Consider the following 72,089-nt stretch of genomic DNA (forward strand, 5'->3'; position numbering starts at 1 on the left):
AGAGAGAGAGAGAGAGAGAGAGAGAGACGTACACACACAAACACTGTCCGATGGATCATGCATGTTTTATATAACAATAGCCAACGTGCATGCATATATTTATACACGAACTGACAGGTCTCTCAACCAGAGTGGGTGGTCACGGACTTGCCTCATTTCACCGCTGATTCCATAATGCAAAACCCTTGACATACGCATGGATCAAGCTAGCTAGCGAGCTTCTAGCTTGCTAGCATTAATTCACACCGACGGTGCTCAAAAGCAATTCCCATTACTCCATCAGTATGTCTGACAAGAGGCGCAGCACATGAACCCCATTACATGTTCCGATCGATCGATGCCATTAATTAATTGATCGAGCATTTACAAGATATGCATGACGAACTATTGGGTGGGATCTATCGGTTTTTTGGCCATGCAGCACTTATAAATATGCATATATCCATAGTGTGAATGCATGTGTATGTGGTGCGGCACGTACTGGCTGGCCGGAGATGACGATGATGAGAAGGGGGAGTGGGCACGTTGCAGCTTCTTGCGCTACTTTTGGTGTCGTCCTGTGGTTGACGGTGGTGGCTGTGAGGGCATGGCCGCCGGGATCCCCTCGGACTCGGTCTCAGCCTCAGCGCCCTAAGACTCAGCCGGACGTGCCGTGCTTTTTCATATTTGGGGACTCGTTGGTGGATAATGGCAACAACAATGGAATCCTTACACTTTCCAGGGCCAACTACTTTCCTTATGGTATTGATTTCCCTCAGGGCGTCACTGGTCGCTTCACCAATGGTCGAACTTATGTTGATGTCTTAGGTACCCCTACTTTCCTACCTTAATACATATACGATATCATAATTAATTAATTTCTGAATCTTCTTAATTTACTGGTCTATATATATGTTAATTTTTTTTTAATTATTTTTTAATGCATGTAAATTTTAATTTGCAGCTGAACTATTAGGGTTTCAGGAGTACATTCCAGCTAACGCAGAAACTGGTGGCCCTGGTGTGCTTCGGGGTGTAAACTATGCATCCGGAGCGGCAGGCATCCTGGACGAAACTGGAGACAATCTGGTATATTATATAATCCTATATATGCAACACACTTATTTATTTATTTATTTTTTACGGCCTAAAATTCCTATATCTGCAAGCCCTTCAGACTCACCAAGACAACACCAAATTGAGGGAATGAAAAAATTATTGCCTGCCATCGACGTATCTCTATCACTAGACAAATTATAAGTGGGGAATTAAAGGTAACACCTTGAAGTCCCTGAGACCCAACTTCACCCTTAAGAGTGATGTCGGACAAAGCAGTAATGTTCACTCAATTAATTCCATGTATACGACCTTCTCATTCCCTTTTCATAAAGGGACGTAGTTAGGGATCCAACCTATATAAACATAGAAGGATACCACTTTGTTTTTTTTTTTTTGAGGTTTCAAACATTTCAAGGATTTCTCTTAATATTTGATTTTTGGGATATCTGCATCACTCTCGAACTTGTTTTTTTGCCAAATACAAGAGAGTATCTTTTTCTTTTTAATAAACCTTACCAAAAGGGTTTTAAATTTTAAATTTGATATATACTCAGGAAAGGTTATTAAAAATTTTGAAATCTAAGACGAGATCAATGTCTTTTTGTCAAAAATTAGTGAAGATTAGTGCAAGTCTATGACCCCCAAAAAAAAAATTCAAACAAAAGATTGAATAGAAAAAGGCAAACACATGTATATGAAGAGAATATTGAAGTTGGAGGATCATAATGAGAAGAGAGATAATCGAAGCATACATGAAATTAATTGAATTTGCAGGGGGGTCATGTGTCGATGAGCCAACAAGTAGCCAACTTTGGACGGACAGTGGAGGAGATGCGGAGTCTGTTCAGAGGGGACACCAACGAAGTGAAGAGGTACCTGGGGAAGTGCATATTCTACTCCGGCATGGGAAGCAACGACTACCTCAACAATTACTTCATGCCCTCCTACTATTCCACCGCCTCCCACTCCTCTCCTCAAGCTTTTGCCGCCTCCCTTCTCCGCCTCTATTCTCGCCAACTCCGGGTAATGAATATTTTTTTTTTAAAGAGGTGAGGGTGAAATAGATTGTATCAAGGACAGCTCCGCAGCAAGATGCTTGGAAGCTGAGATTTACACAGCTAGAAGCATGTGCTGAGTTACAAACTCATTGTTGAGCAACAAAACAAAAAATCATTCCAGTTCATGCCCATAAAATGGTAGTTTGAACGACTCGAAAGGAATAAATTATACACAACCTTTTCTTTGGTATAGCCAGCTCAGAGTAATATACAAAACAAAAGATCCAACCATCCCGAAATTTATGTGTAAAATTGGTTCTTAATTAACAGTAAGAATGTGCATGTGGGTGAGGTTGTTTTGTTTTATTTTGTGTTGCGTAGGAATTATATGAGTTGGGAGCTCGAAAGGTGGTAGTGACGGGTGTTGGACAGATTGGGTGCATTCCATATGAGTTGGCTAGATATAATGGTGGCAGCGGTAGATGCAATGAGAGTATCAACAACGCCATACTTTTCTTCAACTCGGGGCTTCGAAAATTGGTTACAGGCTTCAACAGAGGTCAATTGCCGGGCTCAAATTTTGTTTACCTTGACTCCTACCAGAGCTTCAAACAACTTGCTCAAAATGCCAGGTCTTATGGTAATCCATCCATCCCCATCCACCTTTCTATGTTGTAGATATGAATGTATAGAAAATTACTCTATTTAATCAAACCAAACATAAGGAAAAAAAGAACAAAAGGAAGTAAGTCGGGTAGGTACCGAAAAAGGATGCATATATCTTCACTTGAAGGGAGTCAAGTTTTTATTTTTTTAAAATATATTTTCTGTTCATTAACTCCCGAGATCTCCCTTTAATTCCATACACCTCTTCACCTCCTTCTAAGATATATTCAAACCTATCAAAACTTAACTTTAGAATGGATTAGGGGTTTGGTGGATCAATCTCAAAAGCCCTTTTCAATACTATGGATTTTACTTATTTTTAGCATAAAAAATCTATTTAATTAAATCATTTGATTCCTCCTCAGATAACATTCATAATTAAGTAGGATAAAAAAAAGAAGTTAGTTTTAGGTTTGTAACCCATGAGCCGGGGTCCATTGTGCTGAAACAATATCTCAACCTAAAACATTCTTCTCTTTGTAATAATTATGTTATTTAAGTTGTAGTAATTTGCAGAGATCATCACTATCTGTGGCAGCAATACAGAATGAGTATATGTTAATATATATAGTAATTGCATCATAGGCCGAGGACATTAGATTTAGTACATAATAATTTTGTGCTAAGGTTTTATTAGTCACGATCCATAGAAGCATTGAATATAGGTTGAGCCAAAATCGAATCAAATGTGATACTTAACTGTTGTAATCAAAATATATCGAGTACATAGGACTCCCAATATTAAAATGAATATATATGTATTAGCTCTAGTATCATCATAATTGCAGAAAAATTCATTTGTCAACTTATGACACCATCAATCTGCTCTAGAGTGCATAACAAGTCACAACTCAAACACAATGCTTAACTGCTACCAGATTTTAAGGATTTTAGTAAGACTGACTGTCAACAAAAATTTTTGCCGCAATTTCTATTGGACTCTGTCAAGTAGTGATTTGGGAAAATGAACTTCAAATCTTAGGTTTTAAATTATTTAGAATTTAACAATTTGATTAGCACAATCTTAGATGATATTTTATCTATTTCACAAAATTTTTATTCCAATGCCATGATACAAATGTTTCTAAATACGGTTTTGCCTTTTTTATAGTAAAATTATGTTCAATTTCTTAGTTTTCAGCTTAGTTAAATTTTGAAAGTTGTGCAGGTTTCACGGTGGTAGACACAGGATGTTGCGGAGTAGGAAAAAACAATGGTCAGCTAACTTGTCTCCCTCTTCAACAACCTTGTGAAGACCACACCAAGTACATGTATTGGGATGCCTTCCATCCTACAGACGCTGCAAATGTCATACTTGCCAATAAATCATACAGCTCCATAACACACTCATATGCTTATCCAATAAATATACAACAGTTAGCAAAACTTTGAGAGAGTTGAAACCTTTTAATGCTTAACTAGACACAAGCAAAAGGAATAATAGCAGTATGGTTTATGTGGTGTATGTTGTGATCCCTAGATTTCTATGTTCCATGCACGTTTTTTATTATTGTTACAAGAAGCTTTGATTAATGATGTTGCAATCCCTAGATTTCTTTGTTCCATGCATGTTTTTAATTGGTGTTATGAGAAGCTTTCAGTCCCTTTGAGGTTGTCGATCTTTTTCTTACTTAATGATTTGTTGAGCCTAGAAGGGGTTGGATTTGAGGGAGATATATGGCAATACACAAGTAATATGATGAAATAAAGAGCATTAGGGTTAGAGGAATGAACAATTGTTTAAGAAGCTCAATTAAGAGCTGAGTGGCAAGTGAAAGGATTCTAACTAAATGTTTGGAGAATTTAAGGTCAGAGGGGAATTCCAGAGAGAGTTTAATTTTTTTTTTTTTTTTTTGGGCTACATTGGGTTTAGATTACACAACAGGAGATAACTCCTCTCTCATTTCTCATACCTTCCCATTCTTTCCAAATTTTGAACTTAGGACTTGCTACATGAAAGTATTATGCTTTAACCAATGGGATATCTCCTAAGAGACAGAGAGTTTGGTTTTTTAGTTAGCGAAAATTACACATTCACCGATTGCATGTCTCCGAAAAACCCCCAAGTTGAGTAAAGGCAGAGGTATTCATAGTGTTAGGTAGCTAGTATGTGGTTGCTGTCATCAAAAGTAGAATGATATGTATTGTTAATGTTCAATAATTCAGAAAAAATATTTGCAAGCCCAACAAAGGAATAACATGGGGCTAGATATGAAGAAGAGTAAGGAGAATACTCATTTGGTATAATGTCAAGTGGCATTTGTTTAGATCCAAGAAGATTTCAAACTCATATTTTTTGCTTTAAGAGTATAAATTCTTCTACATTGGTTATGATTAAAAAATTATACTCAACAAATAATTGAAATAACTGATAAAGGAATGACTTGGCCTAGGGCTTAAAATAAAAATAAAAATGAAGAGTCCCTCATCGCAAATGCCACTACAAAAAAGAAAACTTTTAGTGATGGTCAGAAACCATCACTAATAACAGCAAACCATCACTATTAATTATTAGTGACTACTTAGTGACGCTTACATATTGGTCACTATAACAACCGTCTCAACTCTTTCGAACTCCTCCTCTGCTCGAGAGAGACAATAGCACAATCGACATGCTTCCAACTATTTAAATTGAAGATAAGCCTGCATGCGTGCTTGAATATAGGCTGAGCTCCAAAGAAGGCAAACAACAAGCCTTCTAAATGACAATAACCGATATCAACGAATGAATCTTCTTTGCAAGAGAGAAAGCAAAACTCCAACAATGAGCAGTAGCACAAAAAATAGGAGGCTGAAAAGATAACCAGCTCTAATAGAGAGAAACAATAGCACAGTCGGCTTGCCTGAGAGAACAAAAAAGAACCAGCGTTTGGAAGTAGATTGGGAAAATCAAATTCTAAAATTGTACCTGATTAACCTTGTAATGACCCGAAGAATAATGGTATTTAAATAATCGAGAGAGAGAGAGAGAGAGAGAGAGAGAGAGAGAGAGAGAGAGAGAGAGAGAGAGAAATGGAAACAACAACAGAAAGAGGCAGCAGTGTTCGTCGGCGACGTTGCATACTGGGCTCATCAACGAAGGTGTGCCTCGTCGATGAGAAAATATCGAGAGGGGGTTTATGGTAATTTGAAATTCGTCGACGAGAAGTGATGGTTCGTCGATGAATTCCTTTAGGGACTCGTCGACGAATCCGGCCCTATAAATAGCAAAAATCCTAATTTCTACACAGGAAAATCAGAAAAAAGATACTCTCTCTCTCTCTCTCCTCAACGGTTCCTCCCCTTCTCTCTCTTTGATTTCGGCCTCATTAGTCGCCGGATTGATGATCTGAGGCCACCACGATGCTCATGGGGAAGTTCTGTCCAAATCTACTGGAGCGAATCGTTGGTGGGGCAGAATTGAAATTCATCCCTAGTTTCAGATAAGACTTTTTAAGCATAATTTGGTCTTACCGTAATTATAAGAAATGTTATTCATGGAAAAATACCGAAGTTTAGTTCTGAGAGTTGTTGTTTTCAGGGTGCTGAATGGGAAACCCTGCGGGTGCAGGACGAGCGCATTTTAGGGGATTTCTTTTCAGTGTCAGGTAAGGGAATAGACTAAAATAGTTATTTTCCATGCAAATTATATTATTATTTATCAGTAAATTTATTTTCAGGAAGCATGTGTAGTTATATGAGGAGATTGGTAAAGATGTATATTTGGGAAAATACTGTTATTATGTTGAAATGTATGTATATTAGTATGAAATGCCAGAAATCATGGTTTTAGAATGGAACGTATGGTTTATTCAGCATTGTGTGGCATGAATATTATTTTACATGAAAAATACCATGTTATGGCAATTTTACGAACGAAGCATGTTTTTAAAGAATGCAGTACATTATGATTTTAAAATACATGATAAATGAATTATTTATTCAGAATGTTATGTATGAATTATTCAACGCAAGGCCGTGATTGATAGTTGGTGCAAGGCCGTGTTATATGTATGATTTCGGGGCAAGGCCGTATTTATGAATGTTCGGCACAAGGCTGCAGATATGAAAGAAACTGGCGCAAGACCATATGTACATATGTTATTTCAGAAAATACTATCAATCTATTTATGTTAGACAAGTATATTATCATATATTATATGTTATCAGAACCCGGATGATAGTTCAATTCAGTTACAGGAGTAAGGTACCGTTAGTATACAAGTAAGATATTATGTTCAAACTTGTGCTAACCACCCCACAAGGGGGTGGGAGATGAATAGTCAATGTGCCTTTCAGTGTAGAGTTGTAGACGTCCACCTGGCAGTCCGGACCAGGGTATGGCGGGCCATCGTACTTACAGACATTTTTGATTTAGTAGTAGTCAGCCAACCATTGTCGGGTCCCACCTTCGGGCTGTACAACCCGTCATGGGGGGTAATACATGACATCAGCTAGCTATACATCTTGGGTGAATTTTCAGTATTATCAGTTATATCAGACATTTTATGAACTGTATGATTTATTAGAAAATACAAAAGTATATGATTATTTAGTAAGATATGATGAATGTTTTTAGATATATGAAATGTACTGTATATGTATAATTGCATCAAATATTCATGTTGTCACACAACTTTATTTAGTTTATTTTCCCTTACTGAGAAGTGTCTCACCCCTGAACTTAAATTATTTTCAGGAAACCTAGATAGATCGGCGAATCGAGGTCGCTGTTGAGTCTGTTGTGCTACCCCGTTAGGAGGATAAACTTGAACTAGGATCAGAAGATTTTGATGTGGGATCTTAGAGATATTTTTGTATTTTTGGGAGTTTGTATATAAACACTGTGTTTTGGATTATATTTGACTCTGGTATTATGTACTTTGTGGTTATGAGATTGTGATTTACACTTACTGCTGCTTAGGTTCTACTGTATTTGACAGGCGTCCCCGTTACCTATGGGTTCGGGTTGACTATTTTACTTATTATGCTTTATTATATGATAAGATAAGTAGGTCGTTACAAACCTCATAAGTCTGAGGTAGACATATTGCTAAGAAACTTAATACCAAACCAAGAAAGCTCCATCCACATGACAATGGAGGATTGGTGTGGTGTAATTTCTTTGCATTCATACATAAATTTTTGTTAATATGTTGCAATCTCATTGCTGCAAGTTCAATATGCTAGACCTTAATCTTCCTTTGCCCCAAGATCATAGTCTCTCTCTCTCTCTCTCTCTCTCTCTCTCTCTCTCTCTTTCTCTCTCTCTCTCTCTCTCTCTCTCTCTCTCTCTCTCTCTCACACACACACACACACACACACACAGACACACCCAAAATCAATAGCATAAACCCTCCAAAAAATGAAATAAGAAGAAGAAAAAAGAAGAAGAAGAAGAACCAAGTCATATGGGTTGTTTACGTATATGGTTGAATGATGATGGAATTCAAACATAATTAAAAAAAAAAAACATCTGTATATACATTATACAACTTATTTATATCCTATTTGCTGCCTTTATGAAAACCAGTTGTATTCTCTTCATTGCCTTCAAAGAGAAACTCAATCGCCTCCCTCAAACTTGAATGCTCTCTTCCTAAGACCTTGTAGCTAGGCTTATGTGAGAGGGAACATTTGCATTTTTCATTGGATCCACTATGAACTTGGTTGGAGTTTTGGTGGCAATAGAGGATGCTCTCCGAACAACTCTGAATAGTGATGATCGTTGTTGTTAGGTGGTTCATGGTGATTCAGGCTTGCAGATAGAGGAGCCTCAGTATTGCCCTGATATTAGAGTAAATATTTTTGTGAGTATTTTTGTATAGTCCTACCCAGTTGAGGATATTTCTGGGGAACAGTTATATATGTATATTTTGGAAAACAATTTAGCACTTTGGTATTGTATATAATTACTTATGGTTATATTTATTTGATTTATGCTTTTCGCTGATTAGGTTGATGATTAGGTTTAATCCAGTGTGGTATCAGAGCATTATAAATGTTATAGTATATATATATATATAAACCCCCAGTTAAATAACAGGTCGTTACACACATAATATATATATATATATATATATATATATATATTTTTCCTTTTCTTTCTTTTTTATTTCTCAGTGAATAAGGGTGATTTTGATCCTTCTGGAGCCCATTTTTCTCGAAATTCAAAACATGGAAGTTGTAGGTAATCTTCTCATCTTTCTCTAGGATTTCGAATCGTCTCGATCGGAACTCAGACGGGAAAATTATGCGTAAATTACAAACTAGTACCGGTTTTGGCTCCTGAAAATTTTCCTGCAATAAAAAAATGCCAAAAATTCATAAATTGTTCTATAAAATCAAAATATTATAAATAGGACATTGTGTTAACATATTGAGTATAATCAGATATTTAATTAAAAATATAAGTCTCAATGCATGAAATAAAACGCCTAATTACGCAATTTAAGTACGTAATCATACCCTTACTTGGTCATGGTTCACAATTCGAACCTTAAATACTAAGGATTTGTAAAATAAATTTGAGTACAATAAAATGCTAAGTTGTACAAATGAAAACCAGATACACTCTCAAATGATTTTAAATTTGAAGCTTGGTAGAGTATATGATTTTCTCTCAAAATATTTTTTAAGTAAAAGTGAGAGTAAGGAAAATGTTTTCTTTTCAAGATTGACCTTTTGTAAAATCAAATACACTAAGGTTCTCAAGCAATATATATATACATATATGAATGTAAGAATATGATTAAGCCTTTAAAAATGCCTCAAAATATTTTCTCCAAAAATACATTTAAAATAAAGAGTGGGAGAAATATTTTGTATAAGATTGACCTTTTGAATGCAAGAAGGCTCTCAAGAAAAATATATAAACATGAATATAAGCTCAAGCCTTGCTTGTAATAATTCTCCAAAGTGATTTGAAAATGAAGAGTACGAGAAAAATGGATTTGATTTACTTCAAGATTGACCCTTGAGAAATCAAATGCAAGAAAGCTTTTATGCAAAATATATAAATGTGAATATATGCTCCAAGCTTCCTTGAATAGCCCAAAATATTTTCTCCCAAAACTATTTTCAAAGATGAAAGAGAAGGAGAAAATAAAATTTGATTTTCAAAAATGGGATTAAAAAATGTTTGGGAATGAACAAGAATCAAAATGTTCAGGTGTGCTCCCAATATGATCTCTCTAACATTTTTCAAGTGTTTTAGCACGTATATATAGCGAAATACCCAATATAGTCATTATATGGCCGTTGGGGTATTAAAATAATAGTTTATTTTGAAAACTAGCTGTTTTTCAGCCGTTTGAGCGTTTTCCTTAGAGGTCCGGTCGACTAGGTGCACGAACACCCTTCTGTTTTTTGAATATAACTTTTTCTATACAGCTCCAAATTGGATTTTCTTAGTATGAACATAAATTTAAGAGAAAATCACACAACTTTCATGTTGAATACTCTTTAAGATAAGAAGTGATTGATTGAGAAGCTCGCTCATCAATTAGACGAAAGAAACATGAAGGGAATTTTTTGCCGCGGACACCTTTTAGTAATTTGGGCATTACTTTTTCTAAAAAACTTCAAATGAAATGTTCTTGGTATTAAAAAAACTAAGAGAAAATCCCACAATTTTCATGTTGTACATATTTTAAAATGAGAACTAATTGATCGAGAAAATTACTCATCAATGTGATGACGAAAACATGAAAGAGATTTTGAAAAACTTGTTTTGGAATTTTTTTCACTTAAATAATTTTTACACATTTGTGAAATGATTTTCCATGAAATATAGAGTGTCTAAGGTTAATCTAAGGTCAGCGTCAATTCAAATCATGAGATATGCATGCACAATTGAAACCTAATTATTATTACAACTGAAAATAATAGTCTTCAAGTCTTTGCTCTTTACAAATCCATGCAATTCGCCAATTGATGTGCTCGTGTAAGAACTTCTTGACTTCCATTTTGCATCTGTCACTTGTACTTTCTGAAAGATAAACCTGTTCATACACTTAACACACAAGTGAGATGTTGTGTTTTATCGTTATCAATAAAGAGAAGTGACTCAAAAAGTCAACAGAGCCCCTCATAAAAAAGGTTTATGCAAAGGAGAAAATATTCTAATGGCACTCAACGTGATCAAGATTGCTAAAGACATTCTAGCTCCTAAAAGTAATTATATATATATATATATATATATATATATATATATATATATATTCTTGCCATTGGATTCAAAAGTAATGTTTCAACTTCGCCATTGGATTCAAAAGTAATGTTTCAACTTCATTTCAACCATTTAGTTGCATTCTTTGTACATATTGAAAATTTGATCAGGCATGAAAGATAGAACCTTATTTAAGGTTATCTTGGAATGAATTTTAGAGACATTAATACAACCATGGGTCTCAAGAACTATATATAAACTTGAGATATTATTGAAATACTGAAATTGTGATTTAATGTTATTTTTTTGAGTTAGAACTTTGATCCTCTAGGTTCTTCTCTTCTCATTATATTTTTAGCCACTAGTGAAAGGTATTCCTTTATCTGGATAAATTATTTTGCAAATAATTATTAAAAAAAAGAAATAAAAAATTTATTAGGATTAAGAAGTAGACGCCCTTATATAACAATTTGCTCAGTGTTTGCTGAAAATTTTCTAAAGGAAAACTATAATTTATACATGTTGGCAATTATATACATATGTGAATACACACACACACACACACATATATAAATGATTTGAAATATATATATATATATATTATTGTGTATGGGAGATTGACAAGAGATTAATTACATTGTAATTATACACGTGCATGTAATGTGTATGAATCCGAAGCCAAAAGTTGAGCATGTGTAGAAATTTTCAGTATGTAAATAAAATAAAGTAACATAAAATGACTCGATATTGCAACACATCTTAGAACACATGAATTTGTTGGACCAACACCTTGCGAAATGACAAAAAGTTAAAATTAGGTATTCAATGAGAACAAATACAAATAAAAAAAGTTATTGATAAATACTTTTGTTGAAACAATATTCTGCTAATTTTGTAAAACTATAATTTTGTCTTTCAGTAATTCATGCGCTGTCTTAAGAGTTTTTGTTTTTTTTTTTGTTCTTCCACAGAGAGGAAAAAAAAAAAGCAAGAAAAACAATACAGACAATATATTTTCAAACTTAATAATGAGTTGACGAATACAATCCATTAGGTCATCCTAACTTCAGTTTTGAATTGGATTTGGTGATGATATGCATATTTCATTTTATTTTTTTTTATAATTATTAGATAAAAGAATTTATTAGCATTTATATCCCCAAATTAATTATTGGGCATTTAATTAATCGAAACCAGACTTTCCATATGGCCATAACAGGCGCACATGCACCCCACGTCCACATCCATTGGCAACACAAAATCAAATTCCTCATCGACCACCTTCCCTCCCATCTCTCCCCCTTCTTTCACCTTCATCCTCATTATCCTACTCTTCCGTTTTCGCGATAACAGTATCTCGTCGCCTGTAGTCAACCCTAGCGGCGTAACCGATCCTCCCATATGATCGTCCGGCTTAAACACAAACACTTTTGCCCACGACGTCTCCCCCATCACCCACACCTCCCATTCACCCGACTCCGTTTCCACCAAAACGCCCACGCTCTCTTTCCACGCCCCTATTCTCGGCGTCAGCAAGCAGTTCGGTGAAAATTCTATGCACCGGAACGTCTCCGCCGCCACGTCGAACGACACCATCGCGAACCTTAAGGGATTCTGCAGTCCGATCCAGTTTACCGTCTGGTTAACCACCGCCACCTCGCTGGAACACAAGCGGATCAACGGCATCTTTGGGTTCACGGCGACGGCTTTCCAAGAATCCCTCCTCAGACTGTACACCTCAGCGATGATCTCCAGTTCCTGAAGGCGGAGGACTCTCACCACCTTGTAATCTTCGGTGCCGTCGCTCAACCGGAGGGACCCGAGACCCGCCCAGGCGAAACGCACCCGGTGGGATGAGTGGTGGCGACTGGCGGGAAGCGCGCGGGTTTCCCGGGTTGAAGGGTTCCAGAGGTAAATGGGCGACGCGGAACCGTAAGCCCAGAGGCAAACCAGCCCGCGGTGGGAGCAGGCTCGGACCTGGCTTTCCGGGGAGTACTTGAACTGAATGGAAGGAGGGAAGTCGAGGAGAAGAGGGGCGGCGCTGCCTCCGCGGCGGAGGAGGTAGATTGAGTGGCGGTGGTTGGGGTTCCAAAAAGGAAGGGTGCAGAGGATCTGGTGTTTGTTGTTATTGGAGGAGTGGAGGTTGAGGTGGGCGTTGATAAAGGATGGAGAGGAAGTAAGGGCCGCCCATGATTTGCTGACGCACCGGAATCTCCCAATAGACTTCACCGGTAGATGCGCCAAGATTTCGACGATGACTTCTGTCGGAAGGTCATGAAGGCTGCGGCCGAACTCCGATGGACACTTCATTGATTTGGGTGACAGGAGGATTGGGTTAATATCTCCGGCGACGAGTGTCAGTACTTAAAGATATGGGGATTGGAGATGGTATATATATACAGAGAGAGAGAGAGAGAGAGAGAGAGAGAGAGAGGGAAGAAACTTTCTTTAAGAATGTTTCCTTAAATAGATTTATTTCCGAAAAACACGAAGCCTCCGTTCAGTTTGAATCAGTTCCCAAAAAGTTAAAAATATGTGTCTGTATAATTGGCTTGCATTAATTAAATATGTTTACAGATATTTATATATTTAATTTGAAAACAAGATGCACATTCCAATGAATAAGTTTCCATATAATTATTTCTTATTAATATTTTAATTTAAAATATATTAGATCTATAATTTAAATTTTTGGTAATTTTTTTACTCTCTTTTGCATCTTTTCTAGTTCTACCTTATTTCGTACAGTTTTAAAAATAGAGATTAAGGTGCATGCAGACTCTTGAAAATTCCTAATTATCTTCTACTTATTGAAAGATAAATTTATAAAATAACTTAAGTTTTTATTACATTCAGCGCAACAAGAATTTACTTTTTGATAAACTTAAAATCTTCTAAACTTAAGCAATTTGCTTTAGGTTACATCCGTACTACGCATTTATAGTTTTTGTCGCTACCAATTATGAAACTTAGCTTACGATCTTGGAAAGAAATAGAATAGAAGAGTTAGTTAATTATTTTTTATTTTACTAAAAATACACTTACATTTAAATTTTTATTAAATAATGTCCCATGCAAGTACTATGAAGTATAGAATTCATAATTTAATAACAAATCAAAATAAAAAATTATTTTGTTTACAATTTCATCATTATCCCACCATTCAAAATTTTGGTAATCCACTGTTTTAGTAAAAGTACATTAGCCAAATCATATGTTAAAATTTTAGGGAATGTAGTAACAATTGATAACAAAAGTACTAATGCAACACTTTCTTTGCTTGATACAGTTTATGTCAAATAGATTACATCTTTAGATGGAGAAGTTATATAAGGGACCTCCCCCCTCCACGTGCTTAAATTATACACACTGAAAATGGATCCCCCTATTTATATGTCTAATATTAATGAATGTAGGATCAATTTGTCACATGTTTAACATCTAAGACACAAACACATCATGAACACGTGGAGGGAGAAGTCTCTTATATAATTTCCACTTCAGATGAGGAAATCGAAATCAAAATCAAAATCGTAAATTGAAAAATCGAACTGCCTTTGTTTTCAGTCCGATTTTCAATTTTTCGGTAATTTTTTTACACCCCTAAATAGAACCTTAATTGGTGCTTATGTGGAGGCTTTGATGAGGTAAGATTTCCATTTGAGAGAGTGGGTTCGTGCATATTAGATAGTAGCATAGGGAAGATTAATGAGTTCATACAATAATGGGAGTCAGTGAACCTCCCATTAAGTGGAGCATAATTCACATGGTCAAATAACTAGAAAAGTCTCATTCTTTCAAGACTTAACAAATTCTTGGTTAGCTTGGAAATTGTGGAGGACTGACATGGGGGAAATCTCCCTTTAAATTTGACAATTTCTAGCTCTAGTTGCAAAATTTTCATCAGCGAACTGATCAATGGTGGAAGTAAGTTCAGTTGTGTGGGACAATGTCTTATATTTTAGGTTAAAAGCTCAAATTTTTAAAAAGAGAAGTTGAAAAGTTGGAAATGCTCTTTATAGGAAGAAAATGTGTTGCAAAAGCAAAAGCTTATGCAAGATATTGAGAGGTGGAACAAATTGGAAGAAAATAACCAGTTAGATACAAACGAAAGAGAGGCCAAGAACAAATTCAATGAAGAACTTACTTCTCATCCACGATAATGAGGTGTCTTCATGGAGACTTAAATTGAGAGAAATTTGATTAAAGGTTGGAGACAAGAATACGAAGTTCTTCCACAACATGGCTACTATTAGAAGGAAGGTCAATTACATGTCGAGATTGGATATTCATGATAGGTCATGCAAGTCTTCTGAGGAGATTAAAAAAGGGGTGGTTGAATATTTTTAGGCATTATACAAGGAGACTTTGTAGGAACCTGGACCCGAAAAATATAAGAAAGTAAATATAAAAGGGAGAAATAAAAGAAAATAAAAGAAAAAGAAGGAATTGGGCAAGTTAGGGCCAAAACCTACGATGGTTTTCCAAGCTGGAGGAAAAGTACCCACGATTTTGGGTCAACTAGGCTAGTCAACCATAAAATCGGCAATGATTTTGTGGGAATAGGGGAAACAGACATCAATTTTCTCTTGGGCTGCCCACCTATAAAGAAGTGAGCTCATTTTTTCTTGGAAATCTCAAAAACCCCTCTTTTGAGCTCTTTCGGGATTTCTTCATCAAAAGGTTCCTACGGGCTCCCATGTGCTCCCGGTCACTCTCTTATTGTTTGGCGAATAGGATCTCGTAGTTTCACAGGTTCGAAAAGTTAGGGTTTTCGATTTTCGGTCTGTTTTGGTTTCTGTTTCAAATAGAGGTAAGGGGATTATGTTAATACAATGTTTTAGTAATTTTGAACCGATGGAAATGTTTATGGATTAAGTATATTTATGTTTTTAGTTATTCTTTTTAAAACCAACAATTCAAAAGGCTCGTTTTCAAACTTAGGATATACGATATGATATTTTGAGTAGAAATGAACGGTGGAAAGCTCAGTTTGATCCTACAAACCATTTATACAATGTTTTTTTTTGCTTGCCTATGGACTATGTTTTAAACAGGGAAAATTGTGTGGAAGGTGATTATTATTTTGAGAGTTATGGAAATACCAGAACTGAGATTGTTTGTGTAATACCGAAATGTTTGCGAAACATATCAGAACTATTTGTGAAAATGCAAGGACTTTATGATAGGGTCGAGGCCCAAGTTTGTATTAAACGTCATGATTGGGGTTTATAAAATGACATAGTTTTATTCAAAGGCTGAGAGCCAAGTTGTAACAGAGGGCTAAGGCCTGAGTTTGTATTAAATGGCGTGAAACCGAGATTTATAAAAATGACATATTTTATGTGAAATGAGTTAGAGTACAATTTAATTACTTAAATTGCGTGATATGCTTTAGGAACCTTGAGAACTCAGTTATTATGAGCACAATACTGTAGCTAAAGAGAGTTTCATCATTGACCGTGTGTGCCCACACTGTACTGTGAGAGTGGTGTTGGGTTAACCTAGCCGATCAATCCAGGTAGAGGTGTTACCTTCCCTGGAAGTACGTACCAGGAAGTGGTAAGGCAATTGGACCCGCAAGCGAGTTGCGGAAGCCTACAAACATAGTTAGCAGGGAATGACTTGGTCTGGGTTGATTCCCCAGGTTTTAGTCCAACCTTTGGGCAGAACAACCCTAGCCATGGGGGAGTCTTTTATGCATATCAGTATATTTATGTAAATGATGTAATTGTTTTTAGTACTATTTTATACTATGAGAAAGGAGAAGTGAGTATACATACTATTTTCAGTAAAAGAGAGATGTATGATTTTTTATACACTGAAACACATGCTGACCACACATTGTCATTAACTTAATCTTTCTTACAGATAGGTGTCTCACCCCATATACAACATATCTTTTCAAAGAATCACAAAGATCGAGTTTAGCAAAACCAGTGGGTGAAGACTAGTATAGTTTCTTTTTGTGAGTGTCTGCAAGAACTCAGATGTGAGATGTTTATGGTGTTTGCCTAAGGGCTTGTATTTTGATCGTGTGGACCGAGTTAGTTGACTTTTTAGTTTGAGATGTAATATGAGAATGGAAATACTTTGTTTTATATTGATGGTTAGACTCTGGTAATAGACTATGGAGAATGTTTTACTTATTCCGTTGCATGTTTTATATTATAAGATGGTATCAGGTACACAGATGTCACTACAGTGGCACCCCGGGCCCCAAGGGGTTCTGGCCATTACAGACTTGCTCTTGGAGACCAAAACTAGATGACAAGGGATTTAAGAAACCTTTTTAGTTGAAGAAAGAAATTCACCCAAAAGGGATTTTCAGAGGAAGAAGTTTTATATACAATCAAATCCTTGAATGGTAGCAAACTCCAAGAACCAATGGTTGTCTATTGCTCTCATTCTAACATGTTGGGATTCCTTTAGACATGAATTCATGGAGGCCTTTAAGGAGTTTGAATTGAGAGGGAATTTTGTGAAAAGTTTAAATCCCATATTCACGGTCCTAATTCCGAAAAATGAAGGTTCTCAAAATGTGAGGGACTTCATACCAATTAGTCTCAATACCTTCTACAAAATCCTTGGCTAAAGCTTTAGCCATACGTCTCAAAAAGGTGTTGCTTTCTTTAACCAAAGGGTGATGTAATGTTCATGTCACCTTGTCACAGTAAATTAAAAAAAAAACAAAAAAAACAAAATAGAGCAACGTGTCTCCATTGCTGGTGAACATGCATGTGGCCTACTCATCCTAATCGGGTCAAACCTAGTTCAGAGCGGCTAAAATAGTCTGATTTTTTAACTGCTAGTTTATTTATTTTATTTCAAAATATATTTTTAATTGAGTTTTTTCTATTTTTTAAAATTGGAAAAATAGTAAAAACAATAAAAAAAATCATAAAAATATATTTTTAAAATTAGAAAAAATATAAAATTATTTGTGTTATTTTCACTCAAATAAAAAAAATGAGAAAATAAAAAATACCAAAAATAAAGAAAAAATCTTTAAAAATCTAAAAAAATTTTAGAAAAATGTTGGAAAAGTTTTCAAAAACTTCTAAAAACTTTTGAAAAATCTGAGAATATTTTAAAGATACTTTTAAATCAAATTTGATGTTTTTTGATGAATTTATTATATATATATATATATATATAAATATATTATTTGTGTGTGTGTGTGTGTGTGTGTGTGTGTGTCTTAATGATGAAACAAAGGGTAAAAAGGTATTTCAGACACCACCTATACTGTTAGTTCGGATGGGGGTTTATCTAACAAGATCCCCTCATTTTGAGGTCATATTAGACATTCCTAAATCACACTTTATTTTTCATTTTCCCTTTAGATTTTATTTATTTATTTATTTTAAAGGAGTTAATTAATTAAAGACCACTAGATTCAATTTAGGGATAATTCATAATTAATTAGGTATCATTCGTAGAACGAGTGTGTATAGGGTGTTAGTACTGTCCCCTTACATAACTTAACTCTCGATCTTAACCCTGTTAAATCAAGACAAAAAATACCACCTCCTTGGCCTAGGATTAGTCAAGAAACCAATCAATGAGTAGTAATTAGGTGAACTAAACACATCTAAGTAAATAACAAGTTAGTGACGACTCCATCGAACTTATGATGTTATTATTCCTCGCTATTCTAGACCCTTCTTCGAAACGTTGCACCAAAGTTAATAAGATAATATTATCTATGAAAACTGCTCTTAAGCAAGGTACATGCTTGGGGTAGATGAAGAGGAAAACCAACAATTTTCAATAATGAGTATATGAAGAGGCTCAATCCTAGTTGAGCCATATGTCACTGTATGGATGGTGACGCGTGTCCCACTGACACTCATCTTCCTCTCACCTCTTTCTTCCATTTCACTTCTCTCTCTCCTTTCTCCTTCTATCTCTTTTCCCTTTCTTCTTCTCGCATGAATTTCTCTTTCTCTATCTGATTTTTGTTCCTAGTTCTTTTACTTCTCTTTGGATTTTTCTCTATTTCTCTCTCTCTCTCTCTCTCTCTTTCCTTTTCCATTTGAATCTCACTCCGTTTTTTTTCTTTTTGTAGATCAGAACCAAGAAGGGAAGCATGAGCAAGGAACTTCAAATTCTTTTCTTTTAGATTCAAAATCAAATCAAACTCTCTAAAGATAGGTTCTCTATTCTCTTGCTTTTATTTTTTCCTTTTCATTTTATGGTTTACTTAGATTTTCTCAAGAAAATTTTTCTAGATTTCCTTGTGAAACAAATAAGATTAACCTCACTAAATTGGATCTTGGGCTTTAGATGATTTTGCTTTATTAGCTGGGTCTGACTAAAATTAGTTTAGGCTTTGAGCCTCGACTAATTACTAGGCCAGACCAAACTCTGTTTGGAGAATTGGGCTTGGGCTAATTAATTAATGAATTTGGCCAATTGGGTTTTAGGAGATTGGGTTGGATCATGGGCCATAACCAATGATCAATGGACCTAGGTCCAAATTGGATGGGCTTCAGATCAACTAATTTAAAATTCAAGCCGGGTTGAACTGGATTCGAATTTAAATAATTGAATTCGGGTATGAGTATTCAGATCTAGATCCTAATTAAATTTGGATAATTAATCCAAATTAAAATTGTTGTTTACACCCAAATCATACAATTTTGGATTTCAATGTGTAAAACATTAAAGGAACTAACCTGTTGTCTACAAACTCCTCCAATTGCCAAATTTGATGCCACTACCTTTCTGATTCTGGCTCTCCGCTTTATTACTCCTCGAGCCTTTTATTTTTGCAATTTCTCCAAGCCTCTGAATCTTTGCTTTGTGATTCTTTCAAAGCTTCTTGAATTCTTTCTATTGTTATTATTGTCGTCCAAGTCTTCAATCTCAATCTCTCAGCAATCAAAACTCTCTAAATTTCACTCATAATTGCATGTATGATCGTCTTGTAAGACACAAATAAATTGCCTCAAATAAAATTATGATTATATTTATTTACAAGATATGAAAGGTTTTTAAATATAATAATGTTTCAATATATTGGTTTCTCAAATATGAAGAGTCTATTTACAATGACTTCTCGGAATTTGAGGAGTTATAATTATGATAAGTTATGAATGTTAATTAATCACTTGATGAAAGTGATTAGTATATAAAGGTGGTTGGGGCTGGTCATATCTTATCTTAGGAAGCCTGTGCTACTTTTCCATAAAATTAAGAAAAGCACAATGAAATGTAATTGTGATGACCCAAAAATATATACATGATTAAAGCACAATAATAATAAAATAATAAAAATGGTCATTGAATTAATATCAATACAGAAGTGTTTTTCTGTAGGATCCTTGATTCCATGTTTGATGGCTAAGAAAGACCTTGTCTAAGCGAGTGCTCAGAGACCATTGCGGTTCAGTCGCTCCCTGGAGGTCGGCCTGGTCAAAATGGAATTTCATAGGATAAACATGATAGACACTGTTTATACACGTAAATAAGTATATATACATAAAATAGTGTTTTGACAGACATAATTTGTAGAAATACATAATAAGATGATAATAATATAGGTATCATATATGGGGCCCACAAGACTATGCGGGGTCCACATGAGTCCCGGAACCACAAGACACTATTTATATACGTAAATAAGTACTAAAATAATGTTTTGACTGATATAATTTGTAAAAATATACAATAAAATAATAATAATAATAATAATATAGGTATCTTATGCTGGGCCCACAAGACTGTGTGGGGCCCACATGAGTCCCGAAGCCGTATGGAGGTTTACATGAGTCTCAAAGCTATGTAGGATGCATAAAATCGTATGAGGGTTATTCGAGTTACGTAGGATCCATTCGGGTCTCGAAGTTGTGTGGGGCCCATAAGACCATGTGGGGCCCACATGAGTTTTCAAAATTCAAATTTAATTCTTGTTCAAAAATAAATAATAAAATAAATAAATACTAAAAATAGTTTAAAAGTAAAAACAATGATAACAATAATGATAATAATGATTAAGAAAAATAATAAAATAATTAATTAACTAATTGACTAATTAATTAGGTAAGTGGTTAATTAAAAATTTATTTAATGGGAATGGTGGCAAGCACTCCCACATGGCCTCCATCCCCATCCCATACTCAACTCATACCTTGCCCATCCCTTGCCTATTCTTTAATTTTTAAAAATTATAATTTCACCTATCTCCCCACACTTTTATAAATTTTATTTCTTCCCCAAAATTTTCCTATAAATAGGGAGCTCTCAACCTTCATTTTTCACAACAATTTTCCAAAGAAGAGAAGGATTAGTGAGTGAAAGAATTTGTATTGGATAGAGAATTTTTGAATAAGTTCTCAATCACCCACTCTTTCCGATCTCATTTCTTAGACATAGTTACAGTGTTCGTAAGGAAGAAAGTAAGTAAATTTTGATTATGTTAGTTTTTTTTTATTTAAAATTCATACCCGAGTTTATTTTATAAGTAAATTTCAATTATGTTAATTAGTTCCACAAAATTTCTATGAGTTTATTTTACGCGTATTTAATTATACCAGTTCTATCTTTAATATACTTGCATCTATTTTTGACTTAAGAAATGTTCTAGTCCCCTCGGGTAAATTTTCAACATTTATTTCTATTCAAAATAAAAATTATATATATTTTTAACACAAAAATTGTGTGGCATGAGTTTATTTCTACGTTACATTTTTTATGAAAATATGAGTAAGGATGAGATTTTCACGATATTATTTTAAATTGCATAAATTATAATAAGATGATTTTAAAACACCTTATGGCAACGAAAGTTCAAAGTTACAGATGCTCGGTACCGCAGCTTAAGGTTTATACGGATCAGAGTGCACCCACACTGTTTACAGAGTGGTTATTTATGTTAGTGGATTTCTCCTGAGTGTACACCTGGTTCCGGACCAGGACTTAATAAGGAAAATCTCACTTAAAGTTTACGTACATTGATTTAGTTTAGTCGGCCAGCCAGCTAAGTCCAGTCTTCGGACTGCACAACCCAGTCATGGGGGTAAACATGACTTACGACAAACAGGCCTAAGGGTGGTTTTTATAATATATGTTTATACATAGTTAATTACGTGTACAAAGTTACTGATGATTTGAAGGAAAAATGTAAGTTTACATGAAAATGATTATTCTGGTACTTAAAAGACGATCTAAGGAAAACATATAAGGAAAAGTATATGTATGTTTATCATTAAATATTTTTACAGTTTTAAAGTTAAAAGTTTAATTTAACAGTTATAATATATGATTATAAAATTTTACTATTGTAATTGATGGTAAAAGTTTTATGTAATAAATTTTAAATTTATATTTATTCTAAAAGCAGTTTTGAAGTTATAATATTAAATATTGATTTACGAAATTTTTTTAAAACTCATTTTGGCCACACACTAATAATAATCTTATTTACTTACTGAGCATCGTCTCACTCCAATCATATTTTTATTTCAGATGACTCTGAAGAGCATGTCGGAAATCAAGCTTAACAAGTACGCGAGTGGGGATAGAAAAATAAAGATTGATTAGAAATATTAGTATGATGCCAGATATTTATGTTATGAATTTTTTTTTTCAAATAAATGATTGTAATATGGATAATTAGTACTCTGGTTTAATAAAAATTGAGTTTATTTTGCTTCCGCTGTAAATTAGTAGTAAAAAGTTAATATCCTAGGCCCCTCGGGGTCGGGGTGTTACAGTAATGTTGTGAGATAGAAACAAAGTCCAAGGATATTCACTTGGAAGCATGGATTAAGGTATGAGTTTCTTGTTTGTTGTATAAAATTATGAGTTTTGAAAATCCAAGGATTAAATCATGTTTATATTAAACTTACATGTGATATCAGAGCTTAGGTTTTAGAAACTCATGATTTTTTTATTATGATTAAAGGTTCTTGTTTCGTTAAATTTTAATTTATGAGTCAAGGCATTGGTTAATAAAATTTCACGATGCAGCACGTCTCCAAATTTATTTTATGTGCACTGTGTTTAATTCTATTCTGCCATGATACTTCTTAAAAAAAAAAAAATTTATGATGAAGCAGAATGTCTGATGTGATAGTAAATATATATAATGTTTATGCATGCTAAAATGAGTCTATATAAGTATTTTGACAACATGTTTACGTTACTTACAATATTTTAACATTTTAATGTTATAAAGTATTTTTAATTTTAATCACCAAAGTGATTAAATCATTAAGTAAAGTACTCATATGTTCGATGCTAGATTAATATTAAATTATTATAAGATATCAAGAATCACCCAAAGGTTGATTAATTGTTCTTATAATATAAGGATAATGTTTTGGTAATATTATTATTATTATTTTATCTATTTATCCAAAGATAATAGATACTTATAATGAGTGCATATAATGTTACCAAAGTAATGTTAAAATTAAAAATTTAATTAGCATCATTTCAAAGCTCTTTACATTAGTGTTTTTCCCAAAGGAAAACATTAATATATTTATGTTTGTGATCTTATAAATGTTTCATTCAAAACATTAAGTATGGTTAATTTTTGCAGTACCTGTGCCTGGATCATTACACTTGCATGCTTCATCTGTTCCAATGTTTAATGGGTTAAATTTTGCTGATTGGAATGAACAAGTTCAATTTCACCTTGGTGTATTGGATCTTGATTTGGCACTCTTAAGTTATCGTCCTGCTGATATTACTGATTCTAGCAGTACTAAAGAAATAGCCTATTACAATAATTGGGAAAGATCAAATAGGTTAAGTTTGATGTTTATGCGAATGACTTTTGCAAATAACATCAAGACAGCTATTCTTAAAACTGAAAGTGCTAAAGAGTTTTTAAAGTTTGTCAGAGAGCGTTCCCAAATAGTAGATAAGTCTCTTGCTAGGACATTAATGGGTACGTTAACCACCATGAACTTTGATGGTTCATGTACTATGCATGAGCATGTTGTTGAAATGACAAATATTGCAGAAAAACTTAAGACTTTAGGAATGGATGTAAATGAAAATTTTCTTGTTCAGTTCATTTTAAACTCATTACCAATTGAGTATGGACCATTTCAAATGAATTATAACACCATGAAAGATAAATGGAATGTGCATGAGTTGCATAATATTATAGTTCAAGAGGAAACATGACTGAACAATAAAGGAATTCACTTATTTATTATGTGAACAATCAAGGAGCTGAAAAGAAAGAAAAGAAGCATGGAAAGGGGAAAGGATCTTTAAAGGATAATTAATCCTCTTCTCATATCCAAAAGAAGGTATCAAGTAAGGATAAATGTTGTTTCTATGGAAAATCTGGACATTACCAGAAATACTGCTTGAAACGGAAAGCTTGGTTCGAAAGGAAGGGTAAGCCTAGTGCTTATGTATGTTTCAAATCAAATTTAGTTGAAGTTCCTTATAATACTTGGTGGATTAATTCTCGATGTACAACTCATGTTTCTAATATGATGGAGGGATTTCTTACAATTGGGAACATAAACCCAAATGAGAAGTTTATCTTCATGGGGAACAGAATAAAAGTGCCAGTTGAACCTGTCGGGACTTATCATTTAATCCTAGACACTAGTTATTGTTTGGATTTATATGAGACTTTTTATGTTCCTAGTATTTCTAGGAATTTAGTTTCATTATCTAAATTGGATGTTTCTGGGAACACTTGTAATTTTTATAAAGGTTTTTTCAGTTTATTTAAGGATACCTGTATGGTTGGTTGTGGTATGCTTTGTGATGGATTATATAAGTTAAAACATGATAATCATTATGCTGAAACTCTTTTAACCTCGCATCATAGTATTGGCACTAACACTACAAAAAAACTGGTTTTTAGTGACGAAAGTATTAGTGACCAATTCAATTTCGTCACTAAAAGTTGGTATTAGTGACGGTTTTTAAGAACTGTCACTAATAGTGTAAGCATTAGTGATGGTTTTTGCAGTCATCACTAATACAACACTATTAGTGTAATGACCCAAATAAAATGGAATTTTAATAATAAAGAAGAAAAGAAATTTACCAGAGGACTCGTCGACGAATACAGGGGATTCGTCAGCGAGGGTAGAAGAAAATTCGTCGACGAATACAGGGATTCGTCGACGAAGAAATACCGAGAGGGGTTTTTGAGCCAATTGAATTTCGTCGACGAGGAGTGGATTTCTTTGACGAAATTATTGAAGGACTCGTCGACGAATGACGTGGCTCGTTGACGAATCCTCTACTCTATAAATATAAAAAATCCAAGTTTATCTTCACAATTAAGCTAAGTTTTTCCCTCTCTCTCTCTCTCTCTCTCCTCTTTGGTTTTCTCTCTCTCTCGCTCTTCGATTTCGGGCTAAATCTTCGCCGGATCAACAATTTGAAGCTACCACAACGCTCTTGGCGAAGTTCTCTACGAGTTTTCTAGAGCGGATCGTTGGGAAAACAAAGTTGGAAATCATCCCTAAGTTGAGGTAAGGCTTTTTAAGTCAAATTTGATCTTATGGTAGTTATAAGAAATGATGTACGCATGAAAATACTGAAGTTTAATACTGGCAGTTTTCATTTTCAGGGTATTGGTTAGGAAATCCTATGGGAGTTAGATTAGATTGTTTTGGGGGCTTTCTCAGTAGCCAGATAAGGGGATAAACTAAACTAATTCTTTTTAAGAAAATGTATGTATATGTATATATAGCATTTGATTTCTAGAAAGTAAGTATGATTATATATATATAATCTATATTCGGGAAAATACTGTTAAAATGATGATATGATGAATATGCGAAAAATCTATTAGTGTGGCATGAGCATAAAATGTTAGGGAATACTATTTCTGGAATGGGATTATGATATTGATTTTTATAATGGGAAAATCAGCGTACGGGCTGAGATTTTATATATATATATGTGTGTGTATTGCAGGCGTACGGGTCGTGCTATGATGTGTTTGCCGGCGTACAGGTCGTGCTATGATGTGATTTGCCAGCGTACGGGCTGTGCTATGATTTACCAGTGTACGGGTCGGGCTATGATAAAATGTGTAATATCGGCGTACGGGTCGATGATTTTCACGATATACGTATATATGCAAAATGATATGGATGATGTGAAAATTAATGATATGAAATATTCATGTATCACAGTTTCAATATATGTTATATGGTATCAGAACCTGGTTGGCTTGGCCTAGGCTGGCACTTGCACGGTACCATTGTTATGTGTCCATGATCTTCGTGATCATGATATTTGTGTTAACGCCGTTGTACAGAGTGGTGTGAGATTGGATGATCGATGTGGTTTCTAAGAAGGGTGTGATCGCCCCTGATGTACGAACCAGGTCAGGCAGACCTATCGAACTTACAGACTGTACTGTTGACTTGGCAGTGGTTGGCCAACCATTGTCAGGTCACGCCTTCGGACCACACAACCCAGTCATGTGGGGATAATACATGATAACAGTCAGCTAACCTACTAGGAATGTTTTTATATAATTATTATTGTATGAGATGAAATATGCTTATGAAAATGCATTGTGTTCTGCCATGATTTGATATATATATATATATATATATATATATATATATATATGTTTTCCCAGATTTGACAAAACAGTTACTTAATATATCATGTATGGTATATGTAGAACACGAAATACTCATGTTGCCACACACTAGTATTAATTTATTTCCCTTACTGAGAGGTGTCTCACCCCTAAATTTTATAAACTTTTCAGGAGCCCCAGATAAAAGAGCGGGAAAGGCCCCGCCAAGCTAGAGCTGTTGTCTGCCCTTTTTAAAGGGTAAATTTTACTAAGGACAATTAGATTTTGTGGGAAGTGTCCTTAGATTTTGTTCTTTTGGGATGTATATACTGAGATACAGTGGTATAGTGACTCTGGTATTTGTAATAATATGATGAATGTTTGTATTTACAACATTGTGAATATATATTTCCTGTTGTTTAGGCTTCCGTGTTAGATAGAGTCTTAGTGTTAGATATATGCATTAAAAAATGGAAGAAAAAGGATAAAATAAACTAGTGTAGGAGAACTAGATGGTGGAACCTAAAAGGAGAAAATATAATAAAATTTAAAGATGAAATGATCAAAGATGGGGATTGGACCTTAGAGGATGGGATAGATTCAAATACTCTTTGGAATAGATTAGCTAGCTCTATTAAAAAGATAGCAAAAGAGATTTTAGGCGAATCAAGGGGAAGATTCTCAAATAGCAAAGAAAGTTGGTGGTGGGATAAAGATGTACAAAAAATCATAAAGACAAAAAGAATTTGGTATAAAACGTGGCAAAAATGTAGAAACAACGATAACTTTGAAAAATATAAGGAGGCAAGAAAAGATGCAAAAAGGGCCGTTAGTGAAGTTAAATATAGATCATTTAATAGTTTTTATAATAGATTAGGTACAAAAGAAAGGGAAAGAGATATATTTAAACTTGCTAAAGCTAGAGAAAGGAAGAACAAGGACTTAGGAAATGTAAAATGTATAAAAAGTAAGGATGATATTGTCTTGGTTAAGGACGAAGATATTAAAGAAAGATGGCGAAGTTACTTTAGTAAGTTGTTTAACGAAAACCAAATAGAAGGCTTAAATTTAGAATTGTCAAACGAGGAAAAGACTAAAAATATAAGATTTATTCAAAAAATTAGAGTTAACGAAGTTAAGTTTGCACTAAAAAAGATGAAAAATGGGAAAGCTATGGGACCAGATAACATCCCAATTGAAGTTTGGAAATGCTTGGGTGATAACGGAATTATATGGTTAACTAATTTATTTAATACAATTGTAAAAACTAAGAAAATGCCAGATGAATGAAGGAAAAGTACTTTCATACCCATATACAAAAATAAAGGAGATATTCAAAATTGTAATAACTATCGTGGAATTAAACTTATGAGTCATACGATGAAACTATGGGAAAGAGTAGTTGAACAAAGATTAAGGTTAGAAACGAAGATCTCAGAAAATCAATTTGGTTTTATGCTTAGGAGATATACCACAGAAGCTATTTATCTTTTAAGAAGATTAATGGAAAAGTTTAGAGAAAAGAAGAGGGACTTGCATATGATATTTATTGACCTTGAGAAAGCATATGATAGGATACCTAGGGAAGTTTTATGGTGGGTTTTAGGAAAAAATGGTGTATGTTGTAGGTATACCAATGTCATTAAGGATATGTACGATGGAGTAATGACTAGTGTAAAGACTATAGATGGAGAAACTAGAGAATTTCCAATTACCATAGGTGCACATCAAGGATCTGCTTTGAGTCCTTATCTTTTTTCTTTAGTGAAGACCAATTGACTAAAAGTATTCAAAAGGAGGTTCCATGGTGTATGTTGTTTGCAGATGATATTGTATTAATTGACGAAACTAGGGATGGAGTAGAGGCTAAGTTAGAATTATGGAGAGAAGCTTTGGAATATAGAGGCTTTAAGATAAGTAGAAATAAAACAGAATATATGAAATGTAATTTTAGTAATGATACGAGGAATATTGGAGACAAAGTTAAACTTGATGATGAAGAAATAAATAGCACTTGTAGATTTCGATACCTTGGATCTATTATGCAAGCTGAAGGAGAAATTGAAGATGATGTAATGCATAGAGTTAAAGCAGGTTGGGTAAAATGGATAAGTTCTTCAAGTGTTCTATGTGATCCTAGAATACTCTTAAAATTGAAAGGGAAGTTTTATAGGACAACTATAAGACCAACTATGCTATATGGATCATAATGTTGGGCGACGAAGAAACATAATATCCAAAAAGTAAAAGTTGCCGAGATGAGGATGTTTAGATGGATGAGTGGTATAACATTGAAAGATAAATTAAGGAATGAACATATTCGTGGTAAGTTAGGTTTAGCTCCTATAGAAGATAAGATAAAGGACGACTCAGATGGTATGGACACTTGCAACGTAGGCCTTATAGTGCACCTATGAGGAAGAGTGACTTAGTTATTGTGGGAGGCAGTAGAAGGGGTAGGGGTAGACCTAAAATAACTTGGGAGGAGATAGTGAGTAAGGATTTAATATCTTTGAATCTATCAAAAGAAATGGTCCATGATTGCATAAATTGGCAGAAAAGGATTCATATAGCCGACCCCACTTAGTGGGACTAAGGCTTGGTTTTGTTATTGTTGTTGTTGTTTGGGCTTCCGTGTTGTGCTCTGATTTATCCTTGGTACCCGCGGGTCCAGGTGTATTATGACCTGCTGAGCTGGGAATTGATATATTGATTTTATTTATAAAAAAAAAATTATGGAATTGAGTAGGTTATCACAGTGTGGTATCAGAGCCTAGGTTGCTAGGCTCTGTAGACTTTAGAATGCGGCGGAAACAATACCAAAGTTTAGGAAATGATTTAAGGTTGTTCTACAGTCTAGAGGCAGGACTTCCGTGGTAGTTTCTGTGTTTTTCGTAGGGTGACTATTTCAGGAAAACCATAGTAAGTTATTATCGGGTTGTGTTCCTAGAATATAGGACTGGGGATTAGAAATGAGCTAGAAATATTGAGATAGTGGTGAGTATAGGTGGGTAAATTATAAAGATAGAATTCCTAAGTTGTAGTTGTTGTTTTTCAGGATGGATCCAGAAGGAAATAGTGCCCATGTGAGTGGCAGTAATGGAGCAGGACCATCAGGTGCAGTTGGGATCGACTTTGACGCGATATTACGTAGCGTGGCTTAGCAGGTTATGGCTGAGATCACTAAGAGCTCGAGGGAGCAGAGTGGTCCATCTGCAGGCCATAGGTGCACTATAGAAAAGTTTACGAAAATGAATCCTCCGACATTCTCGGGTGGAGTTGATCCTGCAGTCGCCGAGAATTGGATGCAGGAGACCAAGAAGGTCTTGGCCGTGTTGCAGTGTACTGAGGAATAGAGGGTCCTCTTTGCCACCTATAGACTGACAGGAGAGGCTGAGAGGTGGTGGACTGCAGTGAGACTATTGGAGCAGTAGAGGGTGACTCCGATAGTTATGACTTGGGATGAGTCTAAAGAATTGTTCTTTGATAGGTATTTCCCAGCTACTGTCAGGGAGGCTAAGGTAGAAGAGTTCCTGAGTCTGGAGCAGGGACAACTATCTGTCCAGCAGGATGCGGCGCGTTTTATTGGGCTCTCCTATTTCGCCCCATACATTGTTCCTGATGAAGTGAGGAAAGCTAGGTAGTTTGAGAGAGGTTTAAGATGGAGCATATTCAAGCAGGTGGTAGTGCTGCGGACCCAGGACTTTACTGAGTTAGTCGACAGGGTAGCTTTGGCGGAGTTTGGTGAGCGTCTCGATGCAGAGGAATAGAGATAAAGGAAGAGATCTACATCTACAGTTTACCAATAGGGCCATAGACCGGGTCAGTGGAGAAGAGGAAATCATAGCAGAGGACGAAGGCAGAAGACAGGAGGACGCCATGTGCAGACAAGGTAGGGTCCTCCAGTCTGTCATATTTTTGGTAGGAGGCACTGGGGAGAGTGTCGAGCTGGTGGTGTGGTATGTTATCGCTGCAGTAGATCGAGGCACATGGTGTGAGACTGCCTTATCCCACCAGATGCAGTAGGTGGTGTGGTATGCTATCGCTGTGGCAGATCGGGGCACATGGTGCGAGACTGCCCTACCCCACCGAATGTAGTTCCAACTCCCAAACCATACTAGGGAGGTTACTAGGCGCCACGTGGAGGCCAGCAGAGGAATACGGCTCCAGCCAGTGTGTTTACTTTGACACCGAGTGAGGCTAAGACGACGGGTGACATGGTGACAGGTATGGTTGCTATGTTTTCTTTTAAAGTTATAGCATTGTTTGATTTAGGAGCTACGCACTCGTTCGTGTCTTCGGGGTGTGTTAAATTATGTGGGGTTGAAACACAACTATTAGATGTTGAATTGCTGGTGTCTACACCAACTGGGTAAGTAGTGAGGTGTAGTAGAGTGCTCCGAGGTCGTCTAATTGATATTCAAGGAAAGACTTTGTCTGCTGATTTGATAGTGCTGGACATGCATGGGTTTGATGTTATTTTTGGCATGGATTGGCTAGCGGCCAATTTTTCCAGCATAGATTTCTGAGCACAAGAAGTGATATTCAGACCTCCGAGGAAAGCAGAATTCAAGTTCGTAGGGTCGCGAGTGCAATCCCCGCCCCAGCTAGTTTCAGCTGTTCAGGCCAGAAGATTACTACTGAGTGGTTGTCAGGGGTTTGTGCCTGTTGTAAAGGAGATGTTAGAAAATGAATTGAAACTTGCTAGCACACCTGTAGTAAAGGAGTTTACAGATGTTTTCCCAGATGAGTTACCAGGCTTGCCACCCAATCGTGAGGTAGATTTCTCTATTGATCTACCTTCCGGTACAGCGCCGATTTCTAAAGTACTGTACCAGATGGCGCCAATGGAGTTAGCAGAGTTGAAGAATCAGTTACAAGATCTTCTTGATAAAGGCTTCATATGACCTAGTGTATCTCCGTGGGGAGCTCCAATTTTATTTGTGAAGAAGAAAGACGAGACCATGAGGATGTGTATAGACTATAGGAAGATTAATAAAGTGACAATAAAAAATAAGTATCCTCTACCTCGTATTGATGATTTGTTTGACCAGCTCCAGGGTACATGGGTGTAATTGAAGATTGACCTCAGATCTGGCTACCATCAGGTAAAGGTGAAAGCAGAAGACGTCTCGAAGACGGCCTTTAGGACCAGGTACGGGCATTACGAGTTTCTTGTTATGCCGTTTGGTTTGACGAATGCTCCTGAGGTATTTATGAACTTGATGAATAGAGTCTTCCACCAATACCTAGATCGGTTTGTTGTTGTTTTTATTGACGATGTACTAGTCTATTCGAAGAGCTATGAGGAGCATGAAATACACTTGAGGCAGGTTTTGCAGACACTTCGGGAAAAGAAGTTGTACGCCAAGTTCAGTAAATGTGAATTTTGGCTTGAGAGGGTGATTACGCGCTTAAATTGCGTAATTAGGTGCTTTAATTCATGCATTGCAAATGATATTTTGTATTTAAATGCCTAATTACTCTAAATATTCTAACATTGTGTTCTATTTATAAAATTTGGGTTTTATTGAGTAATGTATGAAATTTTGGTGTTTTTTATTGCAGAGCAACTGTTGGAAGCTAAAAAAAACCGACAGTACTTTGCAATCTGTGCGTAACTCTCTCATCCAACCTTTGATTTAGATGATTCAAGATTTTTTTGAAAGATAAGAAAACAATCTACAATTTTCGTGTTTTGTGTTTTGCAAAATACTGGCAGCATCAAGGCCGAAATCAGACGTGAAGTTAGCATACGCCGTTTTATGGATTTTTTCGACAATTCTTCGTAATCTTGGCGTAACTTTCTCATACAAACTCCGATTGAGATGATTCAAAATTCTAGGAAAATCTAAAAAATATCTCTACATATTTTATGTTTTAAGCTTTGAGAGTTACGAGCTATAAGAGGGTCTAAAGTGGGCTTGAAAGAGGAGGGCAGTTCATGTACCTTTGAAAAAAAAAAGAAAATCAAAAAATCAAAAAATGAGATGTGACCCAGCCATGCAGCCAGGTCATCTCATAAGGGCAGTGTGCGCTGGGTACATACAAAGGAAAGACAAAAGAATGGAAAGAAAAAAAAGAAAGGAAAGAAAAGCAAAGAAAGAAAGGATGAAAGGAAAGGATGGAAAAGTCAACAAGGGAGGGTTTCCTTGTGGGGGGAGTGCTGTGTGCAAGAGGAGATTTGGAGAGAGCAGCATGCGCTGGGGCTGAGGGGAGAGAGGCCGCACCATAGGAAGAAAAAAAAGGATTTTTCTTGGGGAGAAGAGAAGGGAGCCAAAAAGCACATAGAGTTTCTTGGAAAAATTATTTTTTTTGGAGAGCTTTCTTGTGGTTTTCTTTTGGGGGTGCTGCGAAGATATACACACAGCCAGCAAAGGAGAGTTGGAAGCACGCAAAAATACTATCTTTTCAGAATCGGAAGGCGGCGAACAACGGCGGTGTTCGGGGTGTTCGTGACGCGCGACGGCGGTGCAGCGAGTGTTGATCTTTCCCGTACGCTCCAAATTGAAGAAAATATGGTGAAATCTGTTATGTTGGATTTTATTTTCGGAATGAACTAAATTTTTGAATTCTAGGAAAACGATGTAGCCAGTTTCGAACTATGCTTGCTCTTTGATGCTAATCTGAAATAGTTTTCATTAATGTTTGTTTGAGTCTTGTGATTTGCTACCGAAAGGGGGGATTATAGGATAGATCTTGGATAATTCAGCGTAGGTAAGTATAGAGATCGAAAGACTTGTATGAACCTACGTAGCATAAAAAATCGAGGGTCTTACTGCGTTCTTGCATTATTAATTTGCATACTCTTATGTTAAATAATAAACAAGAATAGGTTCCGATTGACTATCGAAAGAGGCTTTTGGAAAAATTGGCGATTTGCTAACAAACAGAGAAAACGAAGTTAAATTAGCTAAATGAGTAAAGCATAGTGAGAAACTAGGTGAAATCGGTTTCCTAGAAGTTTTCACCATCATCAATTTGACACGCGGTATTCAGTTTTAAATTCTCCTGAATAGTTTATTTAAAGTAGCTTTGTTTAAATTTTGCAGTCTAAAATTGTTAATTTTTCTAAATAAAATCAAGGTTAGTAAAATTTCGGTACTTGGTAAAATTAAGACATCAATCCCTGAGGACGATACTCTACACATCATTATATTATAAAACTACGATACTGTGCACTTGCAGTTTGCACCGGTCAAGTTTTTGGCACCGTTGCCGGGGATTGAGTTTTTCTTATTTTTGCCAATATCGATACAAAGTAATCTTGGTTTTAATTTAGAAATTTATTTTTATATTTTTATTTATTTATTTTCTTTATTTTATTTTATTATTATTATTATCATTTTTTGTATTTCTGGTGTGTTTTTTTATGTTGGATGCGCAGTGCTAGAATACGTGCCATTATTCCTTTTGATCCAGAGATTGAAAGAACGCTTAGAGCACTAAGGAAAAAGAGGGTATTAGCCATGGAGAATGGACAAGATAATGCGCAGCCACGCGCCTTGAAGGATTATGTGCGACCAGTTGTGAATGACAATTATTCGGGTATCAGACGCCAGCCCATTAATGCCAACAATTTTGAGCTCAAACCCGCATTAATCAGTATGGTGCAGCAGGCCCAATTCAGTGGATCGCCACTTGATGATCCCAATATCCATCTGGCGATGTTTTTGGAGATTTGTGATACTGTGAAGATCAATGGTATTACTGAAGACACCATTAGACTGAGATTATTCCCTTTCTCTTTGAGGGACAAAGCAAGAGGTTGGCTACAATCGCTACAACCTGGGAGTATTACTAGTTGGCAGGACATGGCAGAAAAATTTCTAGCTAAATTCTTTCCACCTGCAAAAACAGCTCAACTCAGGAGTGAGATTGGTCAATTCAAGCAGCATGATTTTGAATCACTTTATGAAGCATGGGAAAGGTATAAAGATTTGATTCGACGCTGCCCACAACATGGATTGCCAGATTGGTTGCAAATTCAGATGTTCTATAATGGGTTAAATGGGCAAACGCGGACTTTAGTTGATGCTACATCTGGGGGAACTTTGATGTCAAAGACACCTAAGGGTGCTACTGCTCTTTTGGAAGAAATGGCCTCAAATAACTATCAATGGCCAACTGAAAGAACTATGGCTAAGAAAGTTGCTGGAATTCATGAATTGGAGCCGTTTGCTGCACTTTCAGCTCAAGTAGCTTCTTTGTGTCATCAGATTTCATCTTTGACAACCCAGAGGATACCACAAGGTGCAGAATATGTGGCAGCTACAAGTAGGACAGATTCGAGTATTGGAGCGAGTCAAGAACAGGTTCAATACATCAATAATCGGAACTATAATTATCGTGGTGATCCTTTGCCACAATATTACCATTCAGGGCTTCGAAATCATGAGAATTTGTCTTATGGAAATACAAGGAATGTGCTGCAACCTCCTGCAGGATTTGAGAGTCATCAAGGTGAGAAGAAGATGTCACTTGAGGATGCCATGATATCTTTTGTTGAGGAGAAAAAAGCAAGGTTTAAAAAGACAGATGCACGACTAGACAACATTGAGACTCATTGCAACAATATGGGAGCCACTATGAAGAACCTTGAAATACAAATTGGGCAACTGGCCACGACTATAAATACCCAACAAAGAGGAACTTTTCCTAGCAACACAGAAGTGAATCCTAAGGAACAATGCAATGTCATCACACTTAGGAGTGGAAGAGAAATTGATAAATCACCAGCAAAGGAAACTATGTCCACACCTACACCTGAAAAGAATGGCCGAAGCAAGAATAAAGGGGAAGAAGATGAGATGGTGGATGACACACCAAGAGAGACTGACACGTCACCAACAATTTCATTTCCTGACAATCCTCCTATTCTCTCTACTCCACTTCCTTATCCTCAACGTTTTCAAAAACAAAAATTAGATAAGCAATTTTCTAAGTTTTTGGATATTTTAAAGAAAATTCACATAAATATTCCTTTTACAGATGCCTTGGAACAAATGTCAAACTATGTCAAATTCCTGAAGGACATCATTTCAAAGAAAAGAAGGTTGGAGGAGTTCGAAACAGTGAAGCTTACCGAGGAGTGTAGTGCTATTCTTCAAAAGAAATTGCCTCAAAAATTAAAAGATCCAGGGAGTTTTACTTTGCCTTGCACTATTGGAAATTTATTTTTTGATAAAGTTTTATGTGATCTTGGTGCTAGTATTAATCTTATGCCACTTTCTGTTTGCAGGAAATTGGGACTTGGAGAGATGAAACAAACAACCATTTCGTTGCAACTAGCAGACCGATCCATTAAGTATCCACGTGGAATCATAGAAGATGTATTGGTAAAAGTGGATAAATTTATTTTTCCTGCTGATTTTGTGGTGTTAGATATGGAGGAAGACCAAGAAGTCCCGCTAATTCTTGGCCGACCATTCTTGGCCACTGGAAGGGCTTTAATTGATGTTCAAAAGGGTGAGTTAACATTGAGAGTGGATAAGGAAGAGGTTATGTTCAACATCTACCAAGACATGAGATTCCCAGAAGGTCCAAGCACTTGCTTTCGGGTAGATGTCATTCAGCAAGGTGTAGAAAAAGTCTTTCAAAAAGATGTACAAGTTGATCACCTAGAACGATCCTTGCAGCAGATTACAACACAGCAATGTGTGGGGAGGCTAGAACCTATGGTAGCAAGGACGGATTCTGTAATCTCTAAAGGAAAGATGCAACAACCTATATCTCTAGAGTTGAAACAATTCCCTGAGCATCTTCGCTATGCATTCTCGGGTGATGCGTATGAAAATGCAAAATCTACAAAGAGCAGACGAAGAAGTGGCATGAAAAGCAGATTCTTAGGTGTGAGTTTGCTCCAGGACAACAGGTTCTACTCTTCAACTCACGATTAAAACTCTTCTCAGGGAATATATTCAGAGTTAATGGTCAGAGATTGAAGCACTATTATGGAGAACAAATGGAGAGGAACTGTGCATTTATTCCTCTTGGTGATCCTGGTTTATGAAGATTGAAACGTCTGGCTGGAGACGTTAAAACAAGCGCTTATGGGAGGCAACCCAAAGAGTTTTTCTTTTGTTTATTTCCTTTATCTTTATCATTTATTTATTTATCTATGCACTTTTGAATAATTTAGATTTTCGATGCAGGTTTATTTGGCATGAGTACAGAGCTGAAAATTAAACTCCTCGATGGATTCACCAATAAGTCAGGGAAGTTTCTTTCTTTTCTTCAATCTTTCTCATTTTTGAATAAAATTGAAAAAAAAAAGTGTGAATATGGATGATTAGGCCATGCGTGACACTACTTTTGCCCTTTATATACTTGCATATAACCTAGGAGTACACACTGGGTCATTTATGTGTAGTTTCTATTTATATGGTTAAACTAGGAATCGTAACTCATTGAAAGTTGATTGGTAGTGCAATTGTGTTAATCTGGCTATATAAACTCTTGTATCTACATGGTATCTCTTGAGGCTAAAAAATACACGTTCACGTGACTTGTAACACTTAGGGTTCCTTGTGAACACTAAGAGAGCGCCCGTGGAGACTTTGACACCTTGTGAGGTACTGTTGAGCCATTTATCGCTCTTTCGAGTTTTGACGTCAACTCAGAGTTCATGAAACTCAACTTTCCCTATTTTTTCTGGATACTCTTTGTACACTAGTCTTGGTTTTTGAATTGCTAGCCTAGAGGTGACATGTAGTGGGGAGATAAAAACTTAGGTCTTGTAGCCTACTCAAGATGTGAAGGCCAAACCACCCCTAGAAATAGACTTATTTCATGGACTCTTGTTCGATCTTAATGCACATGGGTGGTATGAAACAATAAAAGAAGTGTTATGATTGTCCTAATTGACCATGAAAAGAAAGAAATTGAAAAATGAGCAGAAGAAAGAAAAAAAGAAATAGAAATACCCTACAAGAGGTGAAAGATTAATACCTGCTCCACACAACTACAACAAAAGTCAAGGACAAGATGCATGTTATCCACATATGAAGACTCTTCACCCGCCTAATGCCTCAGATGTATTCACGCCTAGTTTGTGAATAAGTTGATCTAGGGTGGTCTCGGTTGGACATGGCGAGTAGGTGAGAAGATGCTAGGGTGAAGGACCCGACACCTCCTAAACAGGCTTGATCCTTTTCAGACTAGTCCACTCCATACATTTAGCGTTTGTTCCTTGCAGTATGTGGGATGTTTGATCATGACACTCCTCCTCACATACGATGAGTGAACCAATCCTTTTTGAGTGTTTTTGAGAGTATACCAGTTAGGCCGAGTCAAAGCGACAGTTCTTTAGGTGTCCACGGATATCCTGGGTGTAACGAGTCACACACATTACACGTGCTTCAAGATTTCGCCTATTTATACTTGAATTTATATGGCTACATTAACTCTGAATTGTGCTCGCTGGTTAATTTTACGTGAGTTTACTGTTCTTAATGGCTATATAATGATGAGATTTGCATGAATGACTTACTTCGGAGTTGCGTAAATTGGGTATGAATGAGTTTGTGTGTAATTTGGTGATATTCCTATACGTGAAAGGGTATGGTTGTGTTGCCTGTGTATTCATTCATTGAAATTGGTATGACACCACCCTAAATTGCATTCACGTTATTTGCTAGGGACTAGCAAAACTTTAGTTGGGGGGTGTGATTACGCGCTTAAATTGCGTAATTAGGTGCTTTAATTCATGCATTGCAAATGGTATTTTGTATTTAAATGCCTAATTACTCTAAATATTCTAACATTGTGTTCTATTTATAAAATTTGGGTTTTATTGAGTAATGTATGAAATTTTGGTGTTTTTTATTGTAGAGCAACTATTGGAAGCTAAAAAAAACCGACAGTACTTTGCAATCTGTGCGTAACTCTCTCATCCAACCTTTGATTTAGATGATTCAAGATTTTTTTGAAAGATAAGAAAACAATCTACAATTTTCGTGTTTTGTGTTTTGCAAAATACTGGCAGCATCAAGGCCGAAATCAGACGTGAAGTTAGCATACGCCGTTTTATGGATTTTTTCGACAATTCTTCGTAATCTTGGCGTAACTTTCTCATACAAACTCCGATTGAGATGATTCAAAATTCTAGGAAAATCTAAAAAATATCTCTACATATTTTATGTTTTAAGCTTTGAGAGTTACGAGCTATAAGAGGGTCTAAAGTGGGCTTGAAAGAGGAGGGCAGTTCATGTACCTTTGAAAAAAAAAAGAAAATCAAAAAATCAAAAAATGAGATGTGACCCAGCCATGCAGCCAGGTCATCTCATAAGGGCAGTGTGCGCTGGGTACATACAAAGGAAAGACAAAAGAATGGAAAGAAAAAAAAGAAAGGAAAGAAAAGCAAAGAAAGAAAGGATGAAAGGAAAGGATGGAAAAGTCAACAAGGGAGGGTTTCCTTGTGGGGGGAGTGCTGTGTGCAAGAGGAGATTTGGAGAGAGCAGCGTGCGCTGGGGCTGAGGGGAGAGAGGCCGCACCATAGGAAGAAAAAAAAGGATTTTTCTTGGGGAGAAGAGAAGGGAGCCAAAAAGCACATAGAGTTTCTTGGAAAAATTATTTTTTTTGGAGAGCTTTCTTGTGGTTTTCTTTTGGGGGTGCTGCGAAGATATACACACAGCCAGCAAAGGAGAGTTGGAAGCACGCAAAAATACTATCTTTTCAGAATCGGAAGGCGGCGAACAACGGCGGTGTTCGGGGTGTTCGTGACGCGCGACGGCGGTGCAGCGAGTGTTGATCTTTCCCGTACGCTCCAAATTGAAGAAAATATGGTGAAATCTGTTATGTTGGATTTTATTTTCGGAATGAACTAAATTTTTGAATTCTAGGAAAACGATGTAGCCAGTTTCGAACTATGCTTGCTCTTTGATGCTAATCTGAAATAGTTTTCATTAATGTTTGTTTGAGTCTTGTGATTTGCTACCGAAAGGGGGGATTATAGGATAGATCTTGGATAATTCAGCGTAGGTAAGTATAGAGATCGAAAGACTTGTATGAACCTACGTAGCATAAAAAATCGAGGGTCTTACTGCGTTCTTGCATTATTAATTTGCATACTCTTATGTTAAATAATAAACAAGAATAGGTTCCGATTGACTATCGAAAGAGGCTTTTGGAAAAATTGGCGATTTGCTAACAAACAGAGAAAACGAAGTTAAATTAGCTAAATGAGTAAAGCATAGTGAGAAACTAGGTGAAATCGGTTTCCTAGAAGTTTTCACCATCATCAATTTGACACGCGGTATTCAGTTTTAAATTCTCCTGAATAGTTTATTTAAAGTAGCTTTGTTTAAATTTTGCAGTCTAAAATTGTTAATTTTTCTAAATAAAATCAAGGTTAGTAAAATTTCGGTACTTGGTAAAATTAAGACATCAATCCCTGAGGACGATACTCTACACATCATTATATTATAAAACTACGATACTGTGCACTTGCAGTTTGCACCGGTCAAGTTTTTGGCACCGTTGCCGGGGATTGAGTTTTTCTTATTTTTGCCAATATCGATACAAAGTAATCTTGGTTTTAATTTAGAAATTTATTTTTATATTTTTATTTATTTATTTTCTTTATTTTATTTTATTATTATTATTATCATTTTTTTGTATTTCTGGTGTGTTTTTTTATGTTGGATGCGCAGTGCTAGAATACGTGCCATTATTCCTTTTGATCCAGAGATTGAAAGAACGCTTAGAGCACTAAGGAAAAAGAGGGTATTAGCCATGGAGAATGGACAAGATAATGCGCAGCCACGCGCCTTGAAGGATTATGTGCGACCAGTTGTGAATGACAATTATTCGGGTATCAGACGCCAGCCCATTAATGCCAACAATTTTGAGCTCAAACCCGCATTAATCAGTATGGTGCAGCAGGCCCAATTCAGTGGATCGCCACTTGATGATCCCAATATCCATCTGGCGATGTTTTTGGAGATTTGTGATACTGTGAAGATCAATGGTATTACTGAAGACACCATTAGACTGAGATTATTCCCTTTCTCTTTGAGGGACAAAGCAAGAGGTTGGCTACAATCGCTACAACCTGGGAGTATTACTAGTTGGCAGGACATGGCAGAAAAATTTCTAGCTAAATTCTTTCCACCTGCAAAAACAGCTCAACTCAGGAGTGAGATTGGTCAATTCAAGCAGCATGATTTTGAATCACTTTATGAAGCATGGGAAAGGTATAAAGATTTGATTCGACGCTGCCCACAACATGGATTGCCAGATTGGTTGCAAATTCAGATGTTCTATAATGGGTTAAATGGGCAAACGCGGACTTTAGTTGATGCTACATCTGGGGGAACTTTGATGTCAAAGACACCTGAGGGTGCTACTGCTCTTTTGGAAGAAATGGCCTCAAATAACTATCAATGGCCAACTGAAAGAACTATGGCTAAGAAAGTTGCTGGAATTCATGAATTGGAGCCGTTTGCTGCACTTTCAGCTCAAGTAGCTTCTTTGTGTCATCAGATTTCATCTTTGACAACCCAGAGGATACCACAAGGTGCAGAATATGTGGCAGCTACAAGTAGGACAGATTCGAGTATTGGAGCGAGTCAAGAACAGGTTCAATACATCAATAATCGGAACTATAATTATCGTGGTGATCCTTTGCCACAATATTACCATTCAGGGCTTCGAAATCATGAGAATTTGTCTTATGGAAATACAAGGAATGTGCTGCAACCTCCTGCAGGATTTGAGAGTCATCAAGGTGAGAAGAAGATGTCACTTGAGGATGCCATGATATCTTTTGTTGAGGAGAAAAAAGCAAGGTTTAAAAAGACAGATGCACGACTAGACAACATTGAGACTCATTGCAACAATATGGGAGCCACTATGAAGAACCTTGAAATACAAATTGGGCAACTGGCCACGACTATAAATACCCAACAAAGAGGAACTTTTCCTAGCAACACAGAAGTGAATCCTAAGGAACAATGCAATGTCATCACACTTAGGAGTGGAAGAGAAATTGATAAATCACCAGCAAAGGAAACTATGTCCACACCTACACCTGAAAAGAATGGCCGAAGCAAGAATAAAGGGGAAGAAGATGAGATGGTGGATGACACACCAAGAGAGACTGACACGTCACCAACAATTTCATTTCCTGACAATCCTCCTATTCTCTCTACTCCACTTCCTTATCCTCAACGTTTTCAAAAACAAAAATTAGATAAGCAATTTTCTAAGTTTTTGGATATTTTAAAGAAAATTCACATAAATATTCCTTTTACAGATGCCTTGGAACAAATGTCAAACTATGTCAAATTCCTGAAGGACATCATTTCAAAGAAAAGAAGGTTGGAGGAGTTCGAAACAGTGAAGCTTACCGAGGAGTGTAGTGCTATTCTTCAAAAGAAATTGCCTCAAAAATTAAAAGATCCAGGGAGTTTTACTTTGCCTTGCACTATTGGAAATTTATTTTTTGATAAAGTTTTATGTGATCTTGGTGCTAGTATTAATCTTATGCCACTTTCTGTTTGCAGGAAATTGGGACTTGGAGAGATGAAACAAACAACCATTTCGTTGCAACTAGCAGACCGATCCATTAAGTATCCACGTGGAATCATAGAAGATGTATTGGTAAAAGTGGATAAATTTATTTTTCCTGCTGATTTTGTGGTGTTAGATATGGAGGAAGACCAAGAAGTCCCGCTAATTCTTGGCCGACCATTCTTGGCCACTGGAAGGGCTTTAATTGATGTTCAAAAGGGTGAGTTAACATTGAGAGTGGATAAGGAAGAGGTTATGTTCAACATCTACCAAGACATGAGATTCCCAGAAGGTCCAAGCACTTGCTTTCGGGTAGATGTCATTCAGCAAGGTGTAGAAAAAGTCTTTCAAAAAGATGTACAAGTTGATCACCTAGAACGATCCTTGCAGCAGATTACAACACAGCAATGTGTGGGGAGGCTAGAACCTATGGTAGCAAGGACGGATTCTGTAATCTCTAAAGGAAAGATGCAACAACCTATATCTCTAGAGTTGAAACAATTCCCTGAGCATCTTCGCTATGCATTCTCGGGTGATGCGTATGAAAATGCAAAATCTACAAAGAGCAGACGAAGAAGTGGCATGAAAAGCAGATTCTTAGGTGTGAGTTTGCTCCAGGACAACAGGTTCTACTCTTCAACTCACGATTAAAACTCTTCTCAGGGAATATATTCAGAGTTAATGGTCAGAGATTGAAGCACTATTATGGAGAACAAATGGAGAGGAACTGTGCATTTATTCCTCTTGGTGATCCTGGTTTATGAAGATTGAAACGTCTGGCTGGAGACGTTAAAACAAGCGCTTATGGGAGGCAACCCAAAGAGTTTTTCTTTTGTTTATTTCCTTTATCTTTATCATTTATTTATTTATCTATGCACTTTTGAATAATTTAGATTTTCGATGCAGGTTTATTTGGCATGAGTACAGAGCTGAAAATTAAACTCCTCGATGGATTCACCAATAAGTCAGGGAAGTTTCTTTCTTTTCTTCAATCTTTCTCATTTTTGAATAAAATTGAAAAAAAAAAGTGTGAATATGGATGATTAGGCCATGCGTGACACTACTTTTGCCCTTTATATACTTGCATATAACCTAGGAGTACACACTGGGTCATTTATGTGTAGTTTCTATTTATATGGTTAAACTAGGAATCGTAACTCATTGAAAGTTGATTGGTAGTGCAATTGTGTTAATCTGGCTATATAAACTCTTGTATCTACATGGTATCTCTTGAGGCTAAAAAATACACGTTCACGTGACTTGTAACACTTAGGGTTCCTTGTGAACACTAAGAGAGCGCCCGTGGAGACTTTGACACCTTGTGAGGTACTGTTGAGCCATTTATCGCTCTTTCGAGTTTTGACGTCAACTCAGAGTTCATGAAACTCAACTTTCCCTATTTTTTCTGGATACTCTTTGTACACTAGTCTTGGTTTTTGAATTGCTAGCCTAGAGGTGACATGTAGTGGGGAGATAAAAACTTAGGTCTTGTAGCCTACTCAAGATGTGAAGGCCAAACCACCCCTAGAAATAGACTTATTTCATGGACTCTTGTTCGATCTTAATGCACATGGGTGGTATGAAACAATAAAAGAAGTGTTATGATTGTCCTAATTGACCATGAAAAGAAAGAAATTGAAAAATGAGCAGAAGAAAGAAAAAAAGAAATAGAAATACCCTACAAGAGGTGAAAGATTAATACCTGCTCCACACAACTACAACAAAAGTCAAGGACAAGATGCATGTTATCCACATATGAAGACTCTTCACCCGCCTAATGCCTCAGATGTATTCACGCCTAGTTTGTGAATAAGTTGATCTAGGGTGGTCTCGGTTGGACATGGCGAGTAGGTGAGAAGATGCTAGGGTGAAGGACCCGACACCTCCTAAACAGGCTTGATCCTTTTCAGACTAGTCCACTCCATACATTTAGCGTTTGTTCCTTGCAGTATGTGGGATGTTTGATCATGACACTCCTCCTCACATACGATGAGTGAACCAATCCTTTTTGAGTGTTTTTGAGAGTATACCAGTTAGGCCGAGTCAAAGCGACAGTTCTTTAGGTGTCCACGGATATCCTGGGTGTAACGAGTCACACACATTACACGTGCTTCAAGATTTCGCCTATTTATACTTGAATTTATATGGCTACATTAACTCTGAATTGTGCTCGCTGGTTAATTTTACGTGAGTTTACTGTTCTTAATGGCTATATAATGATGAGATTTGCATGAATGACTTACTTCGGAGTTGCGTAAATTGGGTATGAATGAGTTTGTGTGTAATTTGGTGATATTCCTATACGTGAAAGGGTATGGTTGTGTTGCCTGTGTATTCATTCATTGAAATTGGTATGACACCACCCTAAATTGCATTCACGTTATTTGCTAGGGACTAGCAAAACTTTAGTTGGGGGGTGTGATTACGCGCTTAAATTGCGTAATTAGGTGCTTTAATTCATGCATTGCAAATGGTATTTTGTATTTAAATGCCTAATTACTCTAAATATTCTAACATTGTGTTCTATTTATAAAATTTGGGTTTTATTGAGTAATGTATGAAATTTTGGTGTTTTTTATTGTAGAGCAACTATTGGAAGCTAAAAAAAACCGACAGTACTTTGCAATCTGTGCGTAACTCTCTCATCCAACCTTTGATTTAGATGATTCAAGATTTTTTTGAAAGATAAGAAAACAATCTACAATTTTCGTGTTTTGTGTTTTGCAAAATACTGGCAGCATCAAGGCCGAAATCAGACGTGAAGTTAGCATACGCCGTTTTATGGATTTTTTCGACAATTCTTCGTAATCTTGGCGTAACTTTCTCATACAAACTCCGATTGAGATGATTCAAAATTCTAGGAAAATCTAAAAAATATCTCTACATATTTTATGTTTTAAGCTTTGAGAGTTACGAGCTATAAGAGGGTCTAAAGTGGGCTTGAAAGAGGAGGGCAGTTCATGTACCTTTGAAAAAAAAAAGAAAATCAAAAAATCAAAAAATGAGATGTGACCCAGCCATGCAGCCAGGTCATCTCATAAGGGCAGTGTGCGCTGGGTACATACAAAGGAAAGACAAAAGAATGGAAAGAAAAAAAAGAAAGGAAAGAAAAGCAAAGAAAGAAAGGATGAAAGGAAAGGATGGAAAAGTCAACAAGGGAGGGTTTCCTTGTGGGGGGAGTGCTGTGTGCAAGAGGAGATTTGGAGAGAGCAGCGTGCGCTGGGGCTGAGGGGAGAGAGGCCGCACCATAGGAAGAAAAAAAAGGATTTTTCTTGGGGAGAAGAGAAGGGAGCCAAAAAGCACATAGAGTTTCTTGGAAAAATTATTTTTTTTGGAGAGCTTTCTTGTGGTTTTCTTTTGGGGGTGCTGCGAAGATATACACACAGCCAGCAAAGGAGAGTTGGAAGCACGCAAAAATACTATCTTTTCAGAATCGGAAGGCGGCGAACAACGGCGGTGTTCGGGGTGTTCGTGACGCGCGACGGCGGTGCAGCGAGTGTTGATCTTTCCCGTACGCTCCAAATTGAAGAAAATATGGTGAAATCTGTTATGTTGGATTTTATTTTCGGAATGAACTAAATTTTTGAATTCTAGGAAAACGATGTAGCCAGTTTCGAACTATGCTTGCTCTTTGATGCTAATCTGAAATAGTTTTCATTAATGTTTGTTTGAGTCTTGTGATTTGCTACCGAAAGGGGGGATTATAGGATAGATCTTGGATAATTCAGCGTAGGTAAGTATAGAGATCGAAAGACTTGTATGAACCTACGTAGCATAAAAAATCGAGGGTCTTACTGCGTTCTTGCATTATTAATTTGCATACTCTTATGTTAAATAATAAACAAGAATAGGTTCCGATTGACTATCGAAAGAGGCTTTTGGAAAAATTGGCGATTTGCTAACAAACAGAGAAAACGAAGTTAAATTAGCTAAATGAGTAAAGCATAGTGAGAAACTAGGTGAAATCGGTTTCCTAGAAGTTTTCACCATCATCAATTTGACACGCGGTATTCAGTTTTAAATTCTCCTGAATAGTTTATTTAAAGTAGCTTTGTTTAAATTTTGCAGTCTAAAATTGTTAATTTTTCTAAATAAAATCAAGGTTAGTAAAATTTCGGTACTTGGTAAAATTAAGACATCAATCCCTGAGGACGATACTCTACACATCATTATATTATAAAACTACGATACTGTGCACTTGCAGTTTGCACCGGTCAAGTTTTTGGCACCGTTGCCGGGGATTGAGTTTTTCTTATTTTTGCCAATATCGATACAAAGTAATCTTGGTTTTAATTTAGAAATTTATTTTTATATTTTTATTTATTTATTTTCTTTATTTTATTTTATTATTATTATTATCATTTTTTTGTATTTCTGGTGTGTTTTTTTATGTTGGATGCGCAGTGCTAGAATACGTGCCATTATTCCTTTTGATCCAGAGATTGAAAGAACGCTTAGAGCACTAAGGAAAAAGAGGGTATTAGCCATGGAGAATGGACAAGATAATGCGCAGCCACGCGCCTTGAAGGATTATGTGCGACCAGTTGTGAATGACAATTATTCGGGTATCAGACGCCAGCCCATTAATGCCAACAATTTTGAGCTCAAACCCGCATTAATCAGTATGGTGCAGCAGGCCCAATTCAGTGGATCGCCACTTGATGATCCCAATATCCATCTGGCGATGTTTTTGGAGATTTGTGATACTGTGAAGATCAATGGTATTACTGAAGACACCATTAGACTGAGATTATTCCCTTTCTCTTTGAGGGACAAAGCAAGAGGTTGGCTACAATCGCTACAACCTGGGAGTATTACTAGTTGGCAGGACATGGCAGAAAAATTTCTAGCTAAATTCTTTCCACCTGCAAAAACAGCTCAACTCAGGAGTGAGATTGGTCAATTCAAGCAGCATGATTTTGAATCACTTTATGAAGCATGGGAAAGGTATAAAGATTTGATTCGACGCTGCCCACAACATGGATTGCCAGATTGGTTGCAAATTCAGATGTTCTATAATGGGTTAAATGGGCAAACGCGGACTTTAGTTGATGCTACATCTGGGGGAACTTTGATGTCAAAGACACCTGAGGGTGCTACTGCTCTTTTGGAAGAAATGGCCTCAAATAACTATCAATGGCCAACTGAAAGAACTATGGCTAAGAAAGTTGCTGGAATTCATGAATTGGAGCCGTTTGCTGCACTTTCAGCTCAAGTAGCTTCTTTGTGTCATCAGATTTCATCTTTGACAACCCAGAGGATACCACAAGGTGCAGAATATGTGGCAGCTACAAGTAGGACAGATTCGAGTATTGGAGCGAGTCAAGAACAGGTTCAATACATCAATAATCGGAACTATAATTATCGTGGTGATCCTTTGCCACAATATTACCATTCAGGGCTTCGAAATCATGAGAATTTGTCTTATGGAAATACAAGGAATGTGCTGCAACCTCCTGCAGGATTTGAGAGTCATCAAGGTGAGAAGAAGATGTCACTTGAGGATGCCATGATATCTTTTGTTGAGGAGAAAAAAGCAAGGTTTAAAAAGACAGATGCACGACTAGACAACATTGAGACTCATTGCAACAATATGGGAGCCACTATGAAGAACCTTGAAATACAAATTGGGCAACTGGCCACGACTATAAATACCCAACAAAGAGGAACTTTTCCTAGCAACACAGAAGTGAATCCTAAGGAACAATGCAATGTCATCACACTTAGGAGTGGAAGAGAAATTGATAAATCACCAGCAAAGGAAACTATGTCCACACCTACACCTGAAAAGAATGGCCGAAGCAAGAATAAAGGGGAAGAAGATGAGATGGTGGATGACACACCAAGAGAGACTGACACGTCACCAACAATTTCATTTCCTGACAATCCTCCTATTCTCTCTACTCCACTTCCTTATCCTCAACGTTTTCAAAAACAAAAATTAGATAAGCAATTTTCTAAGTTTTTGGATATTTTAAAGAAAATTCACATAAATATTCCTTTTACAGATGCCTTGGAACAAATGTCAAACTATGTCAAATTCCTGAAGGACATCATTTCAAAGAAAAGAAGGTTGGAGGAGTTCGAAACAGTGAAGCTTACCGAGGAGTGTAGTGCTATTCTTCAAAAGAAATTGCCTCAAAAATTAAAAGATCCAGGGAGTTTTACTTTGCCTTGCACTATTGGAAATTTATTTTTTGATAAAGTTTTATGTGATCTTGGTGCTAGTATTAATCTTATGCCACTTTCTGTTTGCAGGATATTGGGACTTGGAGAGATGAAACAAACAACCATTTCGTTGCAACTAGCAGACCGATCCATTAAGTATCCACGTGGAATCATAGAAGATGTATTGGTAAAAGTGGATAAATTTATTTTTCCTGCTGATTTTGTGGTGTTAGATATGGAGGAAGACCAAGAAGTCCCGCTAATTCTTGGCCGACCATTCTTGGCCACTGGAAGGGCTTTAATTGATGTTCAAAAGGGTGAGTTAACATTGAGAGTGGATAAGGAAGAGGTTATGTTCAACATCTACCAAGACATGAGATTCCCAGAAGGTCCAAGCACTTGCTTTCGGGTAGATGTCATTCAGCAAGGTGTAGAAAAAGTCTTTCAAAAAGATGTACAAGTTGATCACCTAGAACGATCCTTGCAGCAGATTACAACACAGCAATGTGTGGGGAGGCTAGAACCTATGGTAGCAAGGACGGATTCTGTAATCTCTAAAGGAAAGATGCAACAACCTATATCTCTAGAGTTGAAACAATTCCCTGAGCATCTTCGCTATGCATTCTCGGGTGATGTGTATGAAAATGCAAAATCTACTCTTATGTTAAATAATAAACAAGAATAGGTTCCGATTGACTATCGAAAGAGGCTTTTGGAAAAATTGGCGATTTGCTAACAAACAGAGAAAACGAAGTTAAATTAGCTAAATGAGTAAAGCATAGTGAGAAACTAGGTGAAATCGGTTTCCTAGAAGTTTTCACCATCATCAATTTGACACGCGGTATTCAGTTTTAAATTCTCCTGAATAGTTTATTTAAAGTAGCTTTGTTTAAATTTTGCAGTCTAAAATTGTTAATTTTTCTAAATAAAATCAAGGTTAGTAAAATTTCGGTACTTGGTAAAATTAAGACATCAATCCCTGAGGACGATACTCTACACATCATTATATTATAAAACTACGATACTGTCCACTTGCAGTTTGCACCGGTCAGAGGGTTGTGTTTTTGGGACATGTTGTATCTAAAGACGGTATTTCTGTGGATCCTAGCAAGATTAAGGCGGTAGTGAATTGGGCTAGACCAAGAAATGTTCTGGAGATTAGGAGTTTCTTGAGGCTAGCAGGCTATTATCGTCATTTCATTGAGGGATTTTCAGCTTTGTTAGGACCTTTGACACCACTGACGAGGAATAATGTCAGATTTGAGTGGGATGACAGCTGTGAGCAAAGTTTTCAAGAACTGAAGCAAAGATTAGTTACAGCACCAGTATTAGTTATCCCATCAGGGGGCGAGGGATATGTTATTTACAGTGATGCATCCTTGAAGGGACTTGACTGTATATTGATGCAGCATGGCAGGGTAGTGGCGTATGTGTCCAAGCAACTGAAAGAATATGAAAAGAACTACCCTACACATGATCTTGAATTGGCTGTAGTGGTACACGCGTTGAAAATTTGGATGCATTACCTGTACAGCGAGCAGTGTGAGATTTTCTCCGACCACAAGAGCTTAAAGTATTTCTTCACAAAGAAGGAACTGAATATGAGGTAGAGAAGGTGGTTGGAGCTGATAAAGAATTTTGATTGTACCATCAGCTATCACCTGGGGAAAGCAAACGTGGTACCTGATGCTTTGAGCAGGGAATCCAAGGAACCGGTGTTGGCAGCTATGGAGATCTTGCATCCGATCATGATGGATCTAGAGAGACTTGGCTTAGAGTTGGTAGAAAGTGATCTGCCAGTGTGTATTGTCAGCCTAGTAGTGCAACCTACTATGCAGGAAAGAATTAAAGCTGCTTAGAAGGAAGATCCAGAATTAACAGAGGTGATGGATAGAGTGCAGAATGGTCAGGGGGAGGAATCAGTATTGCAGATGATGGAGGTTTGCGGTTCCGTTCCAGATTATGCGTTACTGCCGATACAGAGATCAGGAAGATTATTTTAGAGAAAGCTCACAGATCTTTGTACACAGTTCATCCCGGCAGTACGAAGATGTACATAGATCTGTGAGAGTCATACTGGTGGAGTGGAATGAAGAGAGAGATCGTCGAATATGTAGCCCAGTGTTTGACGTGCTAGCGGGTAAAGGCTGAGCACCAGAGGTCGGCAGGGCAGTTGCAGCAGTTATTTATCCCAGAGTGGAAGTGGAATCATATATCTATGGACTTTGTGTCAGGACTGCCGAGGACATTACATAGGCAGAATGTCATCTGGGTGATTGTTGACCGTTTGACTAAGACCGCCTACTTTATACCTATCAAGATCAGCTACTCCCTTAATTGCTTAGCGAAGATCTACATTCAGGAGATAGTTCGTTCCCATGGAGTGCCAATATCGATTGTGTCAGATCGAGACCCGCGTTTTACATCACGTTTTTGGAAGAGCCTACAAGAAGCTTTAGGGTTTCAATTATCATTCAGCATGGCATTCCATCCTCAATCAGATGGGTAGACTTAGAAGACGATACAGACATTAGAGGATATGCTCCGTGCATGCGTATTAGATTTTGGGGGTAGTTGGACTTAGTTCATGCCACTGGTCAAGTTTGCGTATAATAATAGTTATCAGTCCAGCATTGGCATGGCCCCATTTGAGGCCCTATACGGTTGGAGATGTCGTTCTCCTTTATTTTGGGATGAAGTGGATAAGCGGTGCGTAGTGGGGCCAGAACTGGTACAACAAGGGCGTGATAAGGTTCGGCTTATCAGAGACAGGATTAATGCAACTCAAAGCCGACATAAGAGTTATGTTGACCATCGCCGCAGGAATTTAGAGTTTGATGTGGGTGATCATGTATTTTTAAAGATAGCTCCGATGAAAGGGGTTATGTGATTTGGGAAGAAGGGTAAACTTAGTCTTAGGTTTATCGGTCCATTTGAGATTCTAGATAAAGTGAGACCGGTAGCCTACAAGTTAGCTTTACCACCTATGTTATCCAGGATCCACGACGTATTCCATATTACTATGTTGAGGAAATGCATCCGAGATTCTTCTCATATCATCAGTTATGATGAGTTGGAGCTTAGTGATTCACTGGGGTATGAGGAGGTACCAGTATAGATTCTGGATAGGAAAGTACAGTAGCTACGTAACAGGAAGATTCCTCAGGTAAAAGTTTTGTGGAAGAATCATGTAATTAAAGAGGCTTCGTGGGAATCTTAGGAACAGATGAAACAAAAATATCCAAAATTATTCCAGGAAGGTTAAATGTAATTAGAAAATGTGAGTAAATATGTAATATTTCTTTGGTAGGTACATGTATGGTTTTAGTAGTGTAGCATTTTAGTTTTGGGGGAATTTTCTTTTGGTATATGTAATCTCCCAAGACTTGAGTTGTAACCACGGTATTCCTCCAGCATAAGTGAGGGTAAGTAATAAGACAAGTAGACCCTTTTCTTGTTAAGGGATGACGAGTTACGTGAACAGTAAATTTCGAGGAAGAAATTTTATAAGGAGGGGAGAATGTAATGACTCGAATAAAATGGAATTTAAATAATAAAGAAGAAAATAAATTTACTTGAGGACTCGTCGACAAACACAGGGGATTCGTCGACGAGGGTAGAAGAAAATTCATCGACGAATACAGGGATTCTTCGACGAAGAAATACCGAGAGGGGTTTTTGAGCCGACTAAATTTCGTTGATGAGGAGTAGATTTCGTGAACGAAATTATTGAAGGACTCGTCGATGAATGACATGGCACGTCGACGAATCCTCTGCTCTATAAATATCAAAAATCTAAGTTTATCTTCACAATTAAGCTAAGTGTTTCCCTCTCTCTCTCTCTCTCTCTTTCTCTCTCTCTCTCTCTCTCTCTCTCTCTTCGATTTCGGGCTAAATCTTCGTCGGATTGACGATTTGAAGCTACCACGATGCTCTTGGTGAAGTTCTCTACAAGTTTGTTGAAGCAGATCGTTGGGAAAATAAAGTTGAAAATCATCCCAAAGTTGAGGTAATGTTTTTTAAGTCAAATTTGATCATATGATAGTTATAAGAAATTATGTACGAATGAAAATACTGAAGTTTAATATTGGTAGTTTTCATTTTTAGGGTATTGGTCAGGAAATCCTACGGGAGTTAGACTAGATTGTTTTGGGGGTTTTCTCAGCAGCAAGGTAAGGGGATAAACTAAGCTAGTTCTTTTTAAGAAAATGTATGTATATGTATATATAACATATTATTTCTAGAAAGTAAGTATGATTATATATATATGATCTATATTCGGGAGAATACTGTTAAAATGATGATATGATGAATATGCAAAAAATCTGTTAGTGTGGCATGAGTATAAAATGTTATGGAATACTGTATCTGGAATGGGATTATGGTATGGATTTTTATAATGGGAAAACCGGCGTATGGGCCAAGATTTTATATATATGTGTGTGTGTTGCCGGCGTACGGGCCATGCTATGATGTGTTTGCCAGCGTACGGGTCGTGCTATGATATGATTTACCGGCGTACGGGCCATGCTGTGATGTGATTTGCCAGCGTACGAGTTGTGCTATGATTTGCCGGCGTATGGGCCGAGCTATGATAAAATGTGTAATACCGACGTACAGACCGATGATTTTCATGATATATGTATATATGCAAAATGATATGGTTGATGTGAAAATTAATGATATGAAATATCCATGTATCACAGTTTCAATATATGTTATATGGTATCGGAACCTGGTTGGCTTGGTCTAGGCTAGCACTTGCACGGTACCGTTGTTATGTGTCCATGGTCTTCGTGATCATGATATTTGTGTTAACGCCGCTGTACGGAGTGGTGTGAGATTGGATGATCGATGTGGTTTTTAAGAAGGGTGTGATCGCCCCTGGTGTACGGACTAGGTCAGGCAGACCCATCGGACTTACAGACTGTACTGTTGACTTGGTAGTGGTCGGCCAACCATTGTCAGGTCCCGCCTTCAGGCCACACAATCCAGTCATATGGGGGTAATACATGACAACAACCAGCTAACCTACCGGGAATGTTTTCATGTAATTATTATTATATGAGATGAAATATGCTTATGAAAATGCATTGTGTTCTGCCATAATTTGATATATATATATATATATATATATATATGTTTTCCCAGATTTGACAAAACAGTTACTGAATATATCATGTATGGTATATGTAGAACACGAAATACTCATGTTGCCACACACTGGTATTAGTTTATTTCCCTTACTGAGAGGTGTCTCACCCCTAAATTTTATAAACTTTTCAGGAGCCCCAGATAGGAGAGCGGGAAAGGTCCTTTAAGCTAGAGCTGTTGTCTACCCTTTTTAAAGGGTAAGTTTTACTAGGGACAGTTAGATTTTGTGGGAAGTATCCTTAGATTTTGTTCTTTTGGGATGTATATACTGAGATACAGTGGTATAGTGACTCTGGTATTTGTAATAATATGATGAATGTTTGTATTTACAACATTGTGAATATATGTTTCCTATTGTTTAGGCTTCCGTGTTGTGCTATGATATATCCCTGGTACCCACGGGTCCAGGTGTATTATAACCTGCTGAGCTGGGAATTGAGATATTGATTTTATTTTAAAAAAAAAATTATGGAATTGAGCATGTCGTCACAATTAGTGATGGTTTTATAACCGTCACTAATACTTTTGTCACTAAAAACAACGCGGGAAACAATTTTTCACGCGAAAATTATATCGGGAAAATATTAGTGACGATTCTGGGGTGTTAGTGACGAATTTAAGTCGTCATTAAAAGTAACTTATTAGTGACGATTAAATAACTGTCACTACTAGTATTTATTAATAAATTAAAATAATTTATTTGACAATATTAGTGACAGTTTTGAAATTCGTCACTAATAGTGTTTTTAATTTAAAAAATATATGAAAATAAATTATTTGATAATATTAGTGATGGTTTGTAAAATTTGTCACTATTAATAGGGTATTAATGACGGTTTTGAAATTCATCACTAATAATAGGGTAATAGTGACGATTTTGAAATTCGTCACTATTAATGTTTTTAATTTTAAAATATATATAAATAATTTATTTGACAGTATTAGTGACAGTTTGTAAAATTAGTCACTAATAATAGAGTATTAGTAACGGTTTGTAAAATTTTTCACTAATGGTATTTTTAATTTAAAAAAATATGAAAATAATTTATTTTACGGTATTAGTGACGGTTTGTAAAATTCGTCACTAATAATGGGATATTAGTGACGGTTTTGAAATTCATCGCTAATAGTGTTTTAAATTTAAAAAAATAAAAAAATAATTTATTTGACAATATTAGTGACGAATTTTAAAATTCGTCACTAATAATAGGCTACTAGTGACGGTTTAGATTCGTCACTAATAGTCTCCCATTGTAAAACCCGCTTCGGTTCCCCAATTTTCCTCATTTCCCTCCAATCCTGCCTCTTTTCCCTCCTTCACTTCGTGTCGCTGTTGTCTCTTCTCTCTTTTCTTTTCTCTCTTTTGGCTAGCTCCCTGCTCGCGTTCGACAACCATGGCTCTCATCTTGGCTCTCGGCCTCTCAACCTTAGCCTCTCTACTCTCTAGCTCCACTCTCGACCTTATGGTTGTGGCTTCATCGCTCCCTACTCGCTCTCGTCTAGCTCTCTCGGATTTTGCAGGTTCGTTCCTTCTTCTTCTTCTTCTTCTTCTTATTTTGTTCTTCTTCTCCTTCTCCTTCTTCATCTCCTTCTCCCTCGTTTTCAGGTTTTGCAGATCAGTACGAATCTGCTCCCATTTCCTGCTTTTCTCTTTTTTCTTTTTATCCTAATCTATATTTTATTTTGGCTTTTTACGGGATATGATCCTCATAAAGGGAAGGGGATTTTTAGATTTTCAACACCATCAAGATAAGTTTCTGATTACGCGCCGAAACTGCGTAATTGGACGTTTAACCTGGGCTTTACCATTTATATTTTTAATTAAATGTCCAAATTTATTCAATATTTTAATAAAATTCCAAAATCATCATTCTTGAATTTTATTGCACTTTTTATGAGATTTTGGTAATTTTTTGTCGCAGGAAAATTCCCGAGAATCAAAACCGATACCTGTTTGTATTTTGTACATAACTTTTCCGTCCGAGCTCCGATCAAGACAATTAAAATTTATAGAGAAAGAGGAAAGGATTATCTACAACTTTCGTGTTTTGAGTTTTGTGAGATATAGGCTCCAGAAGAGTCAGATTTGCGATGAACAGAGAATGAAAAAAATGAAAAAATATAGCAATTCGGGTTTCCTATTCGGGTCTAGGGCTTTCCCCCCCTATCCTATTTAACCCTTCTCTTTCTCTTCCTGCGTAGGCAGCCCCCATGGCTCCCCATTCTCCTCTTCTCCTTCTTCTTCTTCTTCTTCTTCTTCTTCTTCTTCTTTAGTTTGTTTTTTTTGTTCTTTTCAATTCTGTTTCTCTCCCCTTGTCTCTCTTCCTTCCCTTTGTCTTCCCTCCCTCACTCTCCCCCTTTCCTCTGTTTCTCTTGGCCTCCTCTGCCCTCTTGCAGTACGGCCAGCCTCCTCCACCATCTTCAGCAGTTCCCAAGCACAGCAGAACACTAGCCGACTCCATAGCAGGACCACCAAAGCGCAGCAGCAACTTCTCCAGCACAGCAGCAACTTCACGGCTCCGTGGATTTGTTTCTCTCTCTCTCTCTTTTCCTTTCTTTCTTTCTTTTATTTACTTTTCTTTGAATCTTGGAATATTGAAGAAAGTTTAGTTTTTTTTAAATGTTATTGGAATTTTCTTTCTTTTTGTTTAAGTTGAGTAATGTTGGGTATTTCATTATTGTTAAATTAATCTCTTTGTTTATTTAATTGATAGTTATTTTAATTTAGCATTCTTAATTAAATTCAAATATTTTTTTTTGTCGAAATTCGATTTAGTTAGGGTCTATGATTAGTAAAGGTTGTGTTTTTATTGTGTTCCGTTATTGTTTACGTTTTTTTAAATTTCCGTTGAATTCATGTTTGCATTTAAATTGTGAGTCTTGATTTGATCTCTTAATTGTGCTAAAGGTTCGATTTTTAGTAGGTTCGGTTTTTTGTTTTAGTATGTGTTTAGTTTAGTTTCCATTGTGTGTTTTTAATTCCATGTTCTAAGTTGCCATTTTTAATTAACGCGTGTCCCAGTGTTTCCTTAAGTAGACTAGGGTTTTCATTATTGTTATTTTAATTCCATGTTTAAAGTTTCCATTTTTAGTTAGTATGATCTAGTGTTTCCTTAAGTAGACTAGGGTTTTCATTATTGTTATTTAATTCCGTGCATGATAGTTTTAGGACTTTAATTTGTGTTTTCATTTAAGTCTCCACAATCTTGAAAACCCGAATCTGAACTGAGTTCAGTACCTTTTTAATTTCGATTGGAAGAAAGTAAAATCTGAGATTAAAATGCATTTCCTGAGGAGACGATCTAGCCCTTGGGCTTAATATTACACGACGTAACTCCTATACTTGGGATAGCTTTCGAGCTGCTCATTTTTCGAGTGAGTCAAGTTTTTGGCGCCGTTGCCGGGGAATGTCGGTCTTAGTCTCAAATTTACGTTTTTCCCTTCGTTTTTATTAGTTTTATTATAAAAAAAATAGAAAACAAGAAGAAATTTTTTTTTTTTGAGTTTTTAACAATGGCTGCACCTGCACCGCGCACGATAATGGATTTTTTGCAGCTTGAATATGCCATTGCATCCTCTTCCACTGTTTTGCCTTATGATGAGCTTAATTTCTTGATGCAGCGCGGAAGGACGTCACTGCTACCCGAGTTCTATGGGACGGAATCTGAGTGCCCATATCAGCACTTAATAGAGTTTGAATTAACCTGCAACACATTTTTCTCTCATGCTAAAACTGATGAATCTATTCGACTGAATTTATTTCTTACTACTTTGCAGGATAGGGCACTAATCTGGTTTCATTCCTTGAGACCTCACTCTATCACTAATTGGACTGATATGGAGCGTGAATTTCTGCATGCATTTTGTCCTTACAAAAAACTCAATTTTTGCAAGAACAAATTCTTAATTTTGTGCAGCAGGATGACGAGACATTTGGGGCTTGCTGGAAGCGATTCAAGGATCTACTACGCACTTGTCCACATCACGGGTTCGACTCATGGAGGTTAGCTGATTATTTTTATAGTGCTCTTACCCCTGATTGCACGTGTTTTGTCCAAACTATGTCTAATGGAGAGCCCGTCAGCGAGGATTCAGATCAGGTATTATCATTCTTTGATTACTTAGCTGACAATGTCCCACAATGCAACACACGATACACTCAGGCACCCATGACTACACTCCCTATCAGCACAATTAGTGATGGTGATGCATATGAGCCACTAAACTGCCTAAACAACCCTCCGCCTCAATATCAGCCACAACAGATCCCTCAAAGGTGTACGCCGTCAGAATTTCTAGAGGATAGCATAACTCAGATGGCGAACATGCTCCAACAATTCATGCAAACTCAAGTCGATCATAATAATGAATTGCGGGATACAATTAATGCAATAAGCACACAATTGGATATCTTAGAAAACGAAGAATTACTTGCAGAACCTCAGCCTAGTCCTCAAGAGTACCAGCAATCACAACAACAAATGCACGATGATATCTTTGAGGCAGCAGAGGCCGCCATCACTTTGAGAAGCGAGAAAGAAGTCTCCCAACCTGAGATGCTCATCGTCAGACAAACAGTTGTCCCAGCACCGGAAGTTACGGCTGAAATTGATGAATTCAAAGAAAAATCAGAGGAAATAAGCCCAAAAGCAAAGCAGTTAGTTGATGAGGAGACTGATACTCATACGAAGTACCAACCTGTGGTACCTCATACTCCGAGCTCAGAAATCGTGAAATCGTCACTCCCGTCTGGATCAGATGTTAAGGAGCCTAATGTGGAGGCAGACTCTTGCAGTGGTATGATGATATGTACACTCGATAAAGAGGGTGACCAAACTGGTGAGAGCCTAATTTTTAAGGAACCAGGTAACACTTTTATTGTTAATGCTTCTGAAGAACTGCAGGTAATTATTCCGATCACTTTCTCTCAATCGTTAATTCGTAAAGAAGCACATTTCCTGGAAACGATGTTGAATAAAGACCCTTTCTTGTCAAAACAAGAGGGTCGATCTACACACAAATTGTTTGGTATTTTGACACGCATTAATTTATCTGAGGTTGATTTTCGTGCAGGTATGAAGACTGATCCACTATGGCGGCTTAAATTTGGAGACCCGCCGATGCAATTTATAGACCTGCGGCCACCAGACGAAATTCCTCCAGAGCCTCCGCCAGACAATTGTGATGTTTTTCTTTTCGTTCTTGTCCTTTTATTTTATCTTATTTTATTTTTAGTAAGTTTTCAGATTTATTTTCTCGTAGTTCGATCTTTGTTTTCCATTATTTCGCCACTCAGGTACGCCTTACTTTTCTCATGCACAGTATTTTCTACTTCCCCTCTGCTTTCACATTGAGGACAATGTTCCACTTTAGTTGGGAGGGATGAACATTCACATGTGACACTGTACACGTACACGTACCGGGTTTTATATTTAAAAAAAACAAAAAAAAATCAAAAAATCAAAAAATCAAAAAGAAAGAGAGAAAGAAAGGAGGAGCACTGAAGGATTACATTGCATTATGCCATGCTTAACACTGACTCATACCTTTTGCATACTTGCGTATAACTTAAGAATGACATACTTGAGTCAATCATGCATAGTTTCTCTTTATATGACTTTATGACTCCATGAAGAATCGATTGGTAGTACATTCGTGTTAATTTGACTATATAATTTCCTGTATTTACACGGCATCTCACGAAACTGAATAAACACATTCACGTGATTCATTGCACTTAGGGTTTCTGTGAGCACTGAGAGAGCACCCGTGGAGACTATGACACCTTGTGAGATATCCTTAAGCTATTTATCGTCCTTTTGAGCGTTAATATCAAATCAGAGTTCACAGAACTCAATTCTCTTTTTCTGGATGATTCCTTGTACACTAGTCTCTATTTTTGATTTGCTAGCCTAGAGGTGACACCTAGTGGGGAGATAGAAACCTAGGTCTTGTAGCCTACTCAAAATGTGAAGGCTGAACCACCCCTAGAGATAAACTTAGTTCATGAACTCCTATTCGAGCTCATATCCCATTGATTGTTTGAAGATTACAAAAGAAGTGTTATATTGTCCTTATTGCTCAAGAAAAGACAAAAAATAAAGAATGAGCAGGAAAAAAAGAATAAGCAATACACATGCGCATGAAATGAAATGTCAATGCCGGCCCAAATACATATCACAAAAAGTCAAGGACGACACATATTTTCCACTTATGAAGATGCTTCAACCGGTTAATGCCTCAGATGTATTCACGATAAGTTTGTGAATGAGTTGATCTAGGGTGGTCTCAGTTGGATATGGCGAGTAGGTGAGAAGATGCTAGGGTGAAGGACCCGACACCTCATAGATAGGCTAGATCCTTTCAAGACTAGTTCACTCCATATACCTAGCGTTTGTTCCTTTTTAATATGTGGGATGTTTGATCGTGACATTCTTCCTCACATATGATGAGTGAACCCATTTTCTTTGAATGTTCTTGAGGGTATACCAGTTAGGCTGAGTCAAAGCGACCGTTCTGTAGGTGTCCACTGGCATCCTAGATGTACTGAGTCACACACATTACACACACCTCGAGAGTTTACCTGTTTATACTCGAACTTATATGATTACATTAACTCTGAATGTGCCACTGATTAACTTCATGTGAGTATAATGCTCTTAAATGACATATAAACGATGAAACTTGCATGAGTGACGTGCTTTGGAGTCGTGTGCATTGAATATGAACGAGCTTGTGTGAAATTCAGTTATGTTCTTGTATATGAAGTGGTATAGTTATATCGCATGTGCATTGATTTCATGATCACCGGAGTATGTAGTTGTAGACACCACCCTGAGATTCATTCACGTCATTTGCTAGAGACTAGCAAAACATTAGTTGGGGAGTGTGATTACGCGCCGAAACTGCGTAATTGGACGTTTAACCTGGGCTTTACCGTTTATATTTTTAATTAAATGTCCAAATTTATTCAATATTTTAATAAAATTCCAAAATCATCATTCTTGAACTTTATTGCACTTTTTATGAGATTTTGGTAATTTTTTGTCGCAGGAAAATTCCCGAGAATCAAAACCGATACCTGTTTGTATTTTGTACATAACTTTTCCGTCCGAGCTCCGATCAAGACAATTAAAATTTATAGAGAAAGAGGAAAGGATTATCTACAACTTTCGTGTTTTGAGTTTTGTGAGATACAGGCTCCAGAAGAGTCAGATTTGCGATGAAAAGAGAATGAAAAAAATGAAAAAATATAGCAATTCGGGTTTCCTATTCGGGTCTAGGGCTTTCCCCCCCTATCCTATTTAACCCTTCTCTTTCTCTTCCTGCGTAGGCAGCCCCCATGGCTCCCCATTCTCCTCTTCTCCTTCTTCTTCTTCTTCTTCTTCTTCTTCTTCTTCTTCTTCTTCTTCTTTAGTTTGTTTTTTTTGTTCTTTTCAATTCTGCTTCTCTCCCCTTGTCTCTCTTCCTTCCCTTTGTCTTTCCTCCCTCACTCTCCCCCTTTCCTCTGTTTCTCTTGGCCTCCTCTGCCCTCTTGCAGTACGGCCAGCCTCCTCCACCATCTTCAGCAGTCCCCAAGCACAACAGAACACTAGCCGACTCCATAGCAGGACCACCAAAGCGCAGCAGCAACTTCTCCAGCACAGCAGCAACTTCACGGCTCCGTGGATTTGTTTCTCTCTCTCTCTCTTTTCCTTTCTTTCTTTCTTTTATTTACTTTTCTTTGAATCTTGGAATATTGAAGAAAGTTTAGTTTTTTTTTAATGTTATTGGAATTTTCTTTTTTTTTTTGTTTAAGTTGAGTAATGTTGGGTATTTCATTATTGTTAAATTAATCTCTTTGTTTATTTAATTGATAGTTATTTTAATTTAGCATTCTTAATTAAATTCAGATATTTTTTTTGTCGAAATTCGATTTAGTTAGGGTCTATGATTAGTAAAGGTTGTGTTTTTATTGTGTTCCATTATTGTTTACGTTTTTTTAAATTTCCGTTGAATTCATGTTTGCATTTAAATTGTGAGTCTTGATTTGATCTCTTAATTGTGCTAAAGGTTCGATTTTTAGTAGGTTCGGTTTTTTGTTTTAGTATGTGTTTAGTTTAGTTTCCATTGTGTGTTTTTAATTCCATGTTCTAAGTTGCCATTTTTAATTAACGCGTGTCCCAGTGTTTCCTTAAGTAGACTAGGGTTTTCATTATTGTTATTTTAATTCCATGTTTAAAGTTTCCATTTTTAGTTAGTATGATCTAGTGTTTCCTTAAGTAGACTAGGGTTTTCATTATTGTTATTTAATTCCGTGCATGATAGTTTTAGGACTTTAATTTGTGTTTTCATTTAAGTCTCCACAATCTTGAAAACCCGAATCTGAACTGAGTTCAGTACCTTTTTAATTTCGATTGGAAGAAAGTAAAATCTGAGATTAAAATGCATTCCCTGAGGAGACGATCTAGCCCTTGGGCTTAATATTACACGATGTAACTCCTATACTTGGGATAGCTTTCGAGCTGCTCATTTTTCGAGTGAGTCAGTTTCCCTTTCACATTTGAGTGTGTGTTTGTATTTTATATATATTTATATTTATATATATTTGTGTGTATACATGTGTGTGTGTGTTTGTGTATTATTATGATTTTTTAATTTTCAGGAAATAAGGCGTCAATATGGTAGATTGGGATTTTTATATGAAGCAGAAGTTCTCAAATGATCGGATTCTGACTTCAATTTTTCATATACTGTAAGATCTTGGACCATGGTTATGTTGCCACTAGTTTATGATTTACAACTTTCTAGATCCAAAGACGGCCCTCTGGGTTTTGGATGATGATGAATTTTTAACTCATCATGTGCATAGGACCTGCCTTGGAGAATTGATTCTTCTTTTTTTTGTTGCTTTTTTCTTTTTTCATGGTTTGCAACAATGTTTCTAGGTTTTTTCAAGCAACATATGTGGTGGAATGCTCTTGTAGTCTCCATCTTTGCATGATTTTGATCAAAGAGAGATGTTCTGCCTCTATCTTTTCCTAGGAAATCACCAGAGTATGAGGGTCTGTAAGCTTTAGTCTTTGATCTGTGTCATTATTCTATTTATATGTGAAATTATCCCCATTTATCTGATTATATAATAACTAGATTTTGCTTTTTGGATGGATTTTCTAATTTGTGATTTTTTTTTTCTTATGAGAATGCATTCCTGGTTGTAGTGTGTACACTAATCTTGGAAATGTTGTCCATCCTAACTTTTTTGGGGGGTCAAGTGGTCATTTGGTCACTGTACAAAACTGGGAATTTCTTAGAAATTAAAGCTACTTGTCAACTAAGTAACTAACTAAAGTTAGAACCGCATCTATTACACATACATGTTCATGTAATTTCCTTTATGTTTCTCTTGGAAATGCCCACTGTAGGCTTGTAGCACTAGGCTTTTTTTCTTTGAGAACAATTTCGGGGCTTTTTTTTTTGTAGAATATATCATACAACTTTTGAGATCATAAAAGATGAAAAATTGGTACTTGCATAATTGTAACTTCAAATATCACCTCTTGATTTTAAGGAGGTTAATTTTTTGGCATATTTTCCTTCGGTCTCTCTCTCTCTCTGAAATCTCAATGGCATTCTCATACGAGCAGGCAACTTGCATCTTTTAATGATGGTGAGCACTGTGATCAAATTTTTTTTTTACTATTTCAAGGGTTGAATATGGTTCACTTGTTTATGTATTCTAAAAATCCTTTTTTGTTTCTTATTAGATCTATATTTTCTATGATGTCTTCTACATTTTTTGGAGCAACCAAACAGAGCATTATGATTCAGATCTGTAGTTAGACTTCTTCTTCCTTATTTTTTTCCATTGTGAGGCCTTGCGAAATTTCTTTTCTGTTCTCTTGTTTTGGGTTTGAAGTTTTGTATTCTGCTTTTGTGATTTAGGATTCTTGTTTGATTGCAGCTAGAGATGGGTATATATCTATGCACTCCCAAAACAGAAAAGTTGTCTGAAGATGGTAAGAATGATGGGCTTAGATACAATTTATCATCCATGCAAGGGTGGCGGGCAACCATGGAAGATGCAGTTAGTAACACATTTAACTTTTGACGATTGTGGTCTAAAATATTTTTCAAAAATTTAGATAGTTTATAAAACGGGGTGAAGCCACTTGATAGTTTATAAGAGGCTTGTGTGTTGCATTTTTTTTAGGTGTTGAAAGGTCATCAAATAGAATTTTTTGAAGTGATGTTGAGTAACAATCTTTCAAATACAGTCAATGGGTTGAGCTTGGAGTTCTTGACATCAAGCTGAAGGCAATTGATCATTTAAATTTTAGATTTTAATAACTCACTGCATAATTTATTTGTGAATCGTTAGACATTATGGGTTTGACATTACCTTCCTAGGCAAAATTTTTGACATCTTTTTGTTGGGTTATTTCCTTCCATGTGGAGGAAAGCCCAAGTGGGCCTTATTAAAAGACCAAAGCCCAGCCCTTTTAGAGTGAAAAACCTAAAGGAAGTTGTAAAAAAGAGGGGAGAAGAGAGGAGCCGCCACTTCTCAAAAGAAAGAGAGAAAAACGTGATTTTTTCTCATGCTGCCTAGATTTCATCAAGAGTCCGATCTCACTTCGTCCGTGGTCCGATCGAGTTGAAATTTGGAGGATAAGTTCACGACTCAAGGAGCTACAATCTGAACGGTGGAGATCGGATTTGGAGCTCGAGAGTTAGGGTTTTTGCCCATGAACAGTAACCTCGAATTTGGTATATTCTCTTCAATTCTCTTTTTATTTGCCAAGATTGTAGATATTTTGATGAGAGATTTTTGTATCCTCTAATTACGATTAGAGAAGACTTTGTGTACCCATTATTTGATTGATAGTGGAGATTTTAACTGGACTAGGTCTCGTGGTTTTTCTTCCTCACACCGGAGAAGTTTTCCACGTAAAAAACTACTGTGTTCTTGTGGCTTGGTATGATTGATTATTTCTCTTATTATGTCCAGCACGTATAAAAGTATAGATACACTATATTTGCTTGCATATAGGGAGAAGAATTATTCCGCTGTAGTTGTTTATTAATATCTCTTCCAACACTTTTGACCAGTACAAAATTTAAGAAATTTGGCAAGCACCTTATCAAGTGTTTCTATTTTCTATTTCTATATGTTGGAAGGGTTCTATGTGGTTATATATATATCTCCAAACAACCTTTTTTCCCCCCATAAAATCATACACTAAAGCCACTAGCACAGATTTCTTTAGAAATGCCACAATCTTTGCTATATTACAATTAAATAATCATTTTCTTGACCTAAAGGTTTTTGGAACTTATGTGATAATGCATGTGTTAACTCTTTACTAATAGTATGAATATTCTGTTATTGACTATAAATATTTGATTTGCTGGCATGCTGAATATTCTATTCTGGATGCTTCCACTTCATTCTTTGGAGTTTACCCAAAGTTTCTTTTCAAAATTGATTTGAAATGCAATAAGTCTGCCCATGTAGACAAAATGAATTTTAGCCTTTCATCTGATAGGTTGTCTCTTATAGTTAAGGTACGATTTAAATATTAATTTTATTTTCCTTGAATCTTGATGCCCTTCTTGCGGTCATTGCATCCCCTTGCTTTATTTACAATAATTTCTCACTTGAGTCTTTGAAATTTTGTAGAATGTTCTAATTGAAAGTGGTGATTTGGACAAGATTCAGCCAGATTATGGAGCTAATTTAGTTATTTGTACACAAGATAAGTTGTTCTCAATTTGCATTCCATGTTAAGGAATGTTCATTTGTTTCTTGTTCTTTGATCATCATGAATTTTTATTAAGGCTTCCTCACTTAATTGAAGGGATTATAAATAACCTAAATATTTAAGAAAACTAATTCCCTTAATTGAAGGGATTACAAATCACCTAAATATATATTAGAAAGAATATCTCTAAATTTTTAAAATTAAGTTAATGTAATCTTAACATTCCTAGTAGAAACATAGGTAAAGGTAAACAACAGGAAGGGCTACCCCTGTGCAAGTTGCAGGTTATTGTATTACTAAAATGTTTTGCCGACTGGAATCAAAGTCCTGCTAACTCCCATTTGCGAAACTACAGATATTGGGTTGTGTTTTTTTTTTTTTCTTCCTCTTTTGTGGGCTTATACAATGAGACTAGCTCCTCTTTAATTTAATATTCTTTCTCACCATCTCTCATAGTTTAAATCCGAGATTTAAACTATAAAGTTTCAAATCCTAATCATTAGGATGTCTTTCAAGTCAAGGATTTGGCTATATTGCTTAAAAAGGTGATGCCAAATGATTATTTATTTATTTATTATTTATTGTTTTTTTAAGCAATAAATACCAAACCTCCAATGCAGTTTTTGTTTTTTTAATAATGCAAATTATGAATGATCATTGGATAGGTTCGATGAATTTGATTAATTAACTGAATTAATAAAAAAAAATTGGTTAAAAAGTCTCATTAACCAAATCAATCGAAATTCGATATTTAATCAAACTCAAAACCGATCAAACCGAATTTCGATTAAATCCGTTAATTGATTTTATATATATATATATATATATATATATTTAATATATATATAATATAAATAATATATATATAATATAAATAATATATATATAATTTTATATTACATTTTTTCAAAAAATTATAAAGTTATAATTATATTTTATTTTTTATTTTTTATTTTTTAAGATTTGTATTAGAAATAGGAAGTTTTTTTTTTTTTTTTCTAAAATCCTTTCTATAAATAATGTGCATTACTACTCCTAAGCATACAAGAGCATATCTTTAAGTTATGTCATGATTTTTAGCATGATTGTTTATTCAATGGTTGGACAAAATTTAATATAATTTTGTATTCAGATTTATTCAAATTTATACAAAGTTAAATGCAAACCTTAAAATTCAGTCCCAAATAGAACCTTAGATTTTTTTTCCTTCTATACATTTCTTTTATTTGATTGAGAAAGGATTTTTAAGTTTTCACAAGTTGTGGGAATCAGTATGTGTGAAACTTATTTGTGGCATCTTTTTTTTACACTTGGATGGTAACAAACATCTTGTTGAATTCCTCTGATTGAATAATAATTGTTTGGGTATATAGTTTTAGTGTTGAGCTGCATATATAGTTTTGTGTTTGTTTAATTCTACATCCTGGACATCCTTACAAGATGAAAATATGTGCCCAAGACCTTACACTTGGACATACATCGAGACACTCACACAAGACAATAAATATAGTCACACACTAATGTACCTCACAAGTACTACAAGATAACTAACACTAAGCATTCTCACTTACAAAACACTTCCATGTTGCCAACACAGAGAACACACTTACAATTTTTTTTTGTACATACAACACACACAATCTCTATTGTTTGCGCACTCAAATTTTTTTCCTGCGCACAACACACAATTTCTTTGTGCTTATCTAACTTCAATTTAATAGATGATTTAACTTCTGGACTGCATGCGTGAATTGATATATCTTGTGAACTGCATGCTGGTAGTGGACATTAGGACTACATGCTTGATTTGAACGCCACCTGCATGGCTGATGCAGTGATGTGTATTACCTGCTGGTAGATACTTTTAGGTTGTTGCATGTCTTAATCTAAATGACATCTGTATGATGCAAAAATATTGTGAATTGCATGCTTTTGTGACTTGCAGGTTTGGGAAATGTTCTATTTATAGACGGCATGTCGCCGAAAATTTGTTGACTTTTTCCCAAACTAATCATAACCATATACCATATGCTCGTATGGTTATAGCGTGCTGAATGTTAAAACATTTTTGAAAGAATAAGTGAACTTTAAATGAACTTTGAACTTCATCTCTAAATTTATTTTTACATATGTTAAGTGAAAATTCTATCAATCATGGACTCATTTGCATTATTTGATTATTATAGTTGTTTTAGAGTCTTATGGAAGCCATGTAAACCATAAACATCACATTTTATTTTTTCATAGAACTATATTATGATATATATTGTTTATGAAATGCATTAACACGTTACATTATTTAATGCTTATTATATGAAGCTCTTGTGCACTCATAAAATTCATTATTGGTTGGATTATTGTGAACTATTTATTATAAATACTTAGGCCTGGAGCATATCTCTATGGAAAATGTCATATTTACAGGAGAAATGCTGCCAAATTTTTTCAAAAAACGTATACTAATTTTTTTAACTTTCTTAATTTGTAGGGTTTGCAACCGTCACAACATCAGCACGATATCATGCACTACGGATGCAGTTTTTACCTTTTTTGTTATCTGAATAGATGAAATTTCTGTATTTGAATTTGAATTTGTATAATGTATTTGTATTTAAATTTGAATTTGTATAATATATTTGTATTCTTATTTGAATTTGAATTTGAATTTGAATTTTGAATAACTTATGAATTTTTTTAGCAATTATGGTTTAATATTACGTATACGAAATGTAATTACAGATTTTTACAGGAATTAATAATTGAAAAAAAATTAATTTTAAATTATTAGTGACGATTGAAAACCGTCACTACTAATTGTCCAATTTGAGTATTAGTAAAGGTTTCAAAACCACCACTAATCATTGCCTTTTTAAAGAGTTTTAGTGAAGGTTTTCAAACCCTCACTAATAATATAGTATTAGCGAGGGTTTTATAGTATTAGTGACGGTTTGAAAACCGTCACTAATAGTTGCCTGTGACTAATAGTAACGATTTTCAAACCATCACTAATAATAGAGCATTAGTGACGCATTTAAAACCGTTACTAATATTATGGCTTTAGTGACAATTTTTTATCAAGTCGGTCTAGAATTTATAGTGACGGGCTTAGGTTTTTAGTGACGGTTTCAATCTGTCACTAATACTCTATTATTAGTGACGATTTGAAAAATTTGTCACTAATAAGTATTAGTAATGGCTGATATAGCGACTAATTCAAAACTGTCACTAATAACCTTATTTTTTGTAGTGTAAACGAAGTTTAGTGAATGAACGATCTGCTTACTTATGGCATAAACGGTTAGGTCATATTTCCAAAAAAAGACTGGAAAGATTAGTAAAGAGTGAAATACTTCCAGATTTGGATTTCAATGACTTTGACATTTGTGTAGATTGTGTTAAAGGAAAGCAAACAAGACACACAAAGAAAGGAGCCAAAAGGAGAACTCAGCTTCTAGAAATTATACACACTGATATATGTGGATCATTTAACATATCTACTTGCTACATGATAAATCTCAAGCGGTAAACTCTTTGGAGATTTATGTAAATGAAGTTGAAAGGCAATTAGACAGAAAGGTGAAGATTGTTAGATCTGATAGAGGAGGTGAATATTATGGAAGGTATAACAAAATTGGACAACTACCTAGTCCATTTTCTAAATTCCTTGAAAAACGTGGTATTTGTGCTCAATACACAATGTCAGGTACACCAGAACAGAATGGTGTATCAGAAAGACATAATAGGACTTTAATGGATATGGTTAGGAGCATGATAAGTTTATCCAATTCATCGTGGGTGTATGCTTTAAAACCTGCCATGTATGTATTAAAGAAGATGGATGCAAGAACAATCAGTGGTAATTTCATTGGTTATCCTGAAAAATTGAAAGGGTATATATTTTATTGTCCTAATCATGTTACAAGAATATTTGAAACTGAAATGCTAGGTTCAGTGAGAATGATGAAACTAATGGAAGTATGGTTCCATTAAATGTGGAAATTAAGGAAATTACAACTCTCGCTATTCAAAGTAAACCTATTATAGAAAAACCACAAGAAGTTGCATTAAGGTGATCTTAAAGAGAAAAGAGATCTGCTATCTCGGATAATTATGTGGTTTATCTTCAAGAGTCATATTTTAACTTAGGAATTGAAGATGATCCAGTTTTGTTTTCACAGGCCATTAGCTGTGACAATTCTGATAAATGGATGGATGTCATGAAAGAAAAGTTAAAGTCTATGGAACAAAATGAAGTCTGGGATCTTGTAGAATTGCCAGAAGGTTGCAAGAGAGTTGGATGTAGATGGGTTTTCAAAACAAAATGAGACTCTTGTGGTAACCTTGAACATTACAAGGCCAGACTTGTAGCTAAAGGATTTACTCAGAAAGATGATATTGATTATAAAGAGACCTTTTCACCGGTCTCTAAAAAAGATTCTTTTAGAATCATTATGACTTTAGTAGCTCATTACGATTTAGAGTTACATCAAATGTATGTGAAAACTTCATTTCTAAATAGGAATTTAGATGAAGATGTTTATATGGATCAACCATTGGGTTTTACAGTTGAAGGGAAAGAATACCATTGGTTCCTTTGGATTTAAAGAAAACACTGTTGATCGGTGTATATTTCTGAAGATTAGTGGGAGTAAGTTTATATTCCTGATTTTGTATGTTGATGACATTTTACTTGCAACTAATGATCTTGAATTGTTACATGAGACTAAAGAATTTCTCTCTAAAAACTTTGAAATGAAAGATATAGGAGAGGCAAAGTATGTGATTAGAATAGAAATATTTCGAGATCAGTCCCAAGGACTAGTTGGTTTGTCTCAAAAAAGTTATATAAAAAAAGTTTTAGAGAGATATAACATGAACAAATGCTCAGTATCACCAGTTCCAATTCAAAAAGGAGACAAGTTCAATCTTATGCAATGTCCTAAAAATGATATGGAACGAAGGCAAATGAAGGATGTACCTTATGCATCTGTTGTTGGGAGCTTGATGTATGCTCAAACGTGCACCAGGCCAGACATTAGCTTTGCAGTTGAAATGCTCGGAAGATATCAAAGTAATCTAGGAATGATTCACTGGAAGGCTGCAAAGAAAGTTCTAAGATACTTACAAGGAATGAAAGATTACAAGCTTATGTATCAAAGGTCTAATCATCTTGAGGTGGTTGGATATTCGAATTTTGATTTTGTTGGGTGTATGGATACAATAAAGTCCACATTTGGCTATGTATACTTGCTAACCGAAGGAGCAATTTCATGGAAGAGTGCGAAGCAGTCAATAATTGCTGCATCCACTATGGAAGCTGAGTTTTTAGTTTGCTTTGAGGTTACAGTTCAGGCTAGCTAATTGGTTGCGAAATTTTATTTCAGGACTTGGAATAGTCATCAGTATTGCCAAGCCGCTGAAAATTTATTGTGATAATTCCGCAACTGTCTTCTTCTCTAAGAATAATAAGTATTTTAAGGGTGCTAAGAATATGGAATTGAAATACTTTGCTGTTAAAGAAGACGTACAGAAACAAAAAGTGTTAATTGAACATATTAGCACCAATTGTATGATAGCAGATCCTTTGACAAAAGGATTGCCGCCCAAAACATTTATTGGTTATGTTGAAAAGATAGACATTATTGAATCTTAATGTATGTTGTTCAATTGATATTTGAGCTCGATAATGAAAATGATTCTGTTATTTATGTTTTCCATTTTGTATACATAATTGTTATGGAATAGTGATAATAGGATTGAAGTTAGACCTAATGTATGCCTCTCAGCTAAAAATCATTATATGTAGTGGAACTTGTAAGGTAGTGCATGGAAGGAACGATGTTAATAAAGATAATATAGAACCGCCATGACTTCTACAAGTTTTCTACATATTAATGATAACTAATGTATGCGCATTATGATCAATTATGTTAAGTAATTTCACTTGAGTCAAGTGGGAGAATGTAAGACATAAATAAATTGCCTCAAACAAAATTATGATTATATTTATTTATATGATATGAAAGGTTTTTAAATATAATAGTGTTATAATAATATTGGTTTCCCAAATATGAAAAGTCTATTTACAATAATGATTTCTCGGAATTTGAGGAGTCATAATTATGATAAGTTCTGAATGTTAATTAATTACTTGATGGAAGTGTTTAGTAAATAAAGGTGGTTAGGGCTGGTCCTATCTCATCCTATGAGGCTTGTGCTACTTTTCCATCAAATTAAGAAAAGCACAAGGAAATGTAAGGTTGTGAGATAGAAACACAGTCCAAGGATATTCACTTGGAAGCATGGATCAAGGTATGAGTTTCTTGTTTGTTGCATAAAATTATGAGTTTCGAAGATCCAATGATTAAATCATGTTTATATTAAACTTACACGTCTATCTATCTATGTCTTTCTCACCTTCGTGACACCTCTATTTACAAGCTTGAGGGATCAATTTGGATTAAATTAGATTAATCAATCAAACTTAAAATAAATTGACAAATTAGTTGATCAAAGTCCAATCATATTTAACATGTCAATTAGTTTTTATTTTTTGATTTTCTGTTACTCTTTTGTGCATGTGTATAGGTGTCAGCACAAAGGATTGAAGAATCAAGACTTCTCCTTTTCTATATTTTTTCTTTCTATTTTTTTTTATTTTCTATATAAATAAAAATTCAATTCCCTAGATTTTTTTTTCTTGTATTTTCTCATGAAATAAATAAAAAAATATTGTTCAATTTTGTTATACAATTCCCTGGAAAAAATGGAGTGTCTGCACCTTAAAAAAAAAAAAAAAACTGCAGTTCATTATACCTGATTAGTTCACATATATGTAATTGCTTTTATCGTTCAAAATGTCATAAGTTATGTTGACCATTTTGAATCATTCCCAAGCCTCCTTGCCTGTAAATATTTTTTGATTTTGTACATGTGTTTGTGTGTGCATATTATGTCATCTCTAGAGTTTGAATTTCGTAAATTAACTATTTTTAAAAAAATATTAGTATATATTTTGTACATGTGTTTGTGTGTATTTTTTTTAGCCAAAAAAAAAATTCAAAATAAAAATATAAGTTAAAAAAATATTTTAGATAAATAATTTTACTGAAATCATTATATAGTCCCTT

General features: G+C 35.8%; 3 protein-coding genes and 3 non-coding genes across 6 annotated transcripts; 2 read left to right on the forward strand and 4 right to left on the reverse strand.

Annotated features, from left to right (window-relative positions):
* The first annotated feature begins 463 nt into the window (after positions 1-463).
* Positions 464-4,306, forward strand: LOC131161940 (GDSL esterase/lipase At1g33811). The gene is made up of 5 exons (XM_058117976.1): positions 464-807; positions 944-1,068; positions 1,813-2,061; positions 2,418-2,676; positions 3,871-4,306. The coding sequence occupies exons 1-5, from the start codon at positions 495-497 to the stop codon at positions 4,092-4,094; spliced, it is 1,170 nt and encodes a 389-aa protein (XP_057973959.1). The 5' UTR covers positions 464-494; the 3' UTR covers positions 4,095-4,306.
* Positions 4,307-12,030: 7,724 nt separating this feature from the next.
* On the reverse strand, positions 12,031-13,161 carry LOC131162570 (F-box/kelch-repeat protein At3g23880-like). Its single transcript, XM_058119186.1, has one exon. The coding sequence runs from the start codon at positions 13,159-13,161 to the stop codon at positions 12,031-12,033; it is 1,131 nt and encodes a 376-aa protein (XP_057975169.1).
* Positions 13,162-13,223: 62 nt separating this feature from the next.
* On the forward strand, positions 13,224-23,997 carry LOC131162571 (uncharacterized). Its single transcript, XM_058119187.1, has 2 exons — positions 13,224-13,239; positions 23,405-23,997. Exons 1-2 carry the CDS (start codon positions 13,224-13,226, stop codon positions 23,995-23,997), a joined length of 609 nt encoding a protein of 202 aa, XP_057975170.1.
* A 10,248-nt stretch (positions 23,998-34,245) lies between these two features.
* LOC131163268 (small nucleolar RNA R71) lies at positions 34,246-34,352 on the reverse strand. The gene has a single exon (XR_009139039.1). It is a non-coding gene; the product is annotated as a small nucleolar RNA R71 (small nucleolar RNA).
* Positions 34,353-40,510: 6,158 nt separating this feature from the next.
* On the reverse strand, positions 40,511-40,617 carry LOC131163269 (small nucleolar RNA R71). Its single transcript, XR_009139040.1, has one exon. It is a non-coding gene; the product is annotated as a small nucleolar RNA R71 (small nucleolar RNA).
* A 6,158-nt stretch (positions 40,618-46,775) lies between these two features.
* On the reverse strand, positions 46,776-46,882 carry LOC131163270 (small nucleolar RNA R71). The gene has a single exon (XR_009139041.1). It is a non-coding gene; the product is annotated as a small nucleolar RNA R71 (small nucleolar RNA).
* Positions 46,883-72,089: the final 25,207 nt, after the last annotated feature.

The sequence above is a fragment of the Malania oleifera genome, chromosome 8 (genome assembly GCF_029873635.1).
Source record: "Malania oleifera isolate guangnan ecotype guangnan chromosome 8, ASM2987363v1, whole genome shotgun sequence".
Taxonomy (NCBI): domain Eukaryota; kingdom Viridiplantae; phylum Streptophyta; class Magnoliopsida; order Santalales; family Ximeniaceae; genus Malania; species Malania oleifera.

Coding starts and splice junctions, on each gene's coding strand:
- LOC131161940 (XM_058117976.1), top strand. CDS start 495: ATGACGATGATGAGAAGGGGGAGTGGGCACGTTGCAGCTTCTTGCGCT. Junction 808..943: donor AACTTATGTTGATGTCTTAG/GTACCCCTACTT, acceptor TTTAATTTGCAG/CTGAACTATTAGGGTTTCAG. Junction 2,677..3,870: donor TCAAAATGCCAGGTCTTATG/GTAATCCATCCA, acceptor AAAGTTGTGCAG/GTTTCACGGTGGTAGACACA.
- LOC131162570 (XM_058119186.1), bottom strand. CDS start 13,161: ATGAAGTGTCCATCGGAGTTCGGCCGCAGCCTTCATGACCTTCCGACA.